Here is a 69,975-nt window from a genome sequence, read left to right as displayed (position 1 = left end):
GCTTATATATAAGGGAGTTGTTTTGAAATTAATCTTATTAACTTTAGTTTTTCTTTTGATAAACGTGCACTCCACTCCTCTTCATGCCTATTTTTTGTTTTCACGGTTTTGGTACGACTTTCTTTCTTTCTTTCTTTCACGTTTTTTCACCAGCTGTGTAAGAATATTCACAAGGGATGATTTACTCCAGTTTTTAAAATATTTTTCTAAAATATACATTTTTTTATTTTACCTCTAAATTTTACATTATATCATACATCAGCTTCTCTATATATTTCTCTACATCATTTAAATATTATATCTTTAAATATATTTTATTAATTAAAGTAAAATAAAATAATTAAAAAAGAAATAATAAATATATTAGGGCTGTGCAAAAAATTTTGCAACCCGCCCAACCTGAATAAACCGCCCAAACCGATAGTCGGGTTGAAATTCAATTTTTTTTAATTGGGTGGGTTACGGGTTGAAAAGTACCAACACGATTATAAGTTTGGATTTGTCAAAAATTCACCCAAACCTGCCCAAACCGACTAATGAACACCCCTACATATTAAATGAGAGAGAGAAAGCTTATAAAGAAAAATAATAATATTAAAATATTATATAAATGATATCTAAATGTTATGTAAATGTAGATATAAATTAATTGGAGTTTGTGCATAGCTATTATAAATATATGTATAAAGGAGCTGATGGAATATGTTTTTGTAAGTTTTAACTAAATATTATAGAGAAAGTGTATTACAAAATATATCACCAAAACATATTTTTTTATAATTTACCTCAAACTTTTACATTATACCATACATCAGATTTTTTTTTTTTCTCTTTATCATTTAAATATTATATTTTTAAAAAATATTTTATTCATTTTAAGAAATAAAATAATTAAATATAATAATATCACACTCATATATATATACAAAAGTTTATAAAAAAAATAATAAAATATTTATAGCTTGATGAATAGTATTTCACTACATATAGAGAAATATCATTCATTTAGGTAAAAAAATATAACTTTACATCACCTATTGGAAAACTATTTAACAATTTTTTCTCTATATTATAAATAATTAGACATTTTACTTCCTCTATTGGGAGTGCTCTAACTTACTCTATTTTTTTATTTATATAGACGTGTTAGGGAATTCACCTTCCTCACACCAGCTTCATCTACAAACACAAAAGCAACAAACCAATAGACACAACATACACAAATTTTTATAGAAAAATCAGTAAGAAAAACAATAAAATGAACACCAAGAATTATAGAGGTTCAGCCCAAATAACTTGAGCCTACATCCTCTTTGAACTCCCATTGGGATGTTCTTCTCTGCACTATGAAACAGCAATGAAGATTACAACTTGTCACCACTAGAGAACTTCTACACTTGATGGATTACAATGCCTTGAACCCAAACAAAACCCCAAGTACACTTGACCATGTACAAAGAAATCTCTCACCCAAGACCCAAGTGTTTCTCTCTCAAGCTCTCTCTCTTTCTCTCTCTGAAATAGCTCATATTTTAAAAAATGAAATCTGTTCTCATCTCACACTTAACAACAGAGAAAATAAGACTTATTTATAGGGGGTTTTACAACTGTCATCTAACTTAAAAAATACCAGAAATAAAACGCAGACTCATCTGGCGAAATGGTAGACAAGACTGGAAGAAAAACGTAACTTTGCTGATGTGTTCGGATGTTTAATGCAGACCAAAAATTCTAACAAATTTCCACCTTGGTCTTCATTAAACATGGATTGCAGAGATAAACATAACTTCCAAAAGATCCCAGTTCAGCCATCAACTATCATCCATGATCAATTCCGAGCAAGCTTAGACAGTAGTTAAACTTGCTCAATGGCAATATCTTAGTTCCAGCATCAGCGGGGTTCTCTTCTGTGGGGACTTTTTCGACATTGATTACACCTTCAGTGACCTTGTCACGAATAAAGTGATACTTGATCTCCACATGCGTAGTCCGGTCATGAAATACTGGATTCTTACACAAATGTATGGCACTTTGACTATCTGAAAAAATTGTAGCTTTTCCTTTGAACACTTGTAGCTCTTTTAGAAGACCTTGAATCCAAATACCTTCTTTGATTGCTTCAATAGCAGCCATGTACTCAGCTTCAGTAGTTGAAAGTACAACTACAGATTGTAGTTGAGACTTCCAACTCACACAATTCCCACTTACTAGAAAGTAATAGGCTGTAGTAGACTTTCTAGTGTCTCGGTCTCCAGCATAATCCGAGTCTACAAACCCACTGATTTCCACCTGATTAAGATGCCGCTTGTACACCAACCCATGTCTAGTAGTATTAATCAAATAACGCAGCAACCACTTCATAGCATCCCAATGAATTCTTCCGGAATTTGCCATGTATCTACTTAGAGCACTAATTGAGTGTGATAAATCGAGCCTAGTGCATATCATTAGATACATTATAGCTCCAACAACATTAGAATAAGGTACCTTGGCCATATCTTCCCTTTCAAACTCATTTTTAGGACAATCAACATTTGAAAGCTGATATTGACTTGTCAATGGCTGTTTGACAGCTTTAGCACCCTTCATAGAAAACCTTTTTAGAACCTTTTCAACATAAGACTTTTGACTGATGAAGATGGTATGTTGATCCCTATTTCTCTTGATCTCCATACCTAAAATCTTTGTAGCCATGCCCAAATCCTTCATTTCAAATTCTGTTTTGAGAAGAGCCTTCAATTTATTCAGCTTGTCCCTTTTGTCACTAATCAGCAACATATCATCCACATACAACAGTAGTAGATACTCAACATCTTTGAATTGTTGTCCTTTGAAGTAGAGGCAAGGATCATAGTAGCTTCTTTGAAAACCATGCTTTATCATGAACCCATCAAAACGTTTATACCACTGCCAAGGTGATTGCTTGAGGCCATACAACGATCTCTTGAGCAAACAAACTTTATCTTGGCCTTTGAACATCTCAAACCCAATTGGTTGCTCCATGTAAATAGTCTCTTCTAAGTCACCATGTAAAAATGCAGTTTTTACATCCATCTGGTCAAGTTCCAGATTGAACTGGGCAACCAAAGATAACATGATTCTTATGGTTTTATATTTAATGACTGGTGAGAAAATCTCTGTAAAATCCACTCCTTCCTTTTGAGTGAAGCCCTTAGCAACCAACCTTGCTTTGTATCTCACTGGTTCCTGATCATTCATGCCTTCTTTTACTTTGAACAACCATCTACATGCTACTACATTCTTGTATTTGGGTCTATTAACCAGCGTCCAAGTATCATTCTTGTACAAAGACCTCATTTCCTCCTTCATAGCATCAATCCAATGCTTTGAATCTGAACCTTTTACCGCCTCTTCATATGAGTTGGGTTTTGAATTAGCTAACTCAAGTGCAGACATCAGTGCATAAGCTATCATGTCATCCCACGCTGTAAGTGTAAGCTTCTGGACTGGTTTTGGTTCTCTCCTGACTCTGTCTCTTGCAAGCTGATATGACGCAGTCGAATCTGCATGAATTTCAGATGCATCTACACTTTGTTCTGGTTGCATTTCAGCTGGAGTTTGAGTGGGGGTCTGAATCTTATTTCCTTCCACCTGATTTGTGTTGGGTGCTCTTGTTTCCATCTGCACTAAAGTCTCTACTGTACCTGCATTGTTAGTACTATTTTGTTCTTGTCCTGCAGGAATGTTAGTTTGAGATAAACAAGGAAAACAATCTTCTTTAAATATAACATCACGACTGATTATAAGTTTGTAACCTTTGTTTTCTTTAACCCATAATTTGTAACGTTTAGTTCCCTGTGGGTAACCCAAAAATACACACTTAACTGCTCTAGGATCTAATTTACCCTCTCTTTGATGTGCATAAGCAGCACACCCAAATACTCTTAAGTGAGACAAGTTTGGTGGTTTATTGGACTATTTTTCTTCAGGTGTCTTAAACTCTATAGTTGTATTAGGACATCTATTTACTAGATATGCAGCTGCCATTATAGTTTCCCCCCAAAATCCCTTGGGTATACCTGAACTAATCATCATACATCTAGTTTTATCAAGTAGTGTTCGGTTCATTCTTTCAGCCACCCCATTTTGTTGAGGAGTTAATCTCACAGTCCTATGTCTTTGAATACCACTCTCTCTACAATATGAATCAAAAATCTCATTGCAAAATTCTAATCCATTATCGGTCCTCAATATTTTAATCTTCTTATTTGTTTGATTTTCCATAAGAATTTTCCAATTTTTAAAAGCCTCAAATGCATCATTTTTATGTTTCAATAAATGCACCCCATACTTTTCTAGAAAAATCATCTACAATAGAAAGAAAGTAATTGTTACCTCCAATTGTTGGAGTCTTTTCTGGACCCCATAAGTCTGCATGTAGGTATTCAAGTATGCCCCTTGAATTGTGTTTAACGCCCAAAATGTGACTACACTAAGCGGTAGTTGTAGTAAGATCGGGCGGTCGATCCACAAGGAGGTTACCTAAAATCAAAAGGTTAGTAGAAAATAGCACAAAAAGTTAGTAACAAGAAATAAATAAAATTGTAAATTGAAAGATGTTTGAGATTTTGGTATTGTATTTTGATAAAGTGATGAAATGAGATAAGTGAAATAAAGGTAAGATGTAATCAAGAGTTTGAGAAAATGAAAGGTTTCAAGAATCATCCATATGCTTGTTTAGTTACTTGGTTACTTGATTTACAAAAATACACAAGTAAATAGTTCACATCCCAACATTTACTTGGAAAATCTAACATTAAAGTCCATAGTTTTTCTAACAAAAGTTCATTTGAGTTATAAAGTTCTTTACTTTAAAAGCACAATGTTAATCTTATGAAAAATCTAAAAATGACAAAATACCCAAGGGCAATAATGCAATAGAAGATTGGACATAAAATTATGTATCAATATTATTTTTACTAATTAGAAGCACATAGAAAGAGCATGACTAATCCTATATACAGCATAAGTAAATAAAGATACCAAAATAAATATAGAGATGAAAGAACATAAATAACTCAAATATATTACATTAAGAACATAGTAAATCAAAGTAGCAAAATAACATTACTTGCATATGGAATCATCCCTAACCTTCCTAGGAAGATTAGGCCATTATGCTCATGATTCTCACAAAATTCTAAGAAGAAAATATGAGAAGAAAGTGAGTGGAAATTTTGCTATAGTTTCTCTACTCTCAAAATTACATACCAAATGTGAAGAGAGTGTCCCTATTTATAGATGGAGAAAAGGACTAAAAAGAAATTAAACAACAAAATAGGGTTTACAAAATAAATCTGAAATATTAATAATAAGATATGATTTTGAAAAATCAAATCTTATTATTAATATTACCCTAGCTATTTTTGTGTATAGTCAAAATGCTCATTTTCTAAAATACCACAAAAACATGAGCTTTAAAGCTCAAAATGGCAATTTCACAAACCCAATACCCACAAAATATGGCTGATGACACAAGAGGGTTTTGACCCACTTTCAGCCAATGAGGGGTGCCACGTAGGCAGGCTGTTGGAAGATGTTATTAGGTCACGGGCCTGTGTTGTGGCTGGGAGAGTTGGGCTTGCACGTGACTGGGATGGCTGAAAAGAGAAGCTAGGCTCTTTGGGCCTGTTGGAGCCATGGAGCTTGAAGGCCATGCTGAAGCTTGGGCGGATTGGGCCGTTGGGCCTGGAGGGAAACAAGGTCGCATGCTTGCATTAGAATTGCTAATTGATGGAGGCTCAAGGAGGCGTTAGAGTGAAGCTGTTGGCGGCGACGTGGCGCGGCATGGTTGGCTGGCAGGCGGTGGCTCGGCGGCTCGGCTCGCGCGGCTTGAGCTGGCTGCAGTGGTTGGAGAGAACAGTGGGCCTGGGCCGAATTCTAGGCCTAATTCCTCAAAATTACCACCTTCTTCATTTTCCTTTTCAATTTTAGCCAGTCTTTGTCCTCTTTTTTTTTATTAATGTCCAAATGCAATTTATTTCCTGAAAATTAAACACAAATTAAATTTAAAATTAATATTTTCAATTGTGAAATATATTACAATAAATTTATGAAAATATTAATTAAAACTTAATTTATTTTACACTTTAAAACCAATGAGTTTGCATTTTTGAGCACTAATCAAATTGTGTTGCCCAACTTTGAAAGCCAATCTGTGATGTTTGCCCAAGACACAATTCTCACAAAAATCTACCTTGCTCACCTTATCCTTTCCAAGTAAGCTTTGTTGCTTTAACACTTGCAAGCCTTTATCACTTATGTGACCAAGCCTCCTATGCCATAGGATTGCCTTGTGATCTTCTGGTGCCTCAGCTAAATTGTTGCTGCCAGTTACTGTTTCACTAATTAGGTAGTATAGAGAGTCCTTCTTAATTCCCTTAAGAACTACCATTGAACCTCTACAAATCTTCATGGTTCCACGCTCTATTTTTACTGTATAATCTGCATCATCAAGCACGCTTAGTGAAACCAAATTTCTAGACAGATTAGGAACATACCTGACATTCTTCAATGTTCGAATGACACCATCAAACATTTTGATGTTGATTGAGCCTATTCCAGTTACTTGGCAAGATTGATTATTCCCCATACTAACCTTACCACCATTCAACTCTCTGAAATCTTGAAGCCATTCTTTATTGAAAGTCATATGGTATGAACACCCAGAGTCCAAGATCCAATCTTTTTCGTTTTCTCATGTTGCTGCAATTAAAGCTTCAACATCATTGCAAGCTTTTCCAATATTTGATGAATCCGTATGTTCAGATTTTCCCTCGTAGATAGATCTAGCACTTTCACAGACGGAACTCCTGCCCTTTTGTTTTCTCAGCCAGAGATAACAATCTCTCTTCATGTGACCAAGCTTGCCACAATGAAAATACGCCATTGAATTGTTTGGACCTCTGGAACCAGATCTACCTCTGCTCTTGCTGTGCCTTTTACCATGATAGCCATTTGAGTTTTTGTGTGGTGATCGACCCCTTGCGTAGTTGCTTTCTCCAAGGTTTGATGAAGAAGATCTCTCTGATTTTAATTCTAAATCCTTTGATTTCAATGCTGAAATTACTTCTTCTAAAGTAATTGATGTACGACCATACTTGATAGCATTTTTGACCTCCTTAAACGATTCAGGCAAGGAATTTAAAATGATAATTGCTTGGTTTTCATCACTTAAAGCTTCTCCTTCTCCTCAGTTAGCCAACTCAATGTTCATCCTTAGAAACTCATCCAAATTCTGCTCCAAACTCTTGCTACTGCTCATCTTAAATCCAAAGATTCTTTCCTTAAGAAAGATTTTGTTGGTGAGAGTCTTTTGCTGAAATAACTCATCTAGTTTCTTCCAAATCTTGGATGGAGTGTCTTCTTTATCAACCATTCGAATGATGGAGTCCGACAAATGAAAAATCATAATCCCAATGGCTGATTCGAGCATTTCTTCTTTTTGATCTTTTGTAGTACCTTCAGGCCATGAAATGGGATATTCAAGAACACGCAATAATTTTTGAGAAGCCAACATTCCTTTAATCTTCCTTCTCCAAATTCTAAAATCTCCATTACCATCAAACCTCTCTATTTCAAGCTTCATATTACTCATATTGTTGCAATAACTCCAATCCAAGAGACTTTGAACAGATTCTTGAACCTTCGAACTCGATTCTTGGACTTCTTTCTTGACTGAAACTTTTTCTGTGTCACTTTCTGATGAAGAACTTGATTCAGCCAGTTCTTCCCTTCTTTGTCACCTTTGATCTTGAAGCTAAACTTTGCCAATCAACCTAGCTCTTGATACCACTGTTAGGGAATTCACCTTCCTCACACCAGCTTCATCTACAAACACAAAAGCAACAAACCAATAGACACAACATACACAAATTTCTATAGAAAAATCAGCAAGAAAAACAATAAAATGAACACCAAGAATTATAGAGGTTCAGCCCAAATAACTTGAGCCTACATCCTCTTTGAACTCCCCTTGGGATGTTCTTCTCTGCACTATGAAACAGCAATGAAGATTACAACTTGTCACCACTAGAGAACTTCTACACTTAATGGATTACAATGCCTTGAACCCAAACAAAACCCCAAGTACACTTGACCATGTACAAAGAAATCTCTCACCCAAGACCCAAGTGTTTCTCTCTCAAGCTCTCTCTCTTTCTCTCTCTGAAATAGCTCATATTTTACAAAATGAAATCTGTTCTCATCTCACACTTAACAACAGAGAAAATAAGACTTATTTATAGGGGGTTTTACAACTGTCATCTAACTTAAAAATACCATAAATAAAACGCAGACTCATCTGGCGAAATGGTAGACAAGACTGGAAGAAAAACGTAACTTTGCTGATGTGTTCGGATGTTTAATGCAGACCAAAAATTCTAACAAGACGGTATAAACCAATATAGATTGTTACTTTAATAAATTATAATATTTTTAGATCTCGTCTTTAGAAAATATGCATCCATATAGTAATAATTACCTTAATATTAAATATAAATGCATATACTATCTTATACATACTTAAAATTTAAGATGAAATAAAATATTTATCTAAAGTTGTTTGAGACAATGATTTGTTCTTTAGAGTTGGTATCAAATCTTTGAACTTCCACATTTGTAATAACTCGCCAACATGAGTACCTTCTTGTTGAAGCCAAAATATTTCTATTTCTAGCTTCTTGAGCATGTTTAATGGCATGAAACTTTTTGTATTTCTGTTGTATCATCCTCTGGATTATCTTTTCTCTGTTCTTGTCCAATTGCAGAAATGATTTGTTCTTCATTTAAAGCGTACATGACATGTACGTTGCTCATTTGGATGATCAAGGAATACATTGAGATCCATTCGATTAGTGTAGTGAAGTTGTTGGATCAAGGAATACTAGTTTTTTTAAACTATCAATTATCTTTTTCAATATTTATACATTCAATTTGGCATGCTTTATAAATCAATTATCAATTTAATTTCTAACAACTTTGTATATTTCCAACATGTCATTACTTAAATGTATACATGTCTAACATTTTATGTGTATGTAGTAATTCTATTAAGTTATAACTTCCTTATAGGAATAAAAACCTATATATGGTCCCAACAATACGACTATAAAGAGATTTTACTGTATATATAAATATGGAGATTATCTGTTTCACCAAAAAAAAAAAAATCACATTGGTGCACCCCGTTCTGTTTTTGAGTCGAGAAATATTTTCGGCGTAGATTTTTTTATTGATCAAGTTTTGGGAGAGTCAAGTAAGTAAGTGGGAAAATAATGAAGACCATGAGATTGATATCACTGCAGGAGGGGGAGATCCTCCTGCAGTGAATGGATAAGGTTCTTTCGTGGAATGTGAGGGGGTTGAACCAAACTCTAAAGCAACATGAAGTCAAAAACCTTATTTCGACTAAGAAAGTTGGTTTGGTTGGACTCCTTGAGACTAGGGTTCAGGCTAGTAAAATGGGAGCCTTATTCCTCAACATGTTTCAAGATTGGCGTTTTACCTCTAATAGTGCGTGGCATTACAATGGAAGAATAATCATAGCTTGGAATCCCAATATTTTTTCAGTTGATATTCGGTTTTGCTCTAGTCAGAGTATTCACTGTTGGGTGGTGCCTAGGAATGGTTTAAGACCATTTTATTGCACCTTTGTTTATGCTTTCAATGAGGAGGTTCGTAGGATGGTTTTTGTAATGCCCCAAATTTCCTAATAGGATTTAGGACCTTGATTAGGAGGTCGGGAGGGCCATAATTGATTTATTATGATATTCAATGATTATATGCATGTTTATGTGAATTATATTATTATATGATGGTAAATGCATGCATATGGGTTCAATTTTAATTATAAGGGAATTTTGGTAATTTGGCCCGTTGAGGGCGTGATTGTGTATTTTCATGCATGTGGGTGAATTATAAATAATACTACATTATATGTGGATTGGTTCGAGCCATTCGGCATGAGACGATCATGGAATGCAAGTTTTCGGTCTAGTCATAACGGGTTTAAGTTCGGGGCTCAGAGTGAGTCTCGAGGTAATTTGGTGATTAGAATGTTGCCGGGAATTAAAGGGTAACGGGATATGAATTATTGGTATTTGAGAATATTGAAAATAATGGGAATTGGAGGGTGTTAATTATAATTAACGAGATAAGCGGGAAAGGACGATTATACCCTTGGGAGTCTTTAGAAGCCTTTATTTAACCTAGGGGCAAAATGGTCTTTTCACCCCTAAGATATATATCAGCCTTTGTGGTTAGAAAGCTGTAGAAAATGTTAGAGAAAACGGAGCATCCTCATCTTCATTGCTTCTCTCCTTCCCGTACACCATTTCTCCTTCATCTTCCTTTCAATTTTTGAGAGCCAACTTGAGGTATCAAGCTAGGAGATCAAAGGTGGGGGCTTAGGACTTTGGTTCAATCATTGAAGGGGGTTTAGATCAAGTTTGAGGTAAGGAAATTCAGTCATGAAAGTCTTATATACCCTGTTTTTCCTTATGGTTTTCAGTTGAGAATTTGAGGTGTTAGTAGTGGGAATTCATGGAAGTTTTTGTGTAAGTTTGAGTGGGTTTTGATGAGGGTGTGATATAGATGATGATTTGGGGTTGAATTGGATGTTTGGGTGATGTTTGGGATTGATTTGGAGGGTTGGTTTTAAGAGAAATAGCAAGGAAGAAGAACCAAAAAGTTTCTGGTCTGTAATTGGCGCAGCAGCGCTAGGCAGGGCAGAGAGCAGGGCTCTCTGACTTGGAAATAGCGCAGCAGCGCCATTTAATAGGGCTACAGCGCTGGTCCATTTTTCAGCAAGCCTATTTTAGGGCTCGAAATGACTTTTAAGGATCGGGGTTTGGTTCCTTTGCCCCGTTTGAGTATATTAAGATTCCCGAGAGTGCAGGATGGATCCCGGGAGTGTGGTTTTAGATTATAAACATTTTTATGATTTATTTTATTGATGGGATTCCATATTTGGTTATGACTAGGTGACTGCTAAAGGATCAAAGGGTTGATCGTTCTCAAGGGTCGTTCTTTTACTAATTCTTGCTCGAACCCAAGGTAAGAAAACTGCACCTTGTGTATATGTGACATGCATGGCTATTCTTGATGCATGTTGGTTGATTATTAAACGTGACATGCATGGCTATTATTGGTGCATGTTGGATTGTTAACTATAATGCATATGATGCACGAGAAACATGTGATTAGGACATGCTTTACATATTGAGTATGATATCATTCGAAGCTTGAGCCTCTGTGTTCGTGCATAGTCCTAATTGTACTAGTACTTGTTAAGTAAGCATGCTGAATACCTTGTATATGGATATTGGACATGTGATATATGTTTGGTGGCATGGCGTACCTGTGTATGGCACTGACTTATTAGTCAGAATCGACAATGGTGTTAGATCCATCTGTGAAGCTGTGATTTATTAGTCAAGTTCACAATGAGTTGAACACTAGTCGTGTTTTACTGACCTAAGAGTCAGAAATGGCATAGCGTTATGAACGCCGAGCTAAATGAAGATTAGATCTAATCGATATCAGCATTGAATGACTCATATGGGGTATTAATGCTGGACCGACCGGAAGGTCGATGAAAATTATAAGCACTTGGCTAGTCTGAGACTAGTTATTCAGAGCCAGGGCATACGGCCCCGGTGACTGTTTGTCACATGGCTAGGGAACGTTGTTCCATAGTTATGACTCTAGAGTCAAGAGGAAGGTTATGTTGGTGACTAATCACCATGCACCTATCCCGTTAAAGCTAGTGAGATGCTCACTTATTTGTTAAGCCCTGGTGATCCTATCATCACATGGCTAAAGGGTGTTGTCCCCATATTTGTGACTTTTGTGATAGTCACCTATTTGTTTGGACTGTTGGTCATGAATAATTAATACAATCACTATTGATATTATATCATGTTATATTGTGTTTTCTTGCTGGGCTTCGACGCACGGGTGCTATGTGGTGCAGGTAAAGGCAAGAGAAAGCTGGACCATCCTTGAGTTGGAGAGCTTAGGTGATGACGTGTACATATGCAGCTGCTCGTCCGCCACGGCTGAGGTTTAAAGGGGAACTAGGGTTAAACCCTGTTTTGCCGCATAGAACGGCCTGTTGTAAATATTTTTCTTGTAGTAGACTCTGAAATTATAATTTTGGGATCCCAACATATATATATATATTAAACGTTCTAATGAAACGTTACATTTTAACCAAGATTTTTAATCCCTAAACCGCTAATCATACTTAGTACACGATTTTGGCCAAATGACTCGATTAGCGAGTTTAACACTGTTTACAAGGCACACCGTAACGGTTCCTGGAGTTTAGGGCATTACAGTTTTATGGAAAAATATTATAGATATGAAAACTAAGGAGTCGTGGGTGATACTTGGAGATTTTAATGCCACCATTACTCATGATGAGCGTATTGGAGAAAGAGTGAGGCCTCTATATTCAGAAGCTTTCAGTGATTGCTTGCTTGAGTGTGATCTTCTATATGTTCCTTATAATGGATGTTACTTCACATGGAGTAACAAGCAGAATCCGCCTGATAGGATTGTTGCCAAACTTGACAGAATTCTTGGAAACCAAGCTTGGTTGGAACTTTTTCGAATGTTGATGTCTGCTTTTTACCAGAAGGATTATTTGATCATTCCCCTGCTGTTCTCTCCTTGAGTAAGTGTATGGAATTTGGGAAAAAGCTATTTCGCTATTTTAAAATGTGGCAAAAAAAATTTGGGTTATCAACAATATGTTACTGAAGCTTGGCACAGTCCGATTACTGGTTCTCCTATGTACAGAGTGGTGAACAAACTTAAACGGGTAAAGGCTGCCTTGAAACACTTGAATACCTGTGTGGTAGGAGATATTGGTTTTGTTTTCTATAAGTCTGAGCAAGAATTGCAAAATATTCAACAGCAAGTGCAGGCCGACCCTGAAAATATGCAGCTTATAAATGAGGAAGCTCGCTTCAGACAGGGGCATGATCAAATTCGGGATGCTTATATAGAGTTTTTGCGACAAAAGGTGAAGTTGAATTGGATTCAGCATGGTGATGCTAATATTCAAGTGTTCCATAGAAGTTTACAGATGAGAAGAATGAAGAACTCAGTTATGGCTATTCGAGATGAGCAGGGTCAGTGGCAAGATACTCAAGTTGGAGTCCAAAAAGCTTTCCTTGATTATTATCAGCATTTATTGGGAGACAAGATTCATAGCAGAAGAATGGTGAAAAGTTGTGTCATGAATGAAGGGCCAGTCCTTTCCTCATCTAATATCCAGACCCTCTTGCAACCGTTTGAGAAAAATGAAGTAAAGGATGCCATATTTGATATATCTGGAGACAAAGCCCCATGTACAGATGGTTTCAGTGTAGTTCTTCTTTCAGCACCATTGGGATCTAATTGGTGAAGAGGTCAATGAAGTGGTTTTGTCTTTCCTTGAGACTGGTAATCTGTTGAAGGAGATTAATGCAACAACGATAACTCTAATTCCTAAAGTCACTTGTCCTGAAAGTGTTAGTGATTTTAGGCCTATTTCCTGCTGCAATGTGCTTTATAAAGCGGCTGCTAAGCTTATCTGTAACAGATTGAGAAGAGTATTGCTAGATCTGATTGTGGGTAATCAAGGAGGATTCATTCAAGGTAGATATATTGGGCATGATGTAATGGTTCGCCAAGATTTAATCAGACACTATGGGCGGAAAGGAGGTAAACCGAATTGCATTATGAAAATTGACCTTAGGAAAGCTTATGATACTTTGGATTGGGAGTTTCTTGAGGAAATGCTTGAGGCCTTTAGGTTCCCTCATCACTTTATTCATTTGATGATCATGGAGTGTGTGAGAACTCCTAGATTTTCGCTTATGCTAAATGGGTCATTGCATGGTTTTTTCAATGCCAATCAAGGGCTGAGGCAAGGGGATCTGATGTCTCCTTTGTTGTTTGCTTTAGGAATGGAGTACTTATCTAGAATCCTGAAAAATATTGCGAGGGGCAAGGACTTTCTTTTTCATGAGAGATGTGCGAAATTACAACTCACTCATTTGTGTTTTGCTGATGATGTGGTTTTCTTTACTCATGGTGATTTTAAATCAGTATACCGAATGTTACAAGGCTTTGAGTTATTCTCTCAATCATCAGGGTTACAGGCTAACTATAATAAATCAGAATTCATTAGCAGTGGTATCTCAGAAGTGGAGGTACAAAGAGTTCTCTCGGTTTATAAACTGAAAAGAGGTACCTTACCATTTCGGTATCTTGGCATTCCTATTAGTGCTAAGAGATTTTCATCTTGTGATTGTGAAGGTTTAGTTGACAAAATGGTGGCTAGAATTAGAAGCTGGAGTTGGAAGCATTTATCCTTCGATGGGAGACTTACTCTCATCAATTCTGTTTTAGTATCTTTGCACTCGTATTGGGCTCATATTGTAGTTCTTCCTAAAAAAATTGTTCGCAGAATTAATGAGATTTGTAGAGCTTTTTTATGGAAAGGAGTGGCTGATTATGGAGGTCCGGGGAGTGTGGCCTGGGAAGATGTGTGCAAAAGCAAGAAAAAATGAGGTTTGGGTATTAGAAATATTGAAATGTGGAATCTTGCGGTGTTGGGAAAATATGTTTGGGCTATAACAATAAATAAGGAGAACATTTGGGTTAAATGGATTCATTCAGTGTATCTTAGGGGAGATCATTGGTGGGAGTATGAATCTCCTATGCAATCCAGCTGGTACTAGAAGAAAGTAGTAGCAGTGAATAATAGATTGAAAAATTATTACTCTTATCAATCTTTTGTCTCTAAAAGGTATAACATTCAAGAAGTTTATGGGAAATTTATGGGAGTGACAGAGAGTGAGAACTTAATTTGGACCAGATTTATTTGGAGTGTTTGTATAGCGCCCAAGCATGCCTTTATTACTTGGTTAGCTAACCTGAACAGATTGAAAACAAGGGCTAGACTTCATCACATTGGAATAGCTAGAGAACCAACATGTATGATATGTGGTGATGCTAAGGAAGATAATGTGTATTTATTTTTTTCTTGTTGTTATAGCAGGAAGTGTATCACTGATGTGAAGCGATGGTTGGGTTGGTATTCGAACTCACAGAGTTTACAAGGTCTTTTGAGATGGCTAGCCAGAGGGAAGGGTCACTCCCGCTTCAAGAGAGGGATTTACGCAACTAGTTTAGCTGCAACTACATATTATTTGTGTAGAGTGCGCAACACTGCATTGAGGGAGGATCAAATTCTTAGTATTGACTATACAGTTAGAAATATCAATTGGGACATTAAAGCAAGAGGGACCAATTTTTTACAGCATAGTCCCTGAGATAGATAGACATTGGTTTGGGGAATTAATTGTATAGATATTGTTTTGTTCAAATTTGCTCTGGTTTCCCTTTTGGGTTACTGTAGGTTGTATTTGGAGTTTTGATTAATGAATTTGATTGCTTACAAAAAAAAAAGTAAGTTCTGTGTAATTTCGTAACACATATACATTCTATTCAATCGAGACCTATACCCCCAACCAAATCGAACCTTAATTTCCTATGTGGTCCTCCACAAATTATGCAAATAATATAAGTTTATTGTTCTTTTTTTTTTTTTATCAATATAGATATTCTTAAAACCTATATAGAAACTTCATCAAAGTCCAATAGGCACCAGCAATATAAGTTTATTATTTGCTACTTATTTTGTATATATCTAGTTATATGTTTTTTTTTAAATATATATAGTTATATCTTTTGTAGAGTAGCTGAGTGGCTAATTAAAATATATCACAGAAATAATAAATACTGTCCTTTAATTCTGGCTAGAAATTCCCAAATATGTCCAATTCCATATCACTACAATTAACGAAATGCAAAGTTATGAAAAGAATTTGTATTTATAACTTTATTACTATAATTATTGCTATCTTAATTTCCCAAAAGAGAGAATACCGAAATTCTGGTAGGTAACTTATAATTTAGACGTAAAATAATAATACACGTATATATTTGAGGAATTTTTTAGACTAAAATTATAATTGGACTGTTTAGCTTAATAGTATTATTTGTGGAAATAGACTATTTTAGAATTTATTTTGCACTTTAGTCTTTGGTAATTTTTCACAAAATGTTCTTTAGGATATCTAGAAATCCTAATAGTAGTATGGAACATTATTTTGTAAAATATTATCAAAAACTAAACCAAATTATGTTCTCCCATACTACGTGTGCATGGAAGGACGAAGACATTTTAGCCATTGTGAGAGCTCACGCCCCAGCTCAAAATAAAATTATTTGAAATTTTAATTAAATATTATAACATAATTAAAGAAAATAACATAAAAACCCTCACTAATATTCTAAATCTATCAAAAGCCCCACCTCTTGTCAAAATCTGTCACTGCGTGCATGCATGGCATGCTATGATTGGAAGAGTAGATGACAATCACTATCGATTTTATTATAAGAGATTCAAGCACTCAAACCCATTCATGCCAAGTAAAATACATAATATTATGACTATGATAAAATCACACCTTTATTTTGAGTGGAACATTGCTGAAGTGGTCTCAATTAACATGTAGTAGTACTAAAACATGTTAATTCTTATTAAAGATGTCTAAAGTAGACATTCTTCAGTGTTGCAGAGACTGTAAAAAGCAACACAAAAAGTCCAACAACAGTGGAACTACCAGTCCAAAGATCCTTAAAGTAAACCTTTTTCAGAGTTGCTCTGGTAACATTCCAACGATTCTCATAAAACGTATTGAGTTCATTGTAATAAGTGGCATAGTAAGACTTCTCCCGGGGAATCTGATTGCAAAGACCGTTGATCAACTTGGCTGCTTCCTTGTTACTCCCAAGCAAGTTAGTCAAAATCTTCCTGTCCACAAGAAACTCAACATCTTCACCAGTGTTTATGAGCTGATCCATGAGAGCCACATAGCCACATATGTAGTCCTCATCAGGGTACAGACACTGCTCCAAGGCCATCACATTTCTCAGCAGACTCTCTGTGTCATTCTCTAACTTCAGCTCGGGAAGCTTCAGCCGCATACCCTTTATGATTGGTATGAACTTGAGAATAATCTTCTTCTTAGAGATCTTCACATCAGTTAAGCATGTTCCTTTGCGCGCAGGCTCAAAAGTCACACCGGCTCTATCAAGCTTTGTGGCCGAGTAGAGGTACTTCCTATCTGCTATGTTGTCTTGATGTGGATTCTTCTTCGATATAAACTCCCTTGGCAGCCAAAACTTTCGAAGCAAATCTGTGAAGTGTTTGATATCTCTGATGTCCTGAACTTTTACCCTTCTGCAGGTTTCAGTCAAGTAATGTTCCTCAAAGAAAAAACGAGTTAGTAATAGAAGAGGATCATTACCACCATCTTCTTGATTATCAGCTGCTATCTGGTCTGGCTTTGATGATGATTTTTCAACTTGGCAGCAAGTTAAAGAGGTGTTAAGACAGAAACAACCGCATGATTTACGAGGATCAGTAGCAGTAGTATATTTTGGCTTGGGAATAACAACAGGAGGGAGATAGTTTTTGACAAGTTTATAGATTTTCTTAACAATAAAAAAAGGAAGTTGATTCTCAAGTAAAATCAAGTCAAGCTTTATAGCTTTCCTCAACCATGGAGTTCTCAAGATACAATCCCTCCTAACACCTTCTTCCCCATAATTAATGCTCCTCAAAAAAAGCTCAAGTATGAAGCAAGCATCTTTCAGAATCATTTTTACGAACAGTTCGCCATCATTCTCTAACTCAGCTGGGATATTTCCTTCATAACTTTTACGAAGCCTTTTGTAGTAACCATGAATGAAATCTACCCAATCAGATTCTTTCTTGGAGTTTTCAAAGTTCTCAAAGCGTTTAAGAAAACTTTTTTGATATTTGGATTTGAGGCTCTCCATTTCACTAAGCTTCTCACTGCCATGGTGATAAGGACCAATGGACACAAGTTGGGGAGTGTAAGCTGATTTGTTTACGTCACGAAGCTTTCTGGGGATTTTGTAAATGATAAGATCAGAACACTCAGATTCCCAGCTTTCCCATATATCTACTATGATATGACCAGGCTGAGTCTCCTCTCCATTATTTGTATTTTCAGCCATAATATCTGTTAATAAATATTATAAACATAATTAACAAATATTTTAGTGACAATTTATACATAAAAACCAACAACAAAAGAATTATTTGCTTGATATTTTTTATTAATTTTTTAAATTGATTTAATGACTAAAATTCAGGGAAAATATAAAAAACCAAATTTTAATTTTTAGAAGAAAAAAAATAAGAATGAAAGAAGATGAAAAGTCATATATATTTATATATATATAGACACTCTTAATGGTTACTATCAATGGATGATTACTTTAATATTAACCATTAGATTAAGATCAATAATCAATATTTATAGTTATTAATTAATATTTCTAAAAATAGATTTTGATTTTTTTTAATTTTTTAAAAGACTACCTAATTACATGACGGTCGTATAAATAATTTTAAAAAAACTTATTTAACCATTATATATAAAAATTCGAAAATAATGTAGAAAAAAATATTTATCATTTGGTGTTTTGTTATACTGAGTTACTATTTTGTTACATTATTATAATTATTAGTACTCATTTATAGGCAGTAACCATTGAAAAATCTTCCGTATATATATATTTATAACAGAGCTGCAATACAAATTTATTGAATGAAAAATAAAACCTAAACAAAAATTAAAATTAAAATAAAAGAATATCACCATAACCTCCTTTTCCTGGCTCATTGTTCAGACTTCACAATAATATATATATATATATACACTAATTAATTTCATAAATTAATCTCTCGTGACTATAAATATACACCAACATAGCATGTTCATATATATATATATATAAATAAAAATAAACATATACATATAAATATAAATTATTAGTATAGTGAATAAGTATTAAAAGAAAAGGAAGAATTAACCTGCTCAAAGTTGAGAAACTAGACACCGTTGGCTTGGCTATATAATAATAGGATCATACAAAATAAATAATAATACTGCTTTTGAGCAGGGTGTGCCTCTTATATTTATATATATTTATACACAACAATATATATATATATATATGCATAATACTTAACAGGCTAGCTGTCTCTAGATTGATCTCTCACTCTCACTTTATATAGCAATAAATAAAGATATTAATGCTATTAAATACGCCAACTAATTTTTGTAAATTATATTAATTTGCCGTTCTTGACATTGACTTAAAAGACAAATATGTTTTTTTTTTTGTTGGGTAACAAAATATATATTGGACAATTTTTTTTGATAGGGTTTCATTTTAAGTTTTATTAGTGAGATTCTCGGTGTTTTTTGACCTGTGAACAGTTTTTGGCGCGATTTTTTTTTATGATCATGTATATTGTAGCTATTTAGAACATCCTGCAAATTTTCAGAAAATTTCGAATAGTTTACAGTACCGAAAACTAGGTTCAAACATGTTGATTTCCACGTGCATAAAAAAAATTAATCACGCATACAACAACATGTTTGAACTTAGTTTTCGGTACTATAAACTATTCGGAATTTTATGAAAATTTGCAGGATGTTCTAAATAGCTACAATATACATGGTCATAAAAAAAACTGCACCGAAAATTGTTTACGGGTCGAGAACACTGAGAGCCCAACCAGTAGAGCTTAAAGTGAAGCCGCTATAGGAAAATTCTCATATATATATATATATAAAGTGTTTTTCTAAAAAAGGGGCATCACAAAGAGGTGCACCTGATTGAGCCTGTGATTAGTTTTTTTGTCTGATTTTTTTTTATGACTATGTATATTGTAGCTATTTAGAGTTTTCTGTAAATTTTTGAAAAGTTAAGAATTTGATGCGTGACTCTTTTTTATGCGCGTGGAAAATAGTTTGCTTGAATCTTATTTTTTACATTGTAAATTATTTATAGGATGTTCTAAATAACTATAATTTACACGGTCATAAAAAATCACGTCGAAAACTGTTCATGAATTGGAATCACAAAAGAAGTGCAATGATGCAACTCTTTTTTAGAGGTGCGCCATAAAAGTATCCATATATATAGGATTTTTCTTTGGTGGGGCTAAGAAAAGGGCATACCAGTATCGTGAACAATTTTGAACATAATTTATTTTATGATCATGTTTATTCTAGTTATTTAGAATATCTTGTAAATTTTAGAGAAATTTTGAATAATTTACAGTGCCGAAAACAAGGTTCACAGATTATTACACGTATGACTAATTTTTTCATGCGTATGAAAAATAACATATTTATACTTCATTTTTTATATTGTAAATTATTCAAAAAAATTTAAAATTTTATAAAATACTCTAAATAACTACAATATACACCATTATAAAAAAAAAATCTCATTCTTAAAACTATTTAAGAGCTAGAAACAAAAAAAAAAAAAATGCGTACTATATAATATCATTAGTCATTTCCGTATATTAATATGCATGTGTGGACCTTGCAGTAATAAAAGGTGAAAACCATTCTTGTTTCCCACTATTAACTATTTTATAATGACTCTTTGGTATAAATATATATATATATATATATATATATAAAACTCAGCTGCCATATAATACATAGAATAATATACATAGGTGAAAATAGATTGTTTTTCGATAATATTTTACAAAACTAATAAATTTTCTTTCATAATGTTTTGAAAAATTATTAGCTTTTGACAATTTTTGACTTGGTGTTACCAACATATCTGGTAGATTATTTTACAAAAATATTATTGAAAATAAATTATTATACAAAATAGCAAATATATATTTTACTACACAATCGGAAATCTCATGCATGTCTCAACAAATGAATTGTGATATATGAGAGTACCTTAGTTTAACTATGAGAGATCGATAATAAATAATTAAAATTATTAGTTGGGGATTATTTTATGTTGGGGGCTTCAAAAAGAGTTCTATTGGTAGGACGTTTTTGTATTTTTGACTCGTAAATAATTTTTGACGCGATTTTTTTTATAATCGTGTGTATTGTAGTTATTTAAAGCATCCTGTAAATTTTCAGAAAATTCTGAATAATTTACAGTGCCGAAAACTAGATTTAAACATGCTATTTTTAATGCGCATAAAAAAATTACTCGCGCGTGCAATAACCTATTTTTAAACTAGTTTTCGGCACTATAAATTAGTCAGAATTTTCTGAAAATTTACAGAATGCTCTAAATAACTACAATATATACGATCACAAAAAAAAATTGCGCCAAAAATCATTCATGAATTAAAAATACAAAAAAACTCACTAATAGAGCTTTTTTTGAAACCCCTACTAAAGAAATTTCCATTAGGTGGATAGCAGTTAAAAGTTATCATATTATAAGCCACTAATCAACTTCAAAATTAAATTGCGCTATTATTTCATGTCAGAAATTAACATGTGCTGCGCTAGCATTATATTACGTAATCGTAATGATGTCATCTTATTTATATTATATAGCTATCAACATTAATTTGTGATAGCTACCTATTATCAAAATTTTTGGATAATTTGTAGGATAGCAAACAAGTTATTCTTCACATGCATAAAAAGAAATAGTTACATAGGCAACAAATTATATAAATTTTATTTTTCAATATTATAAATTATTCAAAATTTGTAAAATAGTCTAAATAATTTAGAGAATTGTTAAGGAGCACTACTGGTGTTCTACACCACAAGAAAGTGACATACTGTTATTAGTGCAATTCAATATCAAGTCCTACTTATTTAAATTTAATAACTATTATGATATATCGCTAACTAATCATAGGATGTCATTTCATATGGTGTTGGATACGTTAAGATGTCAAATAGCAAGACTCAATAATTAAAATATACACAATTATAAAAAAATAAAAAAAATTACACCGAAAATTATGTAGCACCAAAAACACAAGGACCGAGGGGATGCACGGTGCACTCCTTTTTGGGGGTGCACCATAGAACTTCCCCTCCTTATTAGCTTTATGTAAATTATTTTTAAAATTTCAATTGCTTAACTATATCACTTGCATAAATTGAACAAATGTTGTCTTATAATTCTAACCAAACAAGTTCTGTGTAATTTCGTTAAGAGCACACACAACCATGTAAAATCTTGACAAAATATCTAACATGAAGTAGTTCCAATCTTAAAATATGAACAACGTTTTTTTTTTAAGTGAGAATACATATACATTCGAAAAAAAATCTGTTGTACTCAATTTCATGTCTCTTCTATATCCCACCAATTATTTTAAGACACTTTATTAATTTATTTAACATATATTTAAATTCATTTACAATTTTCTATCTTCCCAACTATACTAACACTATAAATAAATAAAGTGTCTTACAATAATTAGCGGGACATACAGAGGTCAGAAAATTAGGGACATATACATTCTATTTGATCGAGACCTATACCAACCAATCTGACCTTAATTTCCTATGTGGTCCTCCAAAAGTTGTGCAAATAATATAAGTTTATTGTTTTTTTTAATCAAAATAGGCATTCTTCATTTCTTAAAATATGTATGACAAACTCATTACAAGCTCATACAGAGCAATATTAATAATTGTTACAATTTTCAACTAAATCCAATAAGTGCCAGCAATATAAATTTAATGTTATTGGCTAATTTTGTATATATCTAGTTATATGTATTTTATTTTTTAGAATATCTAGTTATATATTTGTAGACTAGCTATTAATATAAAATTGGATTTGAAGTGGTTAATTAAGAATATATCACAGAAATAATAACTAGTGTCACTTCAATTAACGACAGACAAAGTTATGAAAATATTTTGTATTTATAGCTTTATTACTATATAATTGCTTTCTTTTCGAAGAGAGAACAATGAAATTCTACTTGGTAATTAACTTATAATTTAGACGTAATTGTTGATTATTTTCTAGACAACCCTGCAACATAAAATAATAATACACATATTTGAGAGTTTTTTTAGACTAAAACTATAATTGCACTGTTTAAATTAATAGTATTATTTGTAGAAATAGACTATTTTAGAGTTTATTTTGCACTTTAGTCTTATTTCGGTAATTCTTTATAAAATGTTCTTTCTTTAGAGTTCTGGATAGGATGTTCAGTAATTCCGACAAAATATCTAGAAATAGGGGTGTGCACGGTGTGGTTTGGACGGTTTGAACACTTTTTAATACACCGCGCCACAAGTGCGGTGTAGTAGCTAGAACACACCGTACGGTATGATTTCGTTGCACCAAACCGACAAAACCAAACCATTTTTTGCGGTGTGGTTTTCCACGGTGTAAGTGTGTTAAAAAATATGTGTGAGATAGAGATGATGATAGGGAGGAGGCGCAAATGAGATGAGAGAAGAAAGAGTTGTTGTCATGTATGATGTGTTAGAGAATAAGGTTATACCCTAATTTAAGTGGACTCCTAATTTTCAGATTGAGTTACTAAAAAATGGTAAATATGTAAACTTTAATTTTTTTTAGCATATTTGTAAGTATACGGTGCGGTGTGGTGCAAACCAAAATTTCACACTGCCAAACCGCGCACCGCACCGTACCGCACCGCGCGGTTTAGCTAAGATACAAACCATACCGAGCCATTCCACTTTTGACACCGCGGTTTGTGGTGTAATGTGGTGCGGTGCGGTCGGTCGCCGCGGTTTGGCAGTTTAGATGTTCACCCCTATCTAGAAATCCCAATAGAAGTATCGAACATTATTTTGTAAAAGTAGATGACAATAATCACTAAAAAACAATTCTAATGGAGATAAATCAGAATTAGACAACTACTAATGAAAAATAGTATTGAGGGAAATTATATATTAATTATTATATATCTCTTACATAAAATAAGTGTGTAGATAATGTAAATTCTTTGTTTTAACGGTTTTTTTATTTTTTTAATATTAACTTTAATAGAATATTCTTATATTTAACCGAATATTCTTATATTTAACGGTAATTTGTAAACACTTAAACATAATAAAATAAAATAAATAATTAAAAAAATAGGATATTTTTTAGATATTTTACACTAATAATTATTTATAAATAGTAAATAATTAAACAAATTAAAATAGTATATTTTCTAGATATTTTACAATGATAATTATTTTAAAATAATAAATAATGAAACAAATTAAAATATGATATTTTTGAGATATTTTACAATGATAATTATTTTAAAATAATAAAATCATACATTTTATAACTTAAATAAAATTTAATTAAATTTAAACTCACTTAATAGAATAATATCATATTAAACATATAATATAATCTACTATGAATTAGCAACAAATTATTTTTTTTAAAACTAGCAATAAACTTAAATTTAAATCTACGTATAATATTTAATATTACATTAAACATATAATATATAATTTCTTGTTGTCACTCCCAAATTCAAAAACTAGAACAAACATAAACTTAAACATAATAAATAAATTATTTAATTAAAATATGATATTTATTTCAAAATTTATATGACATTAATATAAATTTAATAAAAATAATTAATAAATTCTATAAATAAAACTAAGCCAAGACGTTGTTTATATCTACTATATATAAATGAACCAATAATTGAAGTATGTATAAATATATTAATTATAGACGCACAAATTAAGATGGGAAAGTCATATATCTGCCACGAAATAGGGGAATATCTCTCTCAAAAACATTATTCCAAAATATCAATAATCAATAATATCACTACATTTTCACTCATAAGCTTATAACCTATTCTAACAAACATGACATCATAATTAACATAACTTAAAAAAGACAAAAAAATAAACTAATAAAATTGACTATTATGGAATAAAGACCTCATACACTTCTAGATTATTTTCACTACATCACATATATTAACCATTACACACATATATATTAGACTATCCCCAATTGAAAGTTACCATTTTCACATATAAAATTACATTACTTCAAGATCTTGAATCATAAGGTACTTCAAGAAAGTATAAATGGGAATTGAACATTTCCAACATTCAAGGCCATTTCATGCTAACAACTACATTCATTTCATTTTATTGCAAAGTACCTATTAATATTATACAAATAATTAAAAGTCACACCCTTATTTTGAGTGGATCATTGCAGAAGTGATCTCTAACAATCATATGCCAAAGTAGTATTAACATATATGCTGTTATTAGAGATGTCTAAAGTAGACATTCTTAAGTGTAGCAGAGACTGTAAAAAGCAGCACAAAAAGTCCAACAACGGTAGAACTACCAGTCCAAAGATCCTTAAAGTAAACCTTTTTCAGAGTTGCTCTGGTAACATTCCAACGATTCTCATAAAACGTATTGAGTTCATTGTAAAATCTAGCATAGTAAGACTTCTCCCGGGGAATTTGATTGCAAAGACCGTTGATCAACTTGGCTGCTTCCTTGTGACTCCCAAGCAAGTTGGTCAGAATCTTCTTGTCCACAAGAAACTCAACATCTTCACCAGTGTTTATGAGCTGATCCATTAGAGCCACATAGCCACATATGTAGTCCTCATCAAGGTAAAGACACTGCTCCAAGGCCATCACATTTCTCAGCAGACTCTCTGTGTCATTCTCTAACTTCAGCTCGGGAAGCTTCAGCCGCATACCCTTTATGAATGGTGTGAACTTGAGAATAATCTTCTTCTTAGAGATCTTCACATCAGTTAAGCATGTTCCTTTGCGCGCAGGCTCGAAGGTCACACCAGCTGTGTCAAGCTTTGTGGCCGAGTAGAGGTACTTCCTATCTGCTATGTTGTCTTGATGTGGATTCTTCTTTGATATAAACTCCCTTGGCAGCCAAAGGGAGATGATGAGGATGCCATGGGTTGCTTAGCTTGAGTAATGGACAGAAGTAATAATGATTTGGTTTTCAAAAGCTTGAGATTGATTGTGTTTTAGTGTGTATGTGATGAATTTTATTTATAGAAAAATGCGTTGAACTGTTGGTTCATTGGATCCTTGAATTTGTTTGTTTTCAAGATAGATATCACAGATTTTATTTTGTTTAATGTGTTACACTATCCTCTCTGATGATGAAAGTCAAACTTATTAAATGTTGTCGACAAAGAAATCACTTCTATTGATTTTGCGATCCTGATTTGAACATGGAAACAATTTGTAAATTGTTGAATGAATCGAGGTGATAAATGTTATTTACTGAATTACTCTGTAGTGTGAATTACTTTCGGCGATTAAATTATAGTATATTAGCTGCTTTATCCCGAAAGTAAGTTAACGTATTACTTGCGTGAAGTGATGACTGAGTATTATTGGTATAGGTGTTGAAATGAGACATGTCTAACTTATTAGACATGTGAGAATTATTCGTTTTAGTAGATGAAGTGGTGGATTGGTCAGTCAAGACTTATCCCATGTTTTATTCAATGAAGGGATACTAAGCTAAGTGTGTGAATTTCCGAGTGGCCACAGTTATTTGCATTCTAGCATAGTATCAATATGCCCTTTATTATTTTATACATTTGGAAACAATTTTGATTTTTAAATGTTTTCTTAGAGAAAGAATGAGAGTCAGGCTTTTCTGAACTGGTACCTAATGAATGGCCTATCTCGCTATTTCTCATTCAGGGCAAGAAGTCGGTTTTGACAACGAAAGGGTTTCGCTGAGACTTGGTTTTAAAGAATAATCTTCATCGGCTATATAATTGTTTTCTAGTTATCCAATTTTTTTTTATGCCGAAAAACTTTTTATTGAACAAACTTGTTGCTCAATTTAGCATCTATCATCAAGGTATAACCAGTCAATTGCATCTGCTTAAAAAAAAAAAAAAAAAAAAACTTTGACTGTAAGACATGAAGATCAAGGATGTTTTCATGATGATGGTCATTTTCTCTTCTTACGTTATGTGGTTTGTGTTCAAAAGTATGGATGATGAGGATTCGTTTGTATTTTCGTATACATTCATTGTAATTTATACTATTGTTATAGCTTATTTCCTTTCTTTCTATATTGTAGTCCTCATGTGAGGTGTTTACACATCCTCGCCTTTTTATATATGATAAGGATTACAAGTCAGGAATAAGTTTTGTTTTTCGGGGTGAAAGTAAGTGTTGTGTATAAAATCTTATGCTGTGTAATGTTGTTCTGTTTATTTGTAATTGTAGTTCTTGTCTTCGATTATCTAATTTATTTTGAAATTTCGAGGACGAAATTATTTTAACGGGGGAAGGATTGTAATATCCAACATTTTCATTATACATTTTTTTATTATAAATCAGAGTTTTAATACATAAAATGTACAAGTTTACAAATTTAAGAAATAGTAATGGAAAAATAGTGTTTAAAATATGATTTTATGTTTTTAATGAGATTAAAGAGAGAGAAACTTGAGTAGTCAAGTATTGGACCCAAATGTCATATAATTTTAATTGGGGATTTTTATAAAATTAAGAAAGTTTTGCTAAAGGGCTTATTTGAAAAGAATTTTAGTATTTTGGGTCCAAGTGTAATTTTTAAAAATAAATTTTAAAAAAAAAAAAAAAAAAAAAAAGGCTTCAGCCTTTCTTTTTACCCGAGCCCCTCTCTCTTTCTCCTCAGAAACTCTCTCTCTCTCTGCGTGTTACTGTTGCCAACGACGCAGGAGTACTTTCTGGCCACCACTTTTAGCCACGCGCCGGACCGTTGGATTCAGAGGCCTCCGAACTATCGACCCACGCGGGAATCTAGAGCTCACTCGCCGATTAAACGCCTCAACCACTCGATTTAAGTTCGACCACCCCGTGACTTCAAAGTTGCGATTCGGCCACCTCGGGCATCCGTTTGCCAATCTGTCACCACCATCGTGCTCCTCGTGTTGTGGCTTCAAAACCCAATAACTTGTTCCTACATCTATCATAGTTGGGTGGTGGGCCCACCATGAGCCACCACGATCCACCGTAGACTGACGGTCGAAACTTAGTGTTTGAGGTTCCGAAGTACGTTTTGAGTCTCAGAAAATCATCGTTTGACTTGTTGTGGAACCCGATCATTTTGGTATAATTTCTTTAACCTATATATTGTGATTTAATTGTGATTGATTAGAGTAATTGTTATTATGTGTATTTATAGTATATAATTATATATTATTGATATATGGAATATTTTCTGTAATTTACTGGCTGTCTAGGATTATATATATTTTGATACAGATTTTGATTTTGGAATTGTCCACTTTATAGCCGTTGTGCTGTCCAATTTTCTAGAAAATATTAGATATTAAATCAAGTATAAAAATACATATTTAATTGATTTTATATTAGTTTGGAAATTATTATGATTAAGTAATTTTAATTATTATTGTTATTATTTTGTTAAGTAAATCAAGAATACAGATTCATATATATATATAAAAAGTATGATTTATAGTAAACCTATTATCTAACCATTATTATTGTATATTAATATTTTATTAATATTTGAATATTAAAATAATATCAAATATTAGTTTCTTACAGTTATTGATATTTGTAAGACCAGTGAATTTTGGAGAAAGTATATTTATTATATCACTGGAATTGATATTATGACTTATTAATAATAATATAAATATTTATATTTATATTATTATCATTATATTGATTATTACAACTTTATGTTAAAAATATGATTTCTTTTATAAAAGGACTATTTGAATATATACATCCATATACGTATTGCTATTGAAGTATTTTGTTATTAATATCGAAATAAGTTTAATTATAGACGATAATTATTATTTTTGTTGGGATTATTATTATTATTATCATAAGAGTACATTATCTTATGAGCAAGGTTTAAAGCATGGTTTTATATGAAGAGTTATTTGCATTACGTTGATAATAATTATTATTATCATTTATATAGTTTCTGGTATTATTAATATACACTATCAATAGTGTATATTTATGATTTTGATAGAATTTAATAAATGATGTGCCTTGAATAGGATTTGTATGGATTTAATTGATTGACTCTTGGTGAGGAATTTTAAAATAAGCTAAGGACCTAAGGTAAGTAAATCTCACATTTTGTGCTTAAGTGTAAGATGCATGACTACATTGATTGTGTACATCTGATGAGTTAAGTATGGTATGATGATGATGCATATGATAAGTATGTGAAAAATGGTTATATGAACACCATAAGGGTGTTGTGTGATATGAAATTGATGAATTCTGTGATATGTGAAAGATGTCTTACTTGGTTAAGAATGATATGAATTATGTGCAAGTATGTGTTCTTATGTTGATGGATATGTGGATTACTCTATGTTCATGATTTGTTATATGTTATGATATATGAAGCGTTTAAGTTTTTAGGCTGGAAACCTTAGACCTGAGCCATAGCTCTACGTTAAGGTATAACAACGCCACCAACCCAAAGCTTCATGTATTATGACTAAAGATGTTTTGAGTCATATGAGATGTGATACAATGCCTTGATTGAATACCATCAACACGAATCATGAACATGAACATTGGCATTTCAGCATCAGCATGTATGCATGACATGTATAGTTATGTGATATAAGACCATGCATATGAATATGAGAAAAGTTATGAAATGCCTTGAAAAGTCTTATGTAAAGTTAAACATTTTAATGACACAAGGCTTAAGCAAAGTGATAATAAGATGTTTAAAAAGGGTGCCACTGTTTTGATGAAGCAATCAAGTAAGTTCAGTAAAGAAGACGGAAGTCTATAAGACTTATAGTGGCTGCCCACTAGTGTGGGCTAGGTCAGAGTTGACCATTCAGATATGTTTGCCATGTTTCCGTCTTTCTCCTCCATATGTGTAATAAGTATGGCAGCTATGGCAACGATGAAATGAGTGTTATGATGAGCCTAGCTGAGATGATGGCTAGCCGGAGGAGAACCCATGGGATTCTATATGATATGTGTAACAAGCCCTGCAGGCATTGGCTGAATCAAACAGTGTGCACAAGTGATATTGGGCCCATAAAAATGTGAAACTAAAAGAAAGAGCATAAAAGTAAATTTTGAAAGTGCTTGAGCAATAAATGAAATGCATAAGTATATAAGTCAGCATATTAGTATATGTGTAGTACAAACTCACGACATTCATGTGTATGTGTATGCATGAGATTTGCTTACTGAGCGTTAGCTCATTATGTTATTTTCCAACATTTTTCCAGGTGTGGCTTTAGCTGTTGAGCAACTTGTGGAGCACGGACTCAGTAGCAATGCAATAATGGTTTAGAGTTTTCATATGGCTGCCTTAAATTTAAAGTATTCATACGTGCAATAATTTCTACTAATAAGTTTATATAAAAGTTTTAAATTTTTCTGTATTTCTTCGTATCATTTTATTTAATCATTTTAGTCAAGTGCCTAACATACTCGTAAACTCTAGAATTACGAGTATGTGGCGAACGTACCCTACCTTAGGGACGTTACATATATAACACTTTATAGTACTTAATTTTGCTATCTTTTTTTCTAAGTGAGAACGCATCGAAATTCTACTCGATCGAGACCTATAATTTCCTATGTGGTCCTCCAAAAGTTGTGCAATTAATATAAACTTATTGCTCTTGTTATCTACCTTAGTTTTATCTAGCTATGTCGTTTGTAGAATAGCTATTAATATATAATTGGAGTGGTTAAATAATTAATGGGTTTATACTTTTTTGGACTCTGTGTTTTTTCCTATTATCTGTTTGGACCCTGTGTTTTGAAAAATTGTTTTTTGGACCCTATGTTTTGTAAAATTGTTAAAATAGAACCCTAAACTCAATTTTGATGAGGAAAAAATTGAATATAACAATACAGTTTTTAAGCAGAATGATTTTATTTTTATTCTGAATTGTTAGTTTGGTAAATTATTTGTGATTTTAGTTGAGAAAATATTGACCAAAATCGGGTTTAGGGTTCTATTTTAACTATTTTACAAAACATAGGGTCCAAAAAGTAATTTATCAAAACACAGGGTCCAAACAGATAATAGAAAAAAATACAGAATCCAAAAATATATAAACCCTTAAATAAAATATATCAAAGAAATAATATGAATTAAGTCTCAAACGTGTCCAAATCCATGTCACTATAATTAATAACGATCATGATAAGACATCACTTAATTATTATTTATTTTAAAAAATAATAATGAAATGCCCACTTCCAAATGTGACCTTTAGGGACGATCGAGGCACATATATATATATATACTAGATACAAACAACGTGCAATATGCACGTTTGCTTAGTTTTATTTATAAAATTTATTAATTATTTTTATTAAATTTATATTAATGTCATATAAATTTCAAATAAATATCATATTTTAATTAAATAATTTATTTATTTTTGTTTAAGTTTATGTTTGTTCTAGTTTTTGAATTTGGGAGGGTCAATTATATATTATATGTTTAATGTAATATTAAATATTATACATGTATTTTAAATTTAAGTTTCTTGCTAGCTTTTAAAAAAATAATCAATTTGTTACTAATTAACAGTAGATTATATTATATATTTAATATAATATTATTCTAATAAGTAAGTTTAAGTTTAATTAAATTTTATTATTTTAAAATAATTATCATTGTAAAATATCTAAAAAAATATTATATTTTAATTAGTTTAATTATTTATTATTTTATAAAAAATTATCATAGTAAAATATCTCAAAAATATCTTTTTTTAATTATTTATTTTATTTTATTTAAGTTTAAGTATTTACAAATTACGATTAGATATAAGAATATTCTGTTAAATATAAGAATATTCCGTAAAAGTTACCATTAAAAAAATAAAAATCCGTTAAAATCAAGAATTTCCGTTATCTACACACTTATTATATAGAATAGATATACAAAAATATTAAAAGACTTTGTATTTATACAACTTTATCACTTTAATAATGACCAAAAGAGAGAACACATGGAAATTCTACTACGTCACTTTTAATTTAGAAGTAATTTTTGACCCTTCTCTAGATGACACTCCAATATAAAAATAATAATATAAGTATTTTTTGCAACATCTGCCACTTTTATTATTTAAATTAGAAAAATATGTATATATATATTATTAGACTAAAATTCTAATGGGAAATTTTAGACAGTATGTGTAATAACATACTTAATTTTTTTTTAAATGCCACCATAAAATAATCTCTCATATATATATCATTTTAAAATTTTGGACAAAAATACCCATATCAAGACCCCTCACCTTCTCTCTTCCCAGCCAAACCGAACTCTTTCCTCTTCCCAGCCAAACTCTCTCATTTCTATCTCATTATTTTCTCTCGGGTCACATTCTCACCATCTCAGGCGAAGCTCTCTCTCTCCCCACAGTCGCCGTCGCCACCGTCTTCTCCATCTCCGGCCACGGTAAGGTAAGACATTCGGTTTTCATGTGTTTTTTTTAAAAAAAAATTGAATCGTAATGTATAAATCGATGAAATGGGTTTGATTGTTAATCTTTATTTTGCAAAAAATGTAGCTTAAAATGGGTTTGATTCTATGTGCATTCTGCAAATTCTGCAAAAATTTTGTGGGTCGATGCTCCATCGATGACATACAGTGAGTAATCGATGCTCCATCGATGGTATATCGATGCCATGTCGATTCTTTCATAATCGATACTGAAGTATAATCGATGCCACATCGAGTCCATATCGATGCTGAACATATATGGCATCGATTCGACATCGATACACCATCGAAAATAACATCTCAATTGGATGTTCGCATCAGCATCGACATGGCATCGATGGAGCATCGATGTGGACTCGAAAGGCTGCATCGATGTACCATCGAAAGGCCATCGATGGTACATCGATGCTACATCGATTCTACATCGATGCTACATCGATGCCATGTCGATACTGATGCATAATCGATGGCAAACGATGGTTTATCGATGCCACATCGATGCCATATTGATGCTGAACATATATGGCATCGATTCCATGCTCCATCGATGCTATTTCGATGGTACATCGAGCCCATTTCGATGCTGAACAAAAGATTGAGTATTTTTTATAAATTCAACTAATTCTTTTTTTTTTTGGATATTTTGCAGATGCCACCCAAACGTATCCCACCACTTGAGATCCCTATGGAGGATCATTATGTCGGTCGTATGACCTATAGGGGTTCCGGGAGGTTAACAAAATTGAAGAAAAGATTTGAGGAGCATGGATTGTTGGGGAGGGTGAATGAGTCTGTTTTTGGACCATTCTTCACAGCCCCTCCCTTTTCGTTCTCTGGGGCATTGGTTCACACACTACTTTTGCGGAAGGTCAAGTCTCCGCGTGGCGATGAGGTGCACTTCTTGATGGGCCCAAACTTATGTAAGTTTGGGGTGCACGAGTTCGCCATTATCACCGGCCTGAGCTGCTCCTGTCCACCACTTGCCGTTGACATTGAACCTCACATTACTTCCTCCCGCCTAGTTGATACATATTTCAGTGTGGAACCCGAAAAAGACATTCGGTTTAGTATCTTGGAACGAGCTTTTAGTATGTGCGATGTACCTGATGATTTGTACAAGCTCGGTTTGGTTTACTTTGTGGAGGGAATACTATTGGGCGCTGAGAACGACAATGCTATTTGGCAAGATTCATTGTCGATGGTCGAGGATTTAGATTATTTTGAGAAGTATCCATGGGGATCCCTTTCATTCGATACAACTGTGAAACAATTCAATAGAGATATGAAAGCGATTGGTGGTACAATACCAGGTAAGAAGGCGAAGAAGATCATTGAGGCGGAGTCTTCTAAGGGTTTTAAGGTGGAGGCAAAGTACACTTGCAAGGGGTATCCACCAGCCTTGCAATATTGGGCGTACGAGACGATTCTTGATTTACAGAAGGAACACGCCAAGCCCTGTGGATTCAAGTTCCCTAGGATGCTACAGTGGGAGAGCATAGGCCAGCCGAAGCATTTGCATTTGAAGGATGTACTTGCGAGGAGACATGTAAGTTATAAAACATTTAAATAATTCAAGAAATTTTGAATTATACTAATCAACTTATGTCATTTCTAATTTGATTGTTGTGTTTCCATTACAGTTGTCATGCATTTCTATCCTAAGGCCTCGACCAAATGAGCGAGACTTCTTTGATGCCGTATATCAGAGGACAGAGGGGGATGCTCCTAGGTATGCGATGCTGCAGAATATGATCCAGCCTGCACCAGAGGATGGAAGACCTTACGATCCTGAGGCAGAGGCTGTTGCGGTGGCTGAGATAGCCGTTGAGGCTGGCATATTTGTGGAGGATGCCCCGACAGAGTCTGCTCCAGATACTAGTACAGAACCTACTTCTGCTCCTGCTCCTGCTCCTGGGGCTTATGAGGAGGTGTTGGGTGAGATAGCCAGACTATCAGGTGCAGTGGACGATGTTAAGGCCACTCTAGGTATCGTCCTTAAAAATCAAGAAGTCATATTAGAGAAGCTGGCAACACTAGGTAGTATACCTACTCCTGCACATACTCATGCACCCACTCCAACAGATGATGTAGAGTACGACATTCTCCCCTCATGTTACGAGCCTTCTGTTGGAGAAGCCACACCTTCTCAGCCAGTGCAGACGGTCTTAGGTACGACTAATCCATGAGTTTTTTTTTTGTTTTAAAAAGATTAGATACTAATTGCTCCGTTACAGGTAAGCGTACTAGACAGAGACCAGTAAGGTACGAGGACTATACTCCAGCAGCCAAGAAACCAAAGTTCAAGGACCCAGTTACGATCCTTCCTTTAAAGGTGTTGGATCAAGATATGTTGACAACTTTTAACCGATGGGTACTCGGTGAGATTGATAACATCAGACCGAGGAAGTTGGAATGTTGTGATGGGACCCCTGTTTGGTTCTTGAAGTTGAAGGTGGCAAAAGAATGGTTGGCAGAAACTGTAAGTCTCTTATGTTTGTTAGAACATTTATCTCATTTTAACAATCCACTCTTCCTTAACGTTACTCTATTTATTTGCAGCATCTCGACGCTGCGAATTATCTTATACGGAGACGTCTTTTTGAGTTGCCGAAGACGTACCCCGTGAAAGCCACCGTACTTGATTCATCATTTGCACAATATATTCCTGCCAGATACGAGGAATTCAAGAAAAATGGCAGGACTTACCAATGGGACTCGGACATTCTTGATTTCCTGAAAGGAGATGCCAAAAAGTACAAGAAGCCTTGGGGTGATTGCAACGAGGTCTACTTCCACTGGTGCATGGAAAATCGGCACTGGGTCCTTTGCGAAATAAATTTCGCTGATTGGATGATCACTGTATTTGACTCAGATCATTCTAACTTTAGCCATAATAAGTTGTCTGAGTTGATGGAGCCTTGGACTAGGATGCTTCCATCTTTACTCAACGCTTCTGGTATGTTTAAAGGACACCCCAAGTTAAAAATAGCTAGACCGAAGATCACCGTTCCAAACTTTGATTGGCGGCGCATGTCCACTGATATTGTCCCACAGTCTAGAACCAGGTAGACGTACTAAATTCAGATTTTCAATAATGTTCTCCTTTAATTTTCAATACACTCACAATAAAGATTTCTTGGTTTCAGCGGAGATTGCGGTGTATTCGCCATCAAACACTTGGAGTTCATTCTTGGAGACATTCCCTTATCATATGCCATCGAGGACAACATTCAGTACTTCTGGGATAAATTATGCATCGACATTTTTTATGAGAATGTGTACCCTTGATGTTAGAACATTTATTTTGATTTCGATGACACACAATAGTATATTTCTCCTTAGTATTGTATATAAAAAATGTCGTTTCGATTAACAAAGTCCATTAATACACAAATATAAAGAGTAACAAAGTCCATTAATACACAAATAAAAAGAGTAACAAAGTCCATCAATACACAAATAAAAAGAGTAACAAAGACCATTAGTACCCAAATAAAAAGTTTAACATTGATGCCATAAATTTCAAACACGAACTTTACAAGTTGCCCTATTATGGCCTAGACCTCCACAAGTGCTGCACTTGCGTGGAACAACCAATTTATCTCCATTGGAAGGATGGCGTTTCGTCTTAGGCCTACCTTGTTTCTTCTTTGGACGACCAACCGGGTTTTTCTGCGCAGGTGTTCTCACTGTTATTGTCATAATGTCATGTGGAACAATCCACTCTTCCTCGTTACCAGTAGGATATATAGATTCTGTGTAAGAGGACCTCCATGTCTCAATTTTATAGTAATCTGAACACAACGAATAAAAGTTCACCCCTCGCTTAAGGGATCCAGATAGTGCATGAGCACATGGGATACCAATAATCCGAAACACGCCGCATGTGCATGTCTTATTCAGGAGGTCGACTTCACCATTCAGCTCACCATCTAACACATGGAACTCATGCCTCCCTATTGCATAAGGAATCAAGAATCGAGCTTTCTCAGCCATATCCACCAAATTTTTCTCATAGGTCGGTGCAAGAGTGGTAGTTGTCTTCTCGCTAGTTTCTCTCCTATTACAGAACCAGGACTGTAGTGTGAAGCGAATAAATTCGACGAATGTAGTTATCGGAAAGCTCCTAGCGTCCCGGGTCTTATTGTTGAAACTTTCAGCGTAATTGCTTGTCATTATATTATACCTAGTATCCAGGAAAACTAAAATTTAATAGTAACATACATTTAGAAGATTTCAAAAATTAAAATACAATTGACAATGACATACCTATTTCCAGGAAAGTAAGCACGGGACCACTTATCAAAACCCATTCCTTCTAGGTATTGAGCAATGGCTGGGTCTTTTGATTTGATTTTTTCAAAGAAAGCGTGGAACTCGAATTTCCTAAAAGCATATGCCGCATTATACATCAACACATGACAATGATAAGTCTTGAATTTAGCAACCACATTCATACTAATGTGGTGGTAGCAAGCACCGTGATAGGCATCGGGGAAAATAGTTTCCAAGGCATGTGTAATACTTGCATGCCTGTCAGATACAAACGCCAGGTCCTCGACTTCCCCAATCGCTTCTTTTAGCTTTGACATGAAATACTTCCAAGAATCATGATTCTCACTATCCACAATACCAAATGCAACTGGATATAGATGGTTATTTGCATCCAGTGCGACTGCACATAACATCTGCCCACCGTATTTTGTCTTTAAAAAGGTACCGTCCACACATAACACAGAACGACATGTACGAAACCCTCTTCTACTAACTCCGAGTGAGAAAAAGCAATATTTGAATCGATCTTCCTTAGTGACAAAATCTGTCAACGTCCCGAGATTTTTCTGTTGAAGCATGAACAGGTACGATGGTAACTTCTGGTAGGATGCTTCCAGTGTCCCTCTGACATAAGAAAGAGCCTTCTCTCGGCATCTCCAAGCTTTTCCATATGAAAACTCAATGCCATAATCATTCTTAATGTCCTCTCTTATGTTGTTTGCCATGTACGCATTCGATCCAGTCTGATATTTTTTCTTTATGCAATGACCAATAACCCAAGGTGCAGCTTGGCGATGGCCTTTATGTCGGAGGTCAAGTGAGCAAGTGTGTTTGTTGGTGAAACGAGTTATCTCGAACATATCAGATTTAGGAATTCTCTTCCCCCTCAATCTCCACCCACAATCAGGATCCTTGCAAGTGATATACCAAACTTCAGTACCTGACTTCTTCACCACAAACTCGAAGTTCTGCTTCATTGCATACAAGTGTGCCTTCGTCTTCAACTCTAACTTGTTCTCAAAAACTTTCCCAACTTCTATTACTCCACAACTCACCCCAGATAACGTGGGGATAACATAAGAGGGGCATGGGATATCTTCAGCAGTATACGCTGGAGAACTCCATCTATTTCCATCATCTTGTGTAGTTGGACGACTGCTCTCTGATCCAGCAGTCCTTCGTCCTTGGCTTTCTTGACGACTTGGCAATGGTCGTACATTTAAATTATCTACTTGAACCACATGTAGCATCGACAACTGATCCTCTGAGTTATCATCAGAACTACTGCACCCCTCAACTCTTTCATCATCATCACCAAAAAGGGCAACTGGATCGTCATTGACATAAGGCTCATACTCATACCCATCATCATGCGGGAGATTTGTTGGGGGAAAAAAAGTTTCATTATGACTAGGACCTCCCATGCATACACTTGGCCCAGTAGCTGTTTGTGGAATAGCCGTGCATGATTGATTATGATTTTCCATATTAACACTCGCTCTAGGAGATGGATCAATAAGAGCAATGTTCTTTGCAATCGAACTAACGCATAAAGGAACCCGATGTTTTAAGGACTTTGAATTTTCAAGAATAAGAGCACTAACTCCTTCATCATCTGTGATTTCAATGGGATCTACACTAAAATCATTGCATGTAAACGGCACTTCCAACTTTAAGTCAAACAATGACCTATCCACTTTCAACTTTGAATACAACTTCTCCAATAATTCTATGTAACCAACATCAATTGGTACATGTATTATAGTGTTCGAACCAGCTTTGAGATTCCATTTTTCTCCTTTCTGTTCCCAAACACCGTTGTAAGAAACAATTATATTAACTCTGGAACCTGCAAATTTACAAAAAAAAAAAACATAAGAAAATTATAAAAATAAAGTGTAATCTATGAAGAATCGATGGTAAATCGATGCCTATGAAAATCTGTATTGTAGTTCAAAATCGATGCCACATCGATGACATTTCGATGCATCATCGATGCTAATGGTTGCCATTTCGATGCGATACCATTTCGATGCCACATCGATGCCTTACCGACGCTGAACCAAATAAACATATATGGCATCGATTCAACATCGATACCACCATCGATACATCATCGATACCAACATCGAAATTATATATTTGCCTCAGTATCGATATAATATCGATGGTGTATCGAAATGCCATCGATGCCATATATGTTTATTTGGTTCAGCGTCGATGTTACATCGATGCCACATCGATGCTACATCGACGCTGAACCAAATAAACATATATGGCATCGATGGCATTTCGATACACCATCGATATTACATCGATACTAACGTCGAAATTTGCCTCAGTATCGATATGGAATCGATGTAGAATCGATGCTGATGGTTGCCCTATGTATGCGATTCAATTTCGATGTAATATCGATGCCACATCGATTCCATATCGACGCTGAACCAAATCAACATATATGACATCGATGCAACATCGATACACCATCGATATTATATCGAAAATATCATCTAATTTAGATGTTCGCATTAGCATCGACATGGAATCGATGGGGAATCGATGGAGCATCGATGTACTATCGATTTTGGAAATCTCAGATCCGAAGAACAGTTCAAAAGTTGCAGAAAAAAATACAATCTCAACTGCGGAACAGTTCAAATCTAATATCTAACTATGGCATTTCATATTCATAAGTAAATTAATGAAATGATACTTACCCATGATTTTTTCTCTTAAAAATGCCAAGAAACTTCCAATCCGTTCTACCTTCGAGCTGTGAAAAAATGGCTGTAAATGAGGGATGAGAGAAAGAGATAGAGAGAGTGAAGTGTTAAATTTGAGTGAGGAGGGGAGGAGGGTATTTGTGTCCAAAATATAAGAGGGGGCATAATATAAGGAGAATTTTTATGTTATCATTTAAAAAAAATTAAATATATTATGATGCATAAAGAGTAAAATTTCCCATTCTAATTGGAGTCTTTAAAATATCCAATATACATACATAACTACGTCCATGCATGTGAAGCTATGATTGGAACATTTAAAAAAAATTGTGATGGAGATAAATCAAAATATTAGACAACGACAAATGAAAATTAAATATTATTGAGGTGACAATTATATTAACATATGGGAAATTTGAGTTTCTATGCTTAATGAGATATACTAAATCAAAAAAATGCTAGACACTTAAATCATTTCAAAACAATGCCAAATTTTTTGACAATACCCAAAATACCCCTCTCATAATTTTTCTCACCCCTTCCTCTTCCCTCTTCCCTCTCTCTCCCTCAACACATTCCTCTCAACTCCCTCTCTTGAAAAAAAATTCATGGGTAAGATAAAATATCATAGAAATCAATGTAATAGCAAGTATTCAACACTTAGGACACTAAAATACTACATTTCGAACAGATTTGGACATGATTTTTGGGTTTTTTTTGCAATTTTTTTCAGATCTGAAACTTTGAAATCTACAGAAAATCGACGTGGTTCGATGGTGGTTCGATGGTGCTCGATGCCAGCTCGATGGGGCCTTCAAAATCAAGATTTTCATGAAAAAATCGATGTTGCTCGATGGTGGTTCGATGGAGGTTCGATGGTGTTCGATGCGATTCTTGCAAGATACGTAATTTTTCACTCGGGTATCCGTTTGGGGTGATTTTTTTTTTGATTTTGGGTATTTTTTCAAGATCTACACGTTTGGGATGTGTATATACACATTTGGGAAATGTAAATCTTGAAAAAAATGACAAATGCAAAACATACCTCATGTTCAAGATATGTTTTGGTATGTTTTCAAGTTCTAAACTTTGAAAATGTGTATATGAACATATAAAACATGTAGATCTCAAAAAAATACCAAAAAAAAAAAAAAAATCATCCCAAACGGACACCCGAGTGAAAAATTATGTCTCTTACAAGAATTGCATCGAACCACCATCGAGCAACCATCGAACAACCATCGAGCAACGTCGATTTTTTCATGAAAATATTGATTTTGAAGGCCCCATCGAGGTAGTATCGAACACCATCGAGCAACCATCGAGTTGGACATGATTTTTTAGTTATTTTTCAGATTTGAAACTCGGAAATATGTAGAAAATTGACTTTGCTCGATGGTGCTCGATACCAGCTCGATGGTGCTCGATACCAGCTCGATGGGGCCTTCAAAATCAATATTTTCATGAAAAAATCGAGATTTCTCGATGGTGGTTCGATGGTTGCTCGATGGTGGTTCGATGGTTGCTCGATGGTGGTTCGATGGTGGTTCGATGCAATTCTTGTAAGAGACATAATTTTTCACTCGGGTGTCCGTTTGGGATGATTTTTTTTTTTTTGGTATTTTTTTGAGATCTACACGTTTTATATGTTCATATACACATTTTCAAAGTTTAGAACTTGAAAACATACCAAAACATATCTTGAACATGAGGTATGTTTTGCATTTGTCATTTTTTTCAAGATTTACATTTCCCAAATGTGTATATACACATCCCAAACGTGTAGATCTTGAAAAAATACCCAAAATCAAAAAAAAAATCACCCCAAACGGATACCCGAGTGAAAAATTACGTATCTTGCAAGAATCGCATCGAACACCATCAAACCACCATCGAACCTCCATCGAACCACCATCGAGCAACATCGATTTTTTCATGAAAATCTTGATTTTGAAGGCCCCATCGAGCTGGCATCGAGCACCATCGAACCACCATCGAACCATGTCGATTTTCTGCAGATTTCAAAGTTTCAGATCTGAAAAAAATCGCAAAAAAAACTCAAAAATCATGTCCAAATCTGTTCGAAATGTAGTATTTTAGTGTCCTAAGTGTTGAATACTTGCCATTACATTGATTTCTATGATATTTTATCTTACCCATGAATTTTTTTTCAAGAGAGGGAGTTGAGAGGAATGTGTTGAGGGAGAGAGAGGGAAGAGGGAAGAGGAAGGGGTGAGAAAAATTATGAGAGGAGTATTTTTGGTATTATCAAAAAATTTGGTATTGTTTTGAAATGATTTAAGTGTCTAGCATTTTTTTGATTTATAACCACTCACTAAGCATAAAAACTCAAATTTCCCTAACATATTAACTTGTGGTGCCCAATTATATATTAATTATCATATATATATATATATAATGAACCAATAATTGAAGTGTGTGTCTATTCTAAATATATTATATATGGACACAAATTGAGCTAAGAAAGTAATATATCTGACAAAAGCAAATGCAACCTATCATGATGTCAATTGTCATCGTCATATTGTCATATCATTGTCGAATATATCCTTTCATACAGTGTGAGATTGTTATTAGCAATTAATGTTACTATATATTTGTTTGAGAAAATATTCTTCGAAGTGTGTGGTTTTCTTCGATAATATATAAGAGAATTAGATATTTTGTTCATTTCTAATTGATTTTGAAAAGAAATCTCGTATTTCTTATCACACACTTCATTATTTCACATCCTAACGTAGTACAATAAGCCAAAGAAAATTCTAACGTATATACACAATCTAAATTCAAAATCAATCCAAAAAGTGGGCCAGTTGTTCAAGACTGTTAAGCAAAAATAGCCCGGGAATATTATAAAAAATATCTCACATAAAAAATAATGTGTGGGTACATTGAACAATATACAAAAACATTAGTACTCATAATCAATTAATTTTAAGATAAAAGTCATGCTTCTTATTATACACTTCATTCTACTTTCTAACAGATATTCCACATTCTAATAATATCAAATTTATTCTAAGATATATATTCAAGCATTCAAAGCCATTCATGCCAAGCAAAATACTTAATATTATGACTCCACTACAAAGAAAAATCACACCTTTAAGTGGTCTAAAATTCACATATGGCAAAGTAGTACTAAAACATATTATTAAAGATGTCTACAGTAGACTCTACTACAAAGAAAAATCACACCTTTATTTTGATTCGAACATTACAGAGAAGTGATTTAAAATTAACATATGCCAAAGTAGTACTAAAACATGTTAATTCTTATTAAAGATGTTTAAAGTAGACATACTTAAGTGTTGAAGAGACTGTAAAAAGCAACACAAAAAGTCCAACAACGGTAGAACTACCAGTCCAAAGATCCTTAAAGTAAACCTTTTTCAGAGTTGCTCTGGTAACATTCCAACGATTCTCATAAAACGCATTGAGTTCATTGTAAAAACTAGCATAGTAAGACTTCTCCCGGGGAATCTGATTGCAAAGACTGTTGATCAACTTGGCTGCTTCCTTGTTACCCCCAAGCAAGTTGGTCAGAATCTTCTCGTCCACAAGAAACTCAACATCTTCACCAGTGTTTATGAGCTGATCCATTAGAGCCACATAGCCACATATGTAGTCCTCATCAGGGTAAAGACACTGCTCCAAGGCCATCACATTTCTCAACAGACTCTCTGTGTCATTCTCTAACTTCAACTCGGGAAGCTTCAGCCGCATACCCTTTATGAATGGTGTGAACTTGAGAATAATCTTCTTCTTAGAGATCTTCACATCAGTTAAGCATGTTCCTTTGCGCGCAGGCTCGAAGGTCACACCAGCTGTGTCAAGCTTTGTGGCCGAGTAGAGGTACTTCCTATCTGCTATGTTGTCTTGATGTGGATTCTTCTTTGATATAAACTCCCTTGGCAGCCAAAACTCTCTGAGCAAATCAGTGAAGTGTTTGATTTCCTTGATCTGATGAGGCTGTACCCTTTTGCAGGTTTCAGTCAAGTAATGCTCTTCAAAGAAATAAATGGTGAGTTTTTTAAGGGTATCATCACAATGATTTGTACAGACACCTCCTTGATCAACAGAATCGCAATTAGAGCTGAAACAGCTGGACTTTGAACTGGGAATTTTCACAGGAGGGAGGTGTTCTTTGACAACTTGATATACTTTTCCTAGAACAAAAAAAGGAATTTGGTTCTCAAGTAAAATCAAGTCAAGCTTGATAGCTTTCCTCAACCATGGAATTCTTAAGATACAATCCCTCTTACGCTCTTGCTCGCTGTCACTAACATTCCTCAGAAAAAGCTCAAGTATGAAGCAAGCATCTCTGAGAATCATTTCCTCGAACAGTTTGTAATCATCATCATCCCCCAACAACTTAGCTGGGATCCCTTCATAACTACGGCGTAGGTGGTCAGAGCAATCTTTTATGACCTTTTTGAGATCATCCTCTTTGATTATTTTGTCAAAACGTTTAAGAAAACTGGGATAATAGTATTTGGATTTGACAGTTTCCATTTCACTCAAAAGATCATTGCCATAGTGAAAAGGACCAATGGAAACAAGTTGAGGAGTGTAAGCAGATTGGTTTACCTTGCGAAGCTTTCTGGGAATTTTGTAAATGATCGGACCAGAAGATTCAGATTCCCAATGCCTTATGTCTATTGTGATATGATCATCAGTGATATGACCAGACTCGTCTCCAGGATTTTCATTAGCCATAATAATATCTGTTATAATATTAATTCAACATAATTAACAAAAGATATATATTAGAATTTTTACTAATATATAAAACTAAGGAATATATATCCATGCACATCGAAAACTAAAATTGATACTCAAAACGTTACCAAAAAAAAACCAAATTAGAAAAGAAGATTAAAATTATATATATTAATAATTAGTAGTAAAGTTAATTAAAAGAAAAAGGAAGAAGAATGAACCTGGACGAAGTAGAGCAACTAGACTTGGCTATATATATATAATATGATTATATATATACGAAGGAAATAATAGTACTGATCGAATTTGAGTAGTGTGTGGTTTATTTGGATTTATATACAACAGTATATATAGAGAATTTTTCATTAAGGACATTCACTTTAAGCTCTTTCACCGAGACTCTTAGAGTTTTCAATTTTTGAACAATTTTCGGCGTAATTTTTTTATGACTGTGTATATTGTAGTTATTTAGAGTATTAGTGCAATTTTTAGAAAATTCTGAATAGTTAACAGTACTGAAAATTAGATTTAAACATGTTGTTGCACGATGATCTAGTTTATAGTACTATTCAGAATTTTTGAAAATTTACAGGATGATCTAAATAGCTACAATATATACAGTCATAAAAAAAATCGCACTAAAAATTATTCACAAGTCAAAAATACTGAAGCACGAAGAATCGTCTTTTATATATATATATAGACATATAGATACTGTCTCTAGATTGATCTCTGCCTCTCATACTTTATATAGCCATAAATATATTATAAATGAAATTAAATACGTCAACTAATTTTTGTAAATTATATTAATTTGCATGCGTTGACCTTGACTTTAAAAAAAACAAAAGAAAAGTTGGTAATTTACAATAGAAAAAAACAAAATTTGTTTTTGTTGTGTACAAATATACTCATGAGTATGTCATTAATATGAATGTGTGGACCATGCACGCATGTACACCATGCACAAATTAATACTCAAATATATATATATATACATACTTATTAATACGTAATAAATATATGGATTAATATATATATATATTGTTTTCAAATATTACTTTAAAAAAATAATTAATTTTCTTTGAAAGTTTTTGAAAAAATGATTATCTTCCGAAAAAGTGTAGAGAGTTTTTGACATAGTGTTGAGTTTGTTTATAAGTAGATTATTTTATAAAAAGTTATCGAAAAAAAATATATCATACAAAGTGACTAAAAAATCTATATTTTAGCAACCAATTAAAATTTGTGATAGACAGAATCTCGTGATCTGCAGGTAGAAAGACGGGGTAAAAAACTGTGCAATCTCACACTGTTTGGGGAAGGTCAAGTATGATGATTCTAAAACTGTGTATGTATGAGACTACACAATTAAAGATGGCTTAAATGGATTGATGGGTACTGCCTATGCCAACAAGATGCATCTTCTTTTCGGTAGCTCATCACTTTAGAACTCCAAAATTAAGCGTGTTTAACCTGGAGTAGTCTCATGATGGGTGACCTCGTGGGAAGTTTTCCCAGGAAGTGTGCGAGTGAGGACAAAGCACGCTGGAAAGACTCGTGTTGGTTTACAGGACCAGTCGTCATTCCATGAAGCAACCATAGTGACGTGAGATGTGTTACATAAATCATGCATGTTACAACAATTGAATTGTGATATATGATAGTACCTTTCGTAAATGTGAGTGATCGATAATAAATAATTAAAATTAATTAGGTAGTAGTTAAATGTTGTTATATAATAATATTAGTAACTAATCAACTTTGAAATTGAAATTGTCTATTATTTCATGTAACACGTGCTGCTATATATATAGCATTAATTATATATATTTTACTTAATCATGATGATGTGATCTTATTTTTTTTTTATGTATATATATAGCTATCAACATTATTAATTTATGATGTGTACCTTGTGTGAAATAAGAACGAAGACAAGAATTGAACTGAATGTGTTTTATCATTGATAAATCAATCTGAGCACAGTGCTCTATATATACAAGCTCAAGAGAGTTAGTTAGAATAATTAGTTAACAGAGAGTTAGTAACTAATCTATAATTGTACAAACAGAATATCTAACTAACCATAATAGCCTAGCAACTTTAACTAACACCCCACCGCAAACTGAGTTGGGATAGAGAAACCAGACTCAGTTTGTCTCTCAACAATACAAATCTAGGTGTAGATAAAGCTTTGGTAAGTATATCAGCAATTTGGTCTTGAGCTGGAGTATGCTTGACATAGAGCTGGTTGTTGAAGATGCGTTCCCTGACAAAGTAGAGATCTAGCTCAATGTGCTTTGTCCGAGAGTGTAAGACTGGATTGGCAGACATAAGCACAGTGGATTGATTGTCACACCAAATTGTAGGGATCGGTAATTGAGCGAAACCAACTTCAGAAAGCAAGGATTGAATCCAAACCAGCTCAGCTGTGGCATTTGCAAGACTTCGGTACTCGGCTTCAGTGCTGGAACGAGAGACTGTTCGCTGCTTTTTGGAGCTCCAGGAGACTAAGTTGGAACCCAAATAGATGCAGAAACCCGAAGTTGACCTGCGGTCATCAGGATCGGATGCCCAATCAGCATCACAGAATCATGTCAAAACAAGTTTGGAACTGGGTTTGAAGTGGAGGCCAAGGTCGAGAGTGCCTTTGAGATACCGGAGAATCTTCTTAACCACTTTGAGATGAGACTCAAGAGGATTTTGCATGAACTGAGACACCTTATTAACAGCATAAGCGATCTCCGGCCGAGTGATGACAGCATACTGCAATGCTCCAACTATGCTGCGATATTGATGAGGATCAGTAAGAGGATCACTGTTGAAAGCAGATAGTTTTTCTCCACCAGTCATGGGAGTAGGAAGAGAATTGGCAAAGTCCATTTTGGCACGGCAGAGAAGATCCATTATGTATTTCTTTTGACATAAGTGTAAGCCATCATGGAGATGACAAACTTGAATGCCAAGGAAGTAGTCTATTTGGCCAAGATCCTTTAACGCAAATGAGGCATTAAGATCTGAAATGAGAGTGGAAACAGCAGCCATGGAACTTCCAGTTATCAGGATATCATCCACATATACAAGAACATAAGTGGTATGAGAATCGGTTTTCCTGATGAATAAAGATTAGTCAGCTCGAGCAGAGATAAAACGAAATGTCATGAGGGCAGTTCTGAGTTTATCAAACCAGGCCCTAGGAGCTTGCCGTAGACCATATAATGCCTTGGTCAGTTTGCATACTAAATGAGGAGAACTTTGATCAATGAATCCGGGAGGTTGAGTCATGAAAACCTCTTCAGTGAGCTCTCCATTCAAGAAGGCATTATTGACATCCAATTGCCTTATTTGCCAGCCATTAGATAAGGCAATGGTTAAAATGACTCGAATTGTTGTTGGTTTAACTACAGGACTAAAAGTCTCTGTAAAATCATAGCCATACTATTGCAGAAACCCTTTGGCAACCAGTCTGGCCTTGTGTTGAGCAATAGTGCCATCAGGGTTTTCTTTTGTCCTATAGACCCATCTACAGCCTATGGCACGCCTGCCAGGAGGAAGAGGAACAAGTATCCAAGTCTTGTTATTCTTTAGAGCAGTGATTTCAACCTGCATAGCTTGATTCCACTTAGGATCTTTGAGAGCTGATGCTATAGTTAAGGGTTCATTGGACACCATCAGAACTTTGGGCTTGTAAGTGCCAACTTTGGCTCGTGTAACCATAGGATGAAGGTTAACAGGAGCTTGTGATGCAGTTGGAACTTCAGAACCAGGCAGAGCAGAATCTGACTGTACAGGCGCAGAAGCTTGAGCAGTTGATGCAGATGGTGAAATGGAGTGATGAGCTGATGCAGAAGGAGATGAGGATGAAGGAATGGACTGAGTTGGTGTGATAGGATGTACTTGACCAGAACATGTAGGAATAAGAGCAGAAGGACCAAGAGAAACATTATCACGGGTTACATTAGTAGAAGCAGAAATAATTGCAAAAGGAAAAGTATACTCATCAAAGATAACATCTCTTGAAATGTAAATTCTACCAGATGAAGCAAGACATTTGTATCCCTTATGTTTCAAACTATATCCTATGAAAGTGCATTTTTCATACCGAAACTCAAGTTTATGCTTGTTATAGGGTCGGGTGTTTGGGAAACAGGTACATCCGAAAACTTTTAGAGTGGAGTAGTCAGGATACTTGTCAAATAGTTTATGTAAGGGAGTGTCATTTTGGATAACTGGTGTTGGGAGTCTATTTATAACATAGCAAGCTGTTCTAACAGCTTCATCCCAGTAAGATAAGGGCATGGAGGCTTGGGCAAGAAGAGTTAGACCAGCTTCAACCAAGTGTCTGTGTTTTCTCTCAGCAACACCATTTTGTTGGTGAGTGGTTGGACAAGACAGCCTATGAGTAATGCCATTCTTAGTCAAATAAGGTTCTAAGGCTTGATACTCACCCCCCAATCAGATTGGACAGATATAATGGATTGATTGAACTCTTTTTCTACCTGAGTTCGAAAATTAATAAATGTTTGCAAGGCCTCAGATTTGGCTTTTAAAAGGAATACCCAAGTGTACCTAGAATAGGCATCGGTAAAATGGATATAGTATTTGTAACCACATGAGGAAAGCATGGGAGAGGGACCCCAAATATCAGTGTGGACTAACTGCAAAGGTTTAGTAAAAATAGTTTCTGAGTTAGGAAAGGGAAATTTATGAATCTTTCCTTTGCAACAAGCATCATAGAAATCGGTAACAGTTTTATTTCTTTCAGGAATATTACAAATGGTCATGATAGATTTTACAATCTTAGCAGAGGGATGAGCAAGCTTCTTATGCCACAAAGAAAAATGATTACATGAAGACACAGAAGTAGAATGCACAGGTGCATGAGTAACAGTACACATGACATTAGGATTAAAAGAGTGAGCAGACTTGGATATTTGTAATTGGGAAGGTTCTATGATATAAAGCCCTTGCTTAAGCTGTCCGGTCAGTAAAACTTCCTTCGAATCCTGGTCTTTCACAAGACAATAATGAGGATAAAACTCAAAGAAAGCATTATTATCAGAGGCAAACTTAGAAACAGAAATAAGATTTTTGGTGATATGTGGAACATGAAGCATGCGATTTAAGACAAGTGGTTTAGATGAAATATCTGAGTGAAAAAGTGTATTACCAATGTTTTGAATGGGAAGACCTGCACCATCACCCATATGCACCTAATCTGAACCAACATATGACTGTGTATGAGTAAAATTTGAGCTACTGGTAGTACAATGAGTTGTGGCACCCGAATCAGGATACCAAGCATCATCAGCAACAGTATCAGCCGTGGCAATTTGAGCGAAATGCTTGGTTACATTAGCGGCACCAACTCCAGGGAAGTCCATGTTGAACCGTTGGTAGCACCGGGATGCAAGGTGACCAGGTCTTGAGCAGAGTTAACACACTGGCCGTGATCCAGGGACTGTGGAAGAAGTGATTGGAGGAGAAGATGAATTGGATGAGCCGCGACCTGTAGTGTAGGGATTCGAAGCTGGACCAGATGAAGTAAATCTTGAGGAGATAGCATAAGGATTCCAAGATCCACGACCGTGATTATTTGCTGAACCATGTTCAAGAACATATCACAGAATATATCACAGAAATAATAACTAGTGTCCTTTCTTGCTAGAAATTCCCAATTGTGTCAAATTCCATGTCACTTCAATTAACGACAGACAAAGTTATGAAAATATTTTGTGTTTATAGCTTTATTACTATATAATTGCTTTCTTTTCGAAGAGAGAACAATAAAATTCTACTTGGTAATTAACTTATAATTTAGACGTAATTGTTGATTATTTTCTAGACAACACTGCAACATAAAATAATAATACACATATTTGAGAAATTTTTTAGACTAAAACTATTATTGCACTGTTTAAATTAATAGTATTATTTGTAGAAAAAGACTATTTTAGAGTTTATTTTGCACTTTAATCTTGTTTTGGTAATTTTGTATAAAATGTTCGATCTTTAGAGTTCTGGATAAGATGTATCGAACATTATTTTGTAAAAGTAAATAACAATAATCACTAAAAAACAATTCTAATGGAGATAAATCGAAATTAGACAATGACTAATGAAAAATAGTATTGAAGGAAATTATATATTAATTATCATATATCTTTTATATATAATAAATGTGTAGATAATGGAAATGATTAGTTTTAACGGTTTTTTTATTTTTTTTAATAATAACTTTAATATAATATTCTTATATTTAACATAATATTTTTATATTTAATGTTAATTTGTAAACACTTAAACATAAATAAAATAAAATAAATAATTTTTAAAAAATAGGATATTTTTTTAGATATTTTACAAAAATAATTATTTTAAAATAATAAATAATTAAACAAATTAAAATAAGATATTTTTCAGATATTTTACAATGATAATTATTTTAAAATAATTAAACAAATTAAAATATGATATTTTTGAGATATTTTACAATAATAATTATTTAAAAATAATAAAATTATACGTTTTATAGCTTAAATAAAATTTAATTAAATTTAAACTAACTTATTATAATAATATCATATTAAACATATAATATAATCTAATGTGGATTAACGACAACTTGTTTTTTTTAAACTAGCAATAATAAATTTAAAATCCACGTATAATATTTAATATTACATTAAACATAAAATATATAATATGTTGTTGTCACTCTCAAATTCAAAAAATAGAACAAACATAAACTTAAACAAAATAAATAAATTATTTAATTAAAATATGATATTTATTTCAAAATTTATATGACATTAATATAAATTTAATAAAAATAATTAATAAATTCTATAAACATATTGGACGTTGTTTATATCTACTATATATAAATGAGCCAATAATTGAAGTATGTATAAATATATTAATTATAGACGCAGAGATTAAGATGGGAAAGTCATATATCTGCCACGAAATAGGAGAAACTCTCTCTCAAAAACATTATTCCAAAATAGAGGTCCTTGGCAAAATGGCCTTTTTTTTATAGTGCAATTTGCACTTTGGCTTAGTTTCAATAGTTTTTAGCTAAATGACATCTTTTATTAATGAATTTTTTGTATTATCCATTTTACCCTTAAAATAAAATAATAATAAATTAAAATAAAAACTCTAATAACTATTATCTTCTTCCTCTTACTCATCCACCCACACCCATACACAACCACCCACTATCATCCTTCGCCGCCACCACTACCGGCGACCACTGCCCCCTACCGCCGGCGAACACTGCTCATCATCGGATACTGCCATTTCTCCACAAATCCAGCCACCACTCATTTGAAAGGTTGGTTTATAAATGATTTTTTTATATATATAAAATATGAGATTTTTGATATTGTTTTTGTAGATTTAAAATGCAAAATGATTGTTTTAGTATATTGAAAGTATAAGTAAAGATTTATGTTTATTTCTGGAGTTTTATGGAGGTTAAAGCTTGAAAATCTGAAGAAAAAAAAAATAATGGTGGTTTCGGCTATTTTCGAGATAGAGAAATCCAGAATTTTTTGACAACTTGTCTAATTTTTCGACAAGGAGTCTAATATTTTAGACCAGTTGTCTAAATTTCAGACCAGTTGTCTAAATTTCAGACCAGTAGTCGTATTTTTTCGACCACCTGTCTAAATTTTAGACCATCTGTCAAATTTAGACAGGTAGTCTAATTTTTAGACAGATCGTCATATATTTTCAACCACCTGTCGAATTTTTAGACAGGTTGTCGAATTATCAGACAGGTTGTCTAATTTTCAGGCAGGTTGTCGAATTTCTAGATTTTCAACTTGATTTTCATTTTTTTATATAACTTTTTAATCAAAGTAATACCAATAATTTATATTTGTTTATTGTATTTTTTTTTTCAGATGTCATTAAAAAATGTTGTAATATTATGTGATGGAATGTGGAAAAAGAATGAGGACTCGTGGAAATGGATTTCAAATGGCTCACGAACAAGATCAAGTTTGGTACAAACTAACGTAACTTATGAGGAGTTAGTTGAACATATTTATGAAGTTACAAAAATCGACCGCAACCTCTACGATATAGAATTAACTTACAAGACAACGACAATGGTAGAGATTGAACCAATTGCAAGAAAAAATAGTAGAGACATTGTTAGTTTCTTTACATGGCAAGAGCGTGATTTGGTTCCATTATGTGTGGGTTTGATCAAGAAGATGGAAAATGTGCTCATTAAGGATAAACTTGTTACTGATATTGATTCTACTACAAATGTTAATTAAGATCCAATAACCTACATGAGAAAGTGTTGTTCTTATCCTATAAACATAATCATCATAATAGTTACTCAATAGATTATCTACCACTCAATCCTTGATCATCATAGTAGTTTGATTGAAATATGTACCACTCAATTTGTAATCTGATGGACCCAAAACGGGTATGTTTTAAATATTTATACTCGCAAGCGCACGAATCGTATTTATAGAATAGTTTTCGTGTAAGCACGAGGTCGAACCCAAAGGAGTTGTCTAAAATTGAAAAGAAAACTATTTTAAACCAAAATTAATAAATTCTAACCTAGCTCCAAAGATTGATGGGATTTTTGTATAATAAAAATAAAATAAAAGACAATAGTATTGAAATTAAAGACAATATATATAAATAAATAAAAGACAATATATATAAATATAAATTAATAATAGAAATGAAAATGGTAAAATAAGATTATTAAGGATTAAAATCCACAAAATATAAGTTCAATAATATTTATAAGTACATTGATTCCCAAGTTTTAGTGATAGTTAAAATAAATCAAACTATCATTTTCTAAATAGATTTATAATTTTAAGCACAAATTATTTCTAAAAATATAGGATTTTTCTTCACTTTTCAAAATTATAATTTCAAAGCATTTAGTGTAAATCAATCTAATGAAATAACAAATAAATCAATGAACATTATTTATAAGGCAAAACATAATATTTTTGTTCTAAGCATGGATGTGTACAATTTAATGACACATCTTACACAAAGAATATTATGATTTTGCACTAATGAAGAACAAAGTGTAAATATGTGCTAACAATCCAAAATACATGATATTTAAGATGAAAGAAGATATTTGAAGAAGAAAATTCCATAAACTTTGTTGCACAAAATGGGAAATCAACATACAAAATAAACACTATCTAGTTACATATTGTTTCATCATCACCTTAATAATCTTAAAAAGATTAGAAACACATAACTAGAATAACAAATACAAACTAAAAATTACAAACATAAATAGGAAAATTTGGAGGATGAACCCCCAAATTGTTCCTCTAAAAATACATAGAAAAAAATAAAAAAAAGAAGAAGATGAAGAATAGAGAGGTTTTGAAATGTATAGAGTTTTTGCTATGGTAACCTCCCCTCTAAAAATGGACACCCTAACTCCCTTATTTATAGCCAAAAAATGGGAATTAAAATAATCAATTTAAAATAATTAAATTGATTAAATTAATTTAATTAATTATAATATGGTAAATAGGAGTAAATCATAGGGTATAATTATGATGTTTTGGGATAAAATATGTAGAAAGTGTGGTAAAAAGTTGGTATTTTTGTGATAGGGGACAAAAGTGCTTTTGGATAATTTAAGGGCTCAAGATAAATAAAAGACAGGGGGTTTGTTGGCTGGCATTGGGAGGCAGCTAATACTTGGGACGGCTGAATGGACCATGATGCTGCTTCAGGCGTGTGGGAAGGTGGCAGCTTTGGCCTGTGGTGCTGCTGGGTCATGGCCAGGCGAAATTGGGCTTGGGTCCATGGCTGGCTGTGGTCTTGTGATATTTGGAGCAGCTTGGAGGTGTGGCTTTATTGGTGATGGTGAGGCTCATACGTGGAGCTGCTGGACATGAGTGACTTGGGCAGTCATGTGGAGTGCTGAAGGTGGTTGGAGAGAATTGGTGAGGTGCACGGCTGGCTGGAGGGAAGCTTCAGGAGGCCAAGCATTGGGCCTGGGCTTTGGGTGCAAGTGCTAAATGTGGTTTGGGCCTGGAAAAATGGCTAACTCTTTTCTTTTCAGATTTGCCACTTTTTTTCTTTATTTTCTTTACTTCTCAAGAGCATAAATTCCCTACAAAACAAATATAAAATAAATCATAATACAATATTTTCAACTATAAAATAAATCAATTTAATTCTTTGAAAATATTAATTATAACTTAATTTATATTTTACATTTAAGTTCAATAATACAACATTTTTTACCACTAACTTAACAATAATAATTCAAATAATTAACTACAACATTTTACAACAAAATAACTATAAAAACACACAAAAATCTATAAAATTAAAATAAGCCTAATAAATTGAAAATTACTTAAAAACTTAATAAATTACTTAAAAACTCAATAATTAAGCAACAATTAGCACATAAAAAGTGGTAAAATAACTCTATTTTGTAGAGTTATCATAATCATCATAATCTCATAAAGATTAAGTTTTGTTTAACTTTATAAATTTTTAGATAAGTTGTCGAAACTCACGACTAATTGTCAAAAATGTATAATTAATTAAGATCCAATTCTACATGATAAAGTGTTGTTCTTATACTATAAACATAATCATCATAATAGTGCCTCAATAGATTATCTACCACTCAATCCTTGATCATCATAGTAGTTTGATTGAAATATGTACCAACTAATCTGTAAACATCATAATCTCATAAATATTAAGTTTTGTTTAACTTTATAAAATGTTAATTGAGATATATGTTCTTTTATTGTGTTATTGGAGCATTTTTAGACATTTCAAACATTTTAGACAACCTGTCGAAATTTGAGACTAGTTGTCGAAAGTTTTAGACAGTCAGTCAAAATTTTAGACTAGCTATCAAAATTTTTAGACAAGCAGTCAAAATTTCAGACTAGCTGTCGAAATTTTTAGACAGGCAGACGAAATTTTAGACTAGCTGTCGAAAGTTTTAGATAGGCCGTCAAAATTTGAGACTAGCTGTCGAAATGTTTAGACAAGCAGTCGAAATTTCAGACTAGTTGTCGAAAGTTTTAGACATGCAGTCGAAATTTTAGACTAGTTGTCGAAAGTTTTAGACAGGCCGTCAAAATTTGAGACTAGCTGTCGAAAGTTTTAGACAGGCTGTCGAAATATAATACAAAGAGGTCTGAAACAGAAACATCCAACACAAGTAGTCTATAACAATTTGTGGTATACCAGAACAGTTTTATACATAAACAAAATACCATTCTTGTAACACCACAATTTGCTAATAAGGTTTAGGACCTTGATTAGCGTGCCTGGAGGGCAATAAATGAAATAAAATGTCAATATATGAATTTAAATGAATATGTGATTAGAATGCATGTTTAGGTGAAGTAAATATGCTTGTAGGCCCCATTTGCTTGTTGGGGGTAAAAATTAGACAGGTGGTTGAAAATATATGACGATCTGTCTAAAAATTAGACTACCTGTCTAAATTTGACAGACGGTCTAAAATTTAGACAGGTGGTCGAAAAAATACGACTATTGGTCTGAAATTTAGACAATTGGTCTAAAATATTAGACTCCTTGTCGAAAAATTAGACAAACTGTCAAAAAATTATGGATTTCTCTATCTCGAAAACAGCCGAAACCACCATTAATTTTTTTTCTTCAGATTTTCAAACTTTAATCTCCATAAAACTCCAGAAATAAACCTAAATCCTTACTTATACTTTCAATATACTAAAACAATCATTTTGCATTTTAAATCTACAAAAACAATATCAAAAATATCATCTTTCATATATAAAAAAAACCTTTATAAACCAACCTTTTGAATGAGTGGTGGCTAGATTTGTGGAGAAATGGTAGCATCCGGTGATGAGCAGTGTTCGCCGGCGGTAGGGGGCAGTGGTCGCCGGTGGTGGTGGTGGTGGTGGTGGCGGTGGGGGATGATAGTGGGTGGTTATGGATAGGTGTGGGTGGATGGGTGAGAGGAAGAAGATGATAGTTATTAAAGTTTTTATTTTAATTTATTATTATTTTATTTTAAGGGTAAGATGGGTAATACAAAAAATTCATTAATAAAAGATGTCATTTAGCTAAAATGTTTTGAAAGTAATTTATTATGCAAAATACACTATAAAAGGGGTCTATTTCCACCAATTTCTCTTCCAGAATATCAATAATGAATAATATCACTACATTTTCACTCATAAGCTTATATAACCTATTCTAACAAACATGACATCATAATTAACATAATTTAAAAAAGACATAAAAAAATAAACTAATAAAATTGACTATTATGGAATAAAGACCTCATACACTTCTAGATTATTTCACTACATCACATATATTAATCATCACACACATATATATTAGACTATCCACTATCCCCAATTGAAAGTTACCATTTTCACATATAAAATTACATTACCAAGATCTTGAATCATAAGGTACTTCAAGAAAGTACGTGTAAATGGGAATTGAACATTTCCAACATTCAAGGCCATTTCATGCTAACAACTACATTCATTTCATTTTATTGCAAAGTACTTACTAATATTATACAAATAATTAAAAGTCACACCCTTATTTTGAGTGGATCATTGCAGAAGTGATCTCTAACAATCATATGCCAAAGTAGTATTAACATATATGCTGTTATTAGAGATGTCTAAAGTAGACATTCTTAAGTGTAGCAGAGACTGTAAAAAGCAACACAAAAAGTCCAACAACGGTAGAACTACCAGTCCAAAGATCCTTAAAGTAAACCTTTTTCAGAGTTGCTCTGGTAACATTCCAACGATTCTCATAAAACGTATTGAGTTCATTGTAAAATCTAGCATAGTAAGACTTCTCCCGGGGAATCTGATTGCAAAGACCGTTGATCAACTTGGCTGCTTCCTTGTGACTCCCAAGCAAGTTGGTCAGAATCTTCTTGTCCACAAGAAACTCAACATCTCCACCAGTGTTTATGAGTTGATCCATGAGAGCCACATAGCCACATATGTAGTCCTCATCAGGGTAAAGACACTGCTCCAAGGCCATCACATTTCTCAGCAGACTCTCTGTGTCATTCTCTAACTTCAACTCGGGAAGCTTCAGCCGCATACCCTTTATGATTGGTATGAACTTGAGAATAATCTTCTTCTTAGAGATCTTCACATCACTTAAGCATGTTCCTTTGCGCGCAGGCTCAAAAGTCACACCGGCTGTATCAAGCTTTGTCGCCGAGTAGAGGTACTTCCTCTCTGTTATGCTTTCTGCGCCTCCTGGTTTCATGTTCTCCATGATTTTCCTCGGAAGCCAAAACTCTCTGATCAAATCAGTGAAGTGTTTGATATCTCCGATGTCCTGAACTTTTACCCTTCCGCAGGTTTCAGTCAAGTAATGCTCTTCAAAGAAATAAAGAGTGAGTTTCAGAAGGGTATCATTACAAAGATTTGTACAGACACCTCCTTGATCAACATGATCAGCCGCTTTTTGGGGGCTTGATTTTTCAACTTGGCAGCAAGTTAAAGAGGTACCACCAAAGAAACAGCGGCATGATGACATCATATGTGGATCCACAGAATCGCAATTAGAGCTGAAACAGCTGGACTTTGAACTGGGAATTCTGACAGGAGGGAGGTGTTCTTTGACAACTTGATAGACTTTTTCTAGAACAAAAAAAGGAATTTGGTTCTCAAGTAAAATCAAGTCAAGCTTGATAGCTTTCCTCAACCATGGAATTCTTAAGATACAATCCCTCTTACGCTCTTGCTCGCTGTCACTAACATTCCTCAGAAAAAGCTCAAGTATGAAGCAAGCATCTCTGAGAATCATTTCCTCGAACAGTTTGTAATCATCATCATCCCCTAACAACTTAGCTGGGATCCCTTCATAACTATGGCGTAGGTTGTCAGAGCAATCTTTTATGACCTTTTTGAGATCATCCTCTTTGATTTTTTTGTCAAAACGTTTAAGAAAACTGGGATAATAATATTCGGATTTGACAGTTTCCATTTCACTCAAAAGGCCATTGCCATAGTGAAAAGGACCAATGGAAACAAGTTGAGGAGTGTAAGCAGATTGGTTTACCTTGCGAAGCTTTCTGGGAATTCTGTAAATGATCAGACCAGAAAATTCAGATTCCCAATGCCTTATGTCTATTCTGATATGATCATCAGTGGTATGACCAGACTCCTCTCCAGGATCTTCATTAGCCATAATAATATCTGTTATAATATTAATTAAACATAATTAACAAAAAATTACACACAATATATATATATCAATAAATAGCAATTACATGCACATCTAAAACTAAAATTGATACTCAAAACGTTACCAAAAAAAATATCAAATTAGAAAAGAAGATTAAAATTATATATATTAATAATTAGTAGTAAAGTTAATTCAAAGAAAAAGGAAGAAGAATTAACCTGGACGAAGTAGAGCAACTAGACTTGGCTATATATATATATATATATATATATATATATAATATGATCATATATATATACGAAGGAAATAATAGAACTGATCGAGTTTGGGCAGTGTGTGGTTTATATAGATTTATACACAACAATATATATAGAGAATTTTTTATATAGATTTACTTTAACCCTATTGGTGAGATTATAAGTGTTTTCAACCTTAGAATAATTTTGGATACGGTTTTTTTTATAACCGTATATATTGTAGTTATTTAGAGTATCGGTGCAATTTTTCAGAAAATTCTGAATAGTTTACAGTTCCGAAAACTAGATTTAAACATGCGTGACTAATTTTTTTATGCGCGTGAAAAATAACATGTTTGAACCTAATGTTTGGTACTGTAAACTATTTGGAATTTTCTGAAAATTTGTAGGATGCTCTAAATAAATATAATATACACGGTCATAAAAAAATTGCACCAAAAACTATTCACGGGTCGAAAACACTAAAGAGCAACGCTAGTAGGCTTAAAGTCTATATATATAGGGGAATTCTCCTATAGGGGCTTCACTTTAAGCCCTACCGGTAGGGCTCTCAGTGTTCTCGACCCGTAAACAGTTTTTGGCGCGATTTTTTTTATGACCGTGTATATTGTAGCTATTTAGAGCATTCTGCAAATTTTCATAAAATTCCAAATAGTTTACAATACCGAAAACTAAGTTCAAACATGTTGTTGCACGCGTCACTAATTTTTTTTATGCGCGTGAAAAACAATAGGTTTGAACCTAGTTTTCGGTATTGTAAATTATTCAGAATTTTCTGAAAATTTACAGGATGCTCTAATTAGCTACAATATACACCATCATTAAAAAAATCACACTAAAAACTATTCATAAATCGAGAATACTGAGGGTCCCACTAATAAAGCTTAAAATGAATTCCCTATAAAAAAAAATCGTCATATACATAGATATTTATATAGTTTAAATTATTAGCTACCGGTCTCTAGATTGATCTCTCCCTCTCATACTTTATATAGCCATAAATATATTATAAATGAAATTAAATACGTCAACTAATTTTTGTAAATTATATTAATTTGCATTCGTTGACCTTGACTTTAAAAAAAAACAAAAGTAAAGTTGGTAATTTACAAGAGAAAAAAACAAAATATGTTTTTGTTGTGTACAAATATACTCATGAGTACGTCATTAATATGAATGTGTGGACCATGCACGTATATACACCATGCACAAATTAATACTCAAATATATATATATACATACTTATAAATACGTAATAAATATATGGATTAATATATATATATATATATTGTTTTCAAATATTACTTTAAAAAAATAATTAGTTTTCTTTGAAAGTTTTTGAAAAAATGATTATCTTCCGAAAAAGTGTAGAGAGTTTTTGACATAGTGTTGAGTTTGTTTATAAGTAGATTATTTTATAAAAAGTTATCGAAAAAAAATATATCATACAAAGTGACTAAAAAATTTATATTTTAGCAACTAATTGAAAATTGTGATAGACAGAATCCCGTAATCTGCAGGTGGAAAGACTGGATAAAAAACTGTGCAATCTCATATTATTTGGGGAAGGTCAAGTATGATGATTCTAAGACTATGTAGGTATGAAACTACACAATTAAAGATGGCTTAAATAGATTGATGGGTACTACCTATGCCAACAAGATGCATCTTCTTTTCGGTAGCTCATCACCTTAGAACTCCAAAGTTAAGTATGCTTGACCTGGAGTAGTCTCGTGATGGGTGACCTCGTGAAAAGTTTTCCCAAGAAGTGTGCGAGTGAGGACAAAATACGCTGGGAAGACTCGTGTTGGTTTACAAGGCCAATCGTCATTCCATGAAGCAACCATAGTGACGTGAGGCGTGTTACATAAATCATGCATGTTACAACAATTGAATTGTGATATATGATAGTACCTTTTGTAAATGTGAGTGATCGATAATAAATAATTAAAATTAATTAGGTAGTAGTTAAATGTTGTTATATAATAATATTAGCAACTAATCAACTTTGAAATTGAAATTGTCTATTATTTCATGTAACATGTGCTGCTATATATAGCATTAATTATATATTTTTTACTTAATCATGATGATGTGATCTTTTTTTTTTTATATATGTATATATATATAGCTATCGACATTATTAATTTATGATGTGTACCTAACATTAGCCGGCCTTATATTGTATTTATTAATTAGATTCATTATATATATAATTCATTAGTACTTATCAACTTTATGCAAAGTAGTTTTTAAATTTCAATCGCTTAATAAGAATTATCATCTAGAAAGTTTTTTAATGAGATAAGTTTGCATAAATTAACCAAATTTTATTATACTATAACAAGTTTATATATATCTTCTTTAATTCACATGAACAACTTTTATTGGCAGATCAGAGCGCCTAACATGAATTAGGATTAATACTACTAAAAAGTTGGATATTATCAAACTTAAAATATGAAAACTAATGAAAATTTTCTTTTAAAAAGAGAGACTTAATCAAGTATAACATGTAGTAATTAAAGAATAAGGATCTCAATGTTTGTTGTTGGAACATTTAATTACTATAACAAATAATGTTACTCTAGATGTGAAATTAATTAGTCAGTAATGTCATCCATAATCGAGGCAATCTTATCTCTTATTTATATATGTATATGTACTTTTAATAGTTACTACTCATAAATGGTTACTTTAATATTAGTCATTGGATTAAGATCAATGATCCATATTTATAGTTATTAATTAATATTTCTAAAATTAAATTTTGATTTTTTCAAATTTTTAGAATGGTTATGATGAAAAACGTGTATTTATTATGAAAATATAATATTATAAATTTTTCATTTTTCAAATGCATGTCAATTTCTAAATATAACCAGCGTTTCTTATTAGTTTGAAACAACATTAATTATGACAAAATAAAATAATTAAATTCGAAATTAATATAGAAAAAAAATATTTACTTATTGGTGATTTCTTATACACATTATTATAATTATCAGTAACCATTAAAAAATCTTCTATTTATATAACTTAATTTTGCTATCTTTTTTTCTAAGTGAGAACGCATCGAAATTCTACTCGATCGAGACCTATAATTTCCTATGTGGTCCTCCAAAAGTTGTGCAATTAATATAAGCTTACTTCTCTCGTTATCTACGTTAGTTTTATCTAGCTATGTCTTTTGTAGAATAGCTATTAATATATAATTGGAGTGGTTAAATAAAATATATCAAAGAAATAATATGAATGAAGTCTCAAACGTGTCCAAATCCATGTCACTATAATTAATAACGATCATGATAAGACATCACTTAATTATTATTTATTTTAAAAAATAATAATGAAATGCCCACTTCCAAATGTGACCTTTAGGGACGATCGAGGCCCATATAATATATATAAGGTAATTTTTTGGTAGGGTTTTCAAAGAGAGCTCTACCGTAGGATTTTTTTGTGTTTTTCAACCCGTGAACAGTTTTCGGCACGATTTTTTTTTATGATCATGTATATTGTAGTTATTTAGAGCATCCTGCAAATTTTCAGAAAATTCCGAATAATTTACAGTGCCGAAAACAGATTATTGCATGCCGAAACACAAAAGAGCCCTACCGTAGGACTCTTTTGTGTTTCAGCACTGTAAATTATTCAGAATTTTCTGAAAATTTGCAAGATGCTCTAAATAACTACAATATACACGGTCATAAAAAAAAATTGCGCCGAAAACTGTTCAAAGGTGGAGAAACACAAAAGAGCCCTACAGTAGGACTCTTTTTGAAAGCCCTGCCAAAAAAACCCCCTCTATATATATACATGCAAAGATATTAAAAGACTTTGTATTTATACAACTTTATCACTTTAATAATGACTATCTTTTCCAAAAGAGAGAACATGAAATTCTACTAGGTCACTTATAATTTAGAAGTAATTGTTGACTTTTCTAGATAATATTCCAACATAAAATAATAATACAAATTTTTTTTGCAACAAACTCCCATTTTCATTATTTAAATTAGAAAAATATGTATATATATATTAGACTAAAATTATAATTGGAGTGTTTAAAATATCCAATATACATACATAACTACGTGCATGCATGGCAAGCTATGATTGGAACATTTAAAAAAAATTGTGATGGAGATAAATCAAAATATTAGACAACGACAAATGAAAATGAAATATTATTGAGGTGACAATTATGTTAACATATTAACTTGTGGTGCCCAATTATATATTAATTATCATATATATATATATATATATATAATGAACCAATAATTGAAGTGTGTGTCTATTCTAAATATATTATATATGGACACAAATTGAGCTAAGAAAGTAGCATATCTGACAAAAGCAAATGCAACCTATCATGATGTCAATTGTACATCGTCATATTATCATATCATTTTTGACCGAGATCGACTATATCCTTTCATACAGTGTGAGATTGTTATTAGCAATTAATGTTACTATATATTATTGTATGAGAAAATATCTTTCAAAGTGTGTGCGGATAAATACAATAATATACAAGAGAATGAATTATTTGCACGTAACTAATTTGTTTATAGATAAAATCTCATATTTTTTTAGCATGCACTATTATATTTTTTAATCCATATTCTATATTCTAATATAGTACTACGAGCCAAAGAAAATTCTAACAAATATACGCAATCTAAATTCAAAACTAATCCAAAAAATAGGCCAAAAAGTCATTTACGATCGAGTCGTCAAAGACTATTGACCAAAAATAGCCAAAAGATGTTAGAGAAAATATCTCATATATGAATGTGGGAACATTCAACAATATACAAGAATACGAGCACTCATCACCAATTGGTTTTAAGATGAAACCATACTTCTTATTATTCACTCTATTCTACTTTCTAACCCATATTCCTCATTCTAATATCAAATTTATTCTAAGATATATATTCAAGCATTCAAAGCCATTCATGCCAAGCAAAATATACTTAATATTATGACTCTACTACAAAGAAAAATCACACCTTTATTTTGAGTCGAACAAGTGGTCTAAAATCCACATATGCGAAAGTAGTACTAAAACATATTATTAAAGATGTCTACAGTAGACTCTACTACAAAGAAAAATCACACCTTTATTTTGATTCGAACATTACAGAGAAGTGATCTAAAATTAACATATGCCAAAGTAGTACCAAAACATGTTATTATTAAAGATGTCTAAAGTACACATTCTTAAGTGTTGCAGAGACTGTAAAAAGCAGCACAAAAAGTCCAACAACGGTAGAACTACCAGTCCAAAGATCCTTAAAGTAAACCTTTTTCAGAGTTGCTCTGGTAACATTCCAACGATTCTCATAAAACGTATTGAGTTCATTGTAAAATCTAGCATAGTAAGACTTCTCCCGGGGAATTTGATTGCAAAGACCGTTGATCAACTTGGCTGCTTCCTTGTGACTCCCAAGCAAGTTGGTCAGAATCTTCTTGTCCACAAGAAACTCAACATCTCCACCAGTGTTTATGAGTTGATCCATGAGAGCCACATAGCCACATATGTAGTCCTCATCAGGGTAAAGACACTGCTCCAAGGCCATCACATTTCTCAGCAGACTCTCTGTGTCATTCTCTAACTTCAACTCGGGAAGCTTCAGCCGCATACCCTTTATGATTGGTGTGAACTTGAGAATAATCTTCTTCTTAGAGATCTTCACATCAGTTAAGCATGTTCCTTTGCGCGCAGGCTCGAAGGTCACACCAGCTGTGTCAAGCTTTGTGGCCGAGTAGAGGTACTTCCTTTCTGTTATGCTCTCTGGTTTCATCTTACTTATGAACTTCCTCGGAAGCCAAAACTCTCTGAGCAAATCAGTGAAGTGTTTGATTTCATTGATGTCCTGAGGCTTTACCCTTTTGCAGGTTTCAGTCAAGTAATGTTCTTCAAAGAAATAAAGTGTTAGTTCTAGAAGGGGGTCTTTATTACAAATATGATCTCGATCATGATCAGCTTCTGCTTTTTTTTCCTGGCCATGGCTTGATGATTTCTCAACTTGGCAGAAAGTGAAAGAGGTGTTATGAAATAAACAACGGCATGATAATGACACCATATGAGGTTGATCAGTAGAGCTGAAACAGCTGGACTTCGAACTGGGAATTCTGACAGGAGGGAGGTGCTCTTTGACAACTTGATAGACTTTTCTTAGAACAAAAAAAGGAATTTGGTTCTCAAGTAAAATCAAGTCAAGCTTGATAGCTTTCCTCAACCATGGAATTCTTAAGATACAATCCCTCTTACGCTCTTGCTCGCAGCCACTAACATTCCTCAGAAAAAGCTCAAGTATGAAGCAAGCATCTCTGAGAATCATTTCCTCGAACAGTTTGTAATCATCATCACCCCCTAACAACTTAGCTGGGATCCCTTCATAACTACGGCGTAGGTCGTCAGAGCAATCTTTTATGACCTTTTTGAGATCATCCTCTTTGATTTTTTTGTCAAAACGTTTAAGAAAACTGGGATAATAATATTCGGATTTGACAGTTTCCATTTCACTCAAAAGATCATTGCGATAGTGAAAAGGACCAATGGAAACAAGTTGAGGAGTGTAAGCAGATTGGTTTACCTTGCGAAGCTTTCTGGGAATTTTGTAAATGATCGGACCAGAAGATTCAGATTCCCAGTGCCTTATGTCTATTGTGATATGACCACTACCAGGCTCTTCTCCATGATTTTCATCACCCATAATATCTGTTAATTGTAATATTAATTAAACATAATGAACAAATATTTATATTAGAGACAATATATATATAAATTCTACCCCCAAAAAATAATTATTATTTGATTGTATACTTGTCAATTTTTAAAATTGATTTAATGTACACAATTAAGGAACACTCATGTTAACTAAAATGGTACTTAATGTGTTAATTAATTAGAAAAAAAAAATAGAAAGTAAGAAGATTAAAAATCTTACATATCAATAAATATATGTTGGACAATTTTCGTACTAGTGAGGTTTTTCAGTGTTCTCGACCCGTTAACAGTTTTTGGTATGATTTTTTTTTATAAGACCGTGTATATTATAGTTGTTTAGAGCATCCTGCAAATTTTCAGAAAATTCTGAATAGTTTACAGTACCGAAAACTAGGTTCAAATATGTTGTTTTCCATGCGCATAAACAAAATTAGTGACGCTTGTAACATGTTTGAACCTAATTTTCGGTACTGTAAATTATTCGGAATTTTATGAAAATTTGCAGGATGCTCTAAATAACTACAATATACACGATCATAAAAAAAATCACACTGAAAATTATTCAAAAGTCAAGAACACTGAGAATACAACCGATAGGGCTTAAAGTCAAGCCTCTATACGAGAATTCTCAATACAATTTTACAAAATGAAAAGTAAAACCTAAAAAAAAAAAAAAAAAAAAAAGTGATCACCCCATATATATAGTCTCCTTTCCCTATATATACTAATTAATTTCACAAATAAATTGCCGTGACTATTTCATGTACAGATATATTGTATATATATATATATAAACATAAACATAATATTATATATATGTTAGTAGTTAAAAAAAAAAAGAATTAAGAACCTGGACGAAGTTGAGAAAGTGAATCAGCTTGATATTAATTTGAGAAAGTGTCTCTCTTATATTTTCACATGTTTATAGACAACACATATATATATATATATGCAATCAATATGAAAAAAGACAAATATGAATTTGTTGTGCAACACTGCTCATTAAAGAGCCCCACCCGTGGGGCTTTTGTGTATTTCCGACTCCTGAATAGTTTTTGGTGTAATTTTTTTTAATAACAGTGTATTTTATAGTTATTTAGAGCTTTCTACAAATTTTTTAGAAAATTCTGAATAATTTACAGTGTCGAAAATTAAGTTCAAACATGTTTTTCATACCTATGAAAAAAGTTAGTCACGCATGCAACAACTTGTTTTGAACCTAGTTTTCGGTACTCTAAATTATTCGAAATTTTCTGAAAATTTGTAGGATGTTCTAAATAATTATAATATACACAATCATAAAAAAATCACATCAAAAACTATTCATGTGTTGCGAGCCCTACAATAAAATTTCCTAATATATATATATATATATATATATATATATATGCATGTGTGGACCATGCATGTTACGTATAGGTTATATACACCATGCAGAAAAAGGTGAAAACCTCTTGTTTTTTTTTATATATAAATGGACATCCTTGTTTCCCACTAACTTAAATAATGACTCTCAATTATTTCTATCTCATCATATTATATAACTCAGCTGCCATATATACACATAAATATGAATAATGGGTGAAAATTAACTTTTTTTAATATTATTTTATAAAATAGTTTTCTTATATATAATACTTTTAAAAAAAAAAAAAGTGTTCAGAAGTTTTAACATTGTATTAAATGCATTTTGAAGAACATTTTACAAGGAATTATTATACAAAATTACTAAAAAAAAAGCTATTTTACACAATGCAAATGACCACAAATGAATTGTTATATGTGAGATCTTTCGTAAATAACTGTGAGAGTGATCGATAATAAATAATTAATAATTTATTAAATACTAGTTATCTATTATTTTAAAGCAATTAATGAGTTTTGGAATGAAATTTGCCTCTTATTTTATGTCAGGAATTAGAATATTGTTATAGTATATTATCTGGTCCAACATAATATAATTTAGAGTAAATTATGGTTAAAATACTTAATATTTTTAAAATATTGTACTTTTATACCCAATGTGTTAAATATATACTCAAATATCTTCAAAATATTGCACTTTCATACCCTATCTTTTTTTCGGTGATAAATATACTCAATATCTTCAAAATGTTGCATTTTTATACTCAATTTTTTTTGCAGTAAATATACTCAATGTTTTTAAAATATTGTACATTTATAATAAAAAAAAATCATTTAATATTTTAAAATTAATCAAAATAATTAAAACTTACATTTTTCCTACACTTTTTTAAAAAAACTTATATTTTAAATTCATGGAAAAATATTTTTTAATTATTTTAAATCATTTTAAAAAATTTAATAAAACATTTATTAATTTTTAATTTAAAATATATATTTTGAGGAATATTAAAAAAGAGAAAATAATTAAAAAATTAAAAAATAATTAAAAACATATATTTTTCCTTAACTTATTTCTCAAAACAATAAAAAAAAAATATAGGTATAAAAGTGCAACATTTTAAAAACATTGAGTATTTACCGCAAAAAAGATGTTTGGGTATAAAAATGTAACATTTTGAAGACATTGAGTATATTTACTGCCAAAAAAATATTAGAGGTATAAAATTGCAATATTTTGAAAATATTTGATATTTTAGCCACAATTTACTCTATAATTTATAGATATCATAACGATTTGTAGTGTAATTAAAATATCCAATTTACATATTTTAATTTTAGTTTAAAAAAGTAGAATTATACTAATCATCCTATGTGTGTTGCCACTTTAGGCATCTCCAACCCATCTTTATTTTTTACTCTACCTTTTACATTATTTTTACACTATTCGTGGTCTATCTTTATTTTCATCTCCAATATATTTAAATTCAAACAATTATTTAGAATTTGCAACTTAATATTGATTAATTAATTATATATTTTATTAATTAAATAATAGTAATAATAATATAAATAAATATGATATTTAAAAGACAACACACATTACGAACATATATGTTCATCTTTTCATTACAAAAATGATTTTTCTACTTTATATTAGTGGTTTTATTTTACTTAAAATGTATTTAAAAAGAATATTTGCAATGTATTTTAATTTCTTATTATGAAATTAATGTTTAATAGTTATTTTTGAGTATTTCTTTTATTTAATTTGATCAATAATTAATTTTAATTTATTATATATAAATAAATATTTAGAACAATATCATATATATATATATATATAATATATAATAATTCTAATTTAATTATAAAACTAACTTTTATATATATAATATTATTTTATTTTATTGTTAAAAAATAAATAGAGAAAAATGTGTATAAAGGCTCTATATATTATATAGTTTTAAAGGCTCCTTTTGGAGATGACCTTAGAAATTAACATATTGCTAACATTATATCGTAATCAAAATGATGTCATCTTTTTTTGTCGAAAATGAAGAAAAATGACATTTATCTTAATTATATAAATATATAGCTATCATTAATGTGTACCAAACATTAGTCTTATTAGTCATATTATTTATTAAATAATTAAATTCATTATTTTATGTATAGAACTCACTTTCCACACTTGGAAAATTGCAATGACTTTATTTGCAGAGTACATATCAACTTTATGTAAAGTAGTTTTGAATTTTCAATCCACTATTACAACTTATACCACACCACTACAAACTTTTAATGAGTTTTTCTTTTGCAGATATTTATCCAAATGTGGTGATACTCTTTTTAATAGTACTAGACTAGCTAGCTGGCATGCACAAAATTATTTATGAAAATTATATCAGAATTTATTATAATATTCATGAATGATCTTATCTCATCCACATATCTATGAAGAGAAATCACATCTTCTCATACTTTTTCAAAAATGTTCAAAAATGTAACCCCAAAATAAAAAAGTAGGATATATATATGCATTAATTATATACGACAATATTAATCCATCGATCTTTTGTCCCGCATGCTAGTCACTGCATATATATATATATAAATATATTTTTAAGAGTTTATATATTTTTTAGAATATATGTTTTACTTTATTATTTGTTTAGATCCTGTATTTTGATGAATTATTTTTTGAATTTTATGTTTTGTAAAATAGTTTAAATAGGCCCCTAAATCTAATTTTGAATAATAAAAAATTGAATATAACAACACAGTTTTTAGGTAAAATGACTGTATTTTTATTTTGAGTTGTTAGTTTAATAAATTATTTGTGATTTTAGTTCAAAAAATTTTGATCAAAATCAAGTTTAAGGTCTATTTGAATTATTTTAAAAAATATAAGGTCTAAAAAATACTTTTTTAAAATATAGAGTCCAAACAGATAATAAATCAAAACACATGGTCTAAAAAAACATAAACCCGATTTGTAAAGCGGGCTCGGAGAACTATCATAGTTATAGTTTTTTTTTTTTGACAAGTATCATAGTTATTTATTGTTTGGTGAAATGAAATATGTTGAATTGATATATATATATATATATACATATATTATTGGTTTTTTCTTTTAAGAAAAAGCAATGCATTTATTAGATCTCTTGATTATAAATGCATGTAGGTATAGCAAACTAGAATCACAA

At 32.6% G+C, this 69,975-nt stretch overlaps 7 protein-coding genes across 7 annotated transcripts; 1 reads left to right on the top strand and 6 right to left on the bottom strand.

Moving 5' to 3' along the window:
• Positions 1 to 16,600: 16,600 nt before the first annotated feature.
• On the bottom strand, positions 16,601 to 19,131 carry LOC133816934 (UPF0481 protein At3g47200-like). The gene is made up of 2 exons (XM_062249279.1): positions 18,992 to 19,131; positions 16,601 to 18,134 (listed from the first exon to the last, which is right to left on the bottom strand). Exon 2 carries the CDS (start codon positions 18,127 to 18,129, stop codon positions 16,624 to 16,626), a length of 1,506 nt encoding a protein of 501 aa, XP_062105263.1. The 5' UTR covers positions 18,130 to 18,134; positions 18,992 to 19,131; the 3' UTR covers positions 16,601 to 16,623.
• Positions 19,132 to 25,216: 6,085 nt separating this feature from the next.
• On the bottom strand, positions 25,217 to 26,354 carry LOC133820016 (uncharacterized). The gene is made up of 2 exons (XM_062253414.1): positions 26,303 to 26,354; positions 25,217 to 25,887 (listed from the first exon to the last, which is right to left on the bottom strand). Exons 1-2 carry the CDS (start codon positions 26,352 to 26,354, stop codon positions 25,217 to 25,219), a joined length of 723 nt encoding a protein of 240 aa, XP_062109398.1.
• Positions 26,355 to 32,271: 5,917 nt separating this feature from the next.
• Positions 32,272 to 35,723, top strand: LOC133820015 (uncharacterized). Its single transcript, XM_062253412.1, has 6 exons — positions 32,272 to 32,395; positions 33,085 to 33,981; positions 34,076 to 34,604; positions 34,670 to 34,914; positions 34,995 to 35,500; positions 35,582 to 35,723. Exons 2-6 carry the CDS (start codon positions 33,085 to 33,087, stop codon positions 35,721 to 35,723), a joined length of 2,319 nt encoding a protein of 772 aa, XP_062109396.1. The 5' UTR covers positions 32,272 to 32,395.
• Positions 35,724 to 35,789: 66 nt separating this feature from the next.
• Positions 35,790 to 37,369, bottom strand: LOC133816932 (uncharacterized). The gene is made up of 2 exons (XM_062249278.1): positions 36,705 to 37,369; positions 35,790 to 36,621 (listed from the first exon to the last, which is right to left on the bottom strand). The coding sequence occupies exons 1-2, from the start codon at positions 37,286 to 37,288 to the stop codon at positions 35,958 to 35,960; spliced, it is 1,248 nt and encodes a 415-aa protein (XP_062105262.1). The 5' UTR covers positions 37,289 to 37,369; the 3' UTR covers positions 35,790 to 35,957.
• A 5,268-nt stretch (positions 37,370 to 42,637) lies between these two features.
• Positions 42,638 to 44,510, bottom strand: LOC133816931 (UPF0481 protein At3g47200-like). Its single transcript, XM_062249277.1, has 2 exons — positions 44,401 to 44,510; positions 42,638 to 44,184 (listed from the first exon to the last, which is right to left on the bottom strand). The coding sequence occupies exon 2, from the start codon at positions 44,174 to 44,176 to the stop codon at positions 42,737 to 42,739; it is 1,440 nt and encodes a 479-aa protein (XP_062105261.1). The 5' UTR covers positions 44,177 to 44,184; positions 44,401 to 44,510; the 3' UTR covers positions 42,638 to 42,736.
• Positions 44,511 to 56,702: 12,192 nt separating this feature from the next.
• LOC133816930 (uncharacterized) lies at positions 56,703 to 58,744 on the bottom strand. Its single transcript, XM_062249276.1, has 2 exons — positions 58,618 to 58,744; positions 56,703 to 58,410 (listed from the first exon to the last, which is right to left on the bottom strand). The coding sequence occupies exon 2, from the start codon at positions 58,400 to 58,402 to the stop codon at positions 56,858 to 56,860; it is 1,545 nt and encodes a 514-aa protein (XP_062105260.1). The 5' UTR covers positions 58,403 to 58,410; positions 58,618 to 58,744; the 3' UTR covers positions 56,703 to 56,857.
• Positions 58,745 to 63,768: 5,024 nt separating this feature from the next.
• Positions 63,769 to 66,322, bottom strand: LOC133816929 (uncharacterized). Its single transcript, XM_062249275.1, has 2 exons — positions 66,252 to 66,322; positions 63,769 to 65,392 (listed from the first exon to the last, which is right to left on the bottom strand). Exon 2 carries the CDS (start codon positions 65,385 to 65,387, stop codon positions 63,864 to 63,866), a length of 1,524 nt encoding a protein of 507 aa, XP_062105259.1. The 5' UTR covers positions 65,388 to 65,392; positions 66,252 to 66,322; the 3' UTR covers positions 63,769 to 63,863.
• Between the last annotated feature and the right edge of the window lie 3,653 nt (positions 66,323 to 69,975).

The sequence above is a fragment of the Humulus lupulus genome, chromosome 2 (assembly GCF_963169125.1).
Source record: "Humulus lupulus chromosome 2, drHumLupu1.1, whole genome shotgun sequence".
Classification (NCBI taxonomy): Eukaryota; Viridiplantae; Streptophyta; class Magnoliopsida; order Rosales; family Cannabaceae; genus Humulus; species Humulus lupulus.
The sequence above is the reverse complement of the archived record's forward strand: the minus strand, read 5'-3'. Positions and strand labels throughout refer to the sequence as shown.

Coding starts and splice junctions, on each gene's coding strand:
- LOC133816934 (XM_062249279.1), bottom strand. CDS start 18,129: ATGGCTGAAAATACAAATAATGGAGAGGAGACTCAGCCTGGTCATATC.
- LOC133820016 (XM_062253414.1), bottom strand. CDS start 26,354: ATGTCTCATTTCAACACCTATACCAATAATACTCAGTCATCACTTCAC. Junction 25,888..26,302: donor TCAGTCATCACTTCACGCAA/GTAATACGTTAA, acceptor ACTCAAGCTAAG/CAACCCATGGCATCCTCATC.
- LOC133820015 (XM_062253412.1), top strand. CDS start 33,085: ATGCCACCCAAACGTATCCCACCACTTGAGATCCCTATGGAGGATCAT. Junction 33,982..34,075: donor ATGTACTTGCGAGGAGACAT/GTAAGTTATAAA, acceptor TTTCCATTACAG/TTGTCATGCATTTCTATCCT. Junction 35,501..35,581: donor GTCCCACAGTCTAGAACCAG/GTAGACGTACTA, acceptor TCTTGGTTTCAG/CGGAGATTGCGGTGTATTCG.
- LOC133816932 (XM_062249278.1), bottom strand. CDS start 37,288: ATGCTTCAACAGAAAAATCTCGGGACGTTGACAGATTTTGTCACTAAG. Junction 36,622..36,704: donor GCTTACTTTCCTGGAAATAG/GTATGTCATTGT, acceptor CCTGGATACTAG/GTATAATATAATGACAAGCA.
- LOC133816931 (XM_062249277.1), bottom strand. CDS start 44,176: ATGGCTAATGAAAATCCTGGAGACGAGTCTGGTCATATCACTGATGAT.
- LOC133816930 (XM_062249276.1), bottom strand. CDS start 58,402: ATGGCTAATGAAGATCCTGGAGAGGAGTCTGGTCATACCACTGATGAT.
- LOC133816929 (XM_062249275.1), bottom strand. CDS start 65,387: ATGGGTGATGAAAATCATGGAGAAGAGCCTGGTAGTGGTCATATCACA.